Source organism: Zootoca vivipara, chromosome 7 (genome assembly GCF_963506605.1).
Source record: "Zootoca vivipara chromosome 7, rZooViv1.1, whole genome shotgun sequence".
In the NCBI taxonomy this organism is placed as follows: domain Eukaryota; kingdom Metazoa; phylum Chordata; class Lepidosauria; order Squamata; family Lacertidae; genus Zootoca; species Zootoca vivipara.
Window position 1 is genome coordinate 82,490,964 of NC_083282.1, and position 70,848 is coordinate 82,561,811.

The 70,848-nt window shown below is 45.6% G+C and overlaps 3 protein-coding genes across 3 annotated transcripts; 1 reads left to right on the forward strand and 2 right to left on the reverse strand.

Moving 5' to 3' along the window:
* Window positions 1-21,431: 21,431 nt before the first annotated feature.
* Window positions 21,432-32,976, reverse strand: CTCFL (CCCTC-binding factor like). The gene is made up of 6 exons (XM_035122082.2): window positions 32,830-32,976; window positions 32,433-32,566; window positions 31,333-31,453; window positions 30,199-30,348; window positions 25,070-25,230; window positions 21,432-21,623 (listed from the first exon to the last, which is right to left on the reverse strand). The coding sequence occupies exons 2-6, from the start codon at window positions 32,532-32,534 to the stop codon at window positions 21,432-21,434; spliced, it is 726 nt and encodes a 241-aa protein (XP_034977973.2). The 5' UTR covers window positions 32,535-32,566; window positions 32,830-32,976.
* Window positions 32,926-36,130, reverse strand: LOC132592491 (uncharacterized). The gene is made up of 3 exons (XM_060277492.1): window positions 35,605-36,130; window positions 34,493-34,727; window positions 32,926-32,951 (listed from the first exon to the last, which is right to left on the reverse strand). The coding sequence occupies exons 1-3, from the start codon at window positions 36,040-36,042 to the stop codon at window positions 32,926-32,928; spliced, it is 699 nt and encodes a 232-aa protein (XP_060133475.1). The 5' UTR covers window positions 36,043-36,130.
* A 13,930-nt stretch (window positions 36,131-50,060) lies between these two features.
* Window positions 50,061-64,632, forward strand: PCK1 (phosphoenolpyruvate carboxykinase 1). The gene is made up of 10 exons (XM_035123818.2): window positions 50,061-50,357; window positions 50,676-50,957; window positions 52,176-52,357; window positions 52,623-52,826; window positions 53,520-53,707; window positions 54,867-55,029; window positions 56,654-56,878; window positions 56,975-57,106; window positions 59,124-59,219; window positions 61,941-64,632. The coding sequence occupies exons 2-10, from the start codon at window positions 50,734-50,736 to the stop codon at window positions 62,393-62,395; spliced, it is 1,869 nt and encodes a 622-aa protein (XP_034979709.1). The 5' UTR covers window positions 50,061-50,357; window positions 50,676-50,733; the 3' UTR covers window positions 62,396-64,632.
* The last annotated feature ends 6,216 nt before the right edge of the window (window positions 64,633-70,848 follow it).

A 70,848-nucleotide genomic window follows, 5' to 3' on the forward strand; every position in this document is an offset into this window, starting at 1 on the left:
CTCTCATCAATATGAAAGATCAGAAAAAGAGAAAGGCTTCTTTGTGTTCATGAGAGTTAAAGGTAAAGGGACCCCTGACCATTAGGTCCAGTCATGACCGACTCTGGGGTTGCGCGCTCATCTTGCATTATTGGCCGAGGGAGCCGGCGTACAGCTTCCAGGTCATGTGGCCAACATGACAAAGCCGCTTCTGGCGAACCAGAGCAGTGCACGGAAACGCCATTTACCTTCCCGCTGTAGCGGTCCCTATTTATCTACTTGCATTTTGATGTGCTTTCGAACTGCTAGGTTGGCAGGAGCTGGGACCGAGCAACGGGAGCTCACTCCGTCGCGGGGATTCGAACTGCCGACCTTCTGATCGGCAAGCCCTAGGCTCTGTGGTTTAACCCACAGCGCCACCTGCGCCCCCTTTCATGAGAGTTAGTTTGTCTCAGATTAGACCTAATATAAATAAACTTACCTGGCAAAAGCAAGCACACTCCTCTCATTGAATCTGAATATGTACCGTATGTGGTTCGTTTCTAATTATATTTTGGGAATGATTTGTGTTCTTATGCAGCTGCATTGTTCTATATTTTCTGAATGCCCGGTGATTATATTATTAAGTAGTTGTGTTCTATGTGATAAATCAAGCACTGTTCGGAGCTGTTTCTTTTTACTTTCCAATGTATTTCTTATCAATAAAAAAATAATCAGAGTGTCACAATTTTTTATTCTGAAAGTATGACCCAGAGAAAGAAGTTTGAGAACCACTGTTTAGAAACAGGATATGTGCAACATGTCAATGTCTTGCCTCGGGTTCTTACCCTGCCCTCAGCCATGTTTTACAATGTTGAGATGGAGATGATGCACACTGCAGACCCCCCCCCCCCCAATTCAGCAGGCATCAGGGTAGCCCTGCAGATAGCCAGCGGACCTGTGGATTTGTGATAGTGGAGATACAGTACAGCCAAATAACTGAACCTGCAGCTAGCAAAAGCTCAGCAACGAATCACATTCTAAGTATGGGTGAGAGGAGAGGAATTTGAATAGGCTTGCTAGCTTGGCTTTAGCAATTGTACATCATAATGCTCACATCGGTGGGTTGTTGCAACTGCCATTCAAATGATAGGGAAATTGCTACTTTATACCAAAGTTCCTTTTAAGTAACAATAGAGAGGGATTAGCAAATGGCTCAGCCGGGGGTTGTTACTGTCTTTTCTTTTTTTAACTTCTTCTTTTTGCAATAAGCACTGATAGTATCTGAAAAGCACCTGTGCCTTCATTAATAAGTTACTGTTTGCAAGTCTTTTTTCCCCTTTGCTTTTAGTTTTATTTTGTCGTAGTTCCTTTTGTGCAAGCTGACTGTGGCCAGTGTGCTTAGAAAGAGTCCTGTGTTTTTGTTAACTGTCTGGCCAGGAGAGGTTTGGAAAGTCCGTCCTGAGCCACAGAACTCTTGGGATTAGAACTCTTATGCCACTTTTAACAGTCACGGCCTCCCGCAAAGAATCCTGGGAATAGTAGTTTGATAAGGGTGCTGACCTCACGGCCCCCACAATTCCCAGGAACAACTACAGTTCCCAAGATTCTCTTGTATTCTTAACATAGTCTATGAGTGCTTTATATATACTGTCGATGTGTCCAACGCAACTGGATTTTCAAAACACCTGTCTGTTGCACCTGTAATACCAATTGTATTGTTATTCAATTTTATTAAATGTGTTCTAAGCCAAGTTTTATATGCCTGTTGTCTTTGTCCATGGAGTTTTCTTGGCAAAATACTGGAGTGGTTTGCCAGATCCTTCTCCAGGTGGATCACATTTAGTCTAAACTCTCAGCTATGACCTGTCCTTCTTGGGTGGCCCTGCACGGCATAGCTCATAGCTTCTCTGAGTTATTCAAGCCCCTTCGCCACAACAAGGCAGTGATACATGAAGGCAGTGATCACCAAAGAATTGATGCTTTTGAATTATGGTGCTGGAGGAGACTCTTGAGAGTCCCATGGACTGCAAGAAGATCAAACCTATCCATCCTGAAGAAAATCAGCCCTGAGTGCTCACAGGAAGGACAGATCCTGAAGCTGAGGCTCCAATACTTTGGCCACCTCGTGAGAAGAGAAGACTCACTGGGAAAGACCCTGATGTTGGGAAAGATTGAGGGCACAAGGAGAAGGGGACGACAGAGGACGAGATGGTTGGACAGTGTTCTCGAAGCCACCAACATGAGTTTGACCAAACTGCGGGAGGCAGTGGAAGACAGGAGTGCCTGGCATGCTCTGGTCCATGGGGTCATGAGGAGTCGGACATGACTAAACGACTAAACAACACAAGAAAACAACAAGCCAAGTTTTGCGGCAGCAGCGCAATACTATAGATTTGTATGGTATTTTACAAAGTACGAGAAGACAGGTCCTTCCCCCAGGGAGCTTAAAAATCTAAAAGTTAACTCGTGTTGGCAGGAACCAGTAACAAACCATTCCTTCCATTTGGGAATCTTTCTTTTTGTGCTAGCTGGGAAGGGGCTCCGAGGGCAGATCTCCCTTTTCTGCCTGTGGAAAAGGAAGTCTGCAATGCCTTCTTGTGACCTCTGGGGCACCTTTGCAGACGCCACAGATGCTACTGCAAACATATTCCAAGAGTCCTTTAAGCAGCCCAGGGAAACCAGGATGCAAAAGAGCAACTGCAATGTGCAAATGGTTTCCAGTAAAGAATGTGAATCTATCTTTTTCTCCCTTACCCAGAGCCATTTGCACCCACAGCCAGCGAAGAAGAGGAGCAGAGCCCCAGATGTATCTGAATTCATTTGAAGCATCTCTACATTCCAGTTTCTGCAATGTATTTGAAACACACACACACACACACACACACACACACACACACACACACACACACACACGTGGGCTGTTTAGGCTGCGAGTGTGCAGGGGGAATATTAAACAAAGACTGGCTCTTCTCACACGCAGCGCCTGAAACAAGCCCTGCCTGTTCCACCTGACCTTTGCTGACCTGCCAGAGTATTTTTAGGAATTGCCCTCCGTGGCAAACCTTGTGCATGAGTGGCTCCTCCTTAGCTGTGAGCTAAAAATATCATCACAAGGAGGAAGAGAAAAAGAGAGGGACTTTAAAAATGTTGGGAAAGAAAGGGGCTGTTTTGGGCAAAGGGAATGCCTCTAGCACAGGCATCCCCCAAATTCGGCCCTCCATATGTTTTGGACCACAATTCCCATCATCCCTGACTGCTGGTCCTGTTAGCTAGGGATCATGGGAGTTGTAGGCCAAAACATCTGGAGGGCCGCAGTTTGGGGATGCCTGCTCTAGCATGTTCGATAAATGCAATACATTGAATGGCAATATATTTGGTTGTGGGGTGAGAATACATGGGGGGCTAATTTGGGGCAAGAGGGTGAAATGATCCCCATTTTGGTGGCATCAAGCGGAGGGAAGTACGGCAAGGGTTTAGGGCAGGGGTGACAACTGGATCTGGCCTGTCTGGTGGATCAGTACCTTCTCCACTCCCCGGGCCAACTTTGACAGGTGAGTGTTGCCATTCACCTGTCAATCACCTTCAATTTCAAAGGAGCGTGCATTAGGGAGATTCCAGTTCCCAATAGACACGTTTTTGAAAGTAATATCCCCTATCCCTATACAGTGGTACCTTGGTTCCCAAACCCCTTGGTACTCAAACAATTTGGAACTCAAACACTGCAAACCCGGAAGTAAGTGTTCCGGTTTGTGAACTTTTTTCAGAAGCCGAACATGCTCCATTTTGAGTGCCACACTTCTGTTTTGAGTGTCACACTGAGGTCTGTCTGTTTTTGCTATTTATTTTGCTCTTTTTGTTTTGTTTTTGTGACTGTGTGGAACCCAGTTCAGCTACTGATTGATTGTGTGACTGCAGTACATTGTTTATTGCTTTCATTTTATGAATCAGTGGTCTCGATAGAAAGTAAAATTCATGTTCAATTGCTGTTTGAGGGTTTGTTTTTAAAAGTCTAGAACGGATCAATCCATTTTGCATTACTTTCTATGGGAAAGCACGCTTTGGTTTGGGAATGCTTTGGTTTTGGATCAGACTTCCAGAATGGATTAAGTTTGAAAACCAAGGTACCACTGTATAGGTGCTAACTTAGCAATGCCAAGGTGGCTCTGTTATTACCAAATTCAGCTGTAGTTGTCACTAGCATTTTTGCAAGCAATTTCCCCTGTACTGTACAGTATGCTATTTTCTCAAATCCATGCATTTACATGCACACTTGACCTAAGCATATGCATTCTTCTATACATTACTTGCACTGCAAAATTTAGAGATTTGGAAGGATGGTTGTGGTCTGGATCATGAATTGTTTCAGAGAGTGCAAATTATTTAGGTTTAAATGTCAGCTGAATCAAATTTCTCCGCCACCCTTTGCCAAATAGCATAGCAGTGCAATTAAAACCTAGCAGGCCAAAGGTGGGGTTTTCAAAAGGAGAAGTCATGTGAAAGTGTAGAATCAGAACGTACCAGGATATTTGATTCTGTTTATATGGGGATGAACTATGGTTTCCTGTCCCAATATAGGTGCGAACTAACTCAGCAATGCTAAGCAGGCTCTGCTGTTACCACATTCAGTTGGTTTTACTTACTTTGCATAAACTTCAGTTGCATTGTCATAGACTGTACTTCATGGCATTTTGTGAGTTTCATGACATTTGAGCCCATTGCTAACTTCTTGGGTTAGATGCCACTGGTATGATCAAAAGAGCTGGCGCAGGGCTGGATCAAGACATTTTGGCACTTGAGGCAAACCACAAAATGGCACCCCACCTCCCCACCGGGGAAGAAGGGGTGAGTGAAAATCTGAATCAGGAACAACACAGGGAATTTTTTTTTTGGCAGAGCTCACAAAAAGTATACATTTCCAACCATTCTTCATTTGGGTTGTGCATATTTTATGTTGTTTATGACTACTTTTGTAGTTATATATTTCCCCCCATTTTGCAAGCCGCCTTGGCTTGAACTGTGGAAAGGCAGCATATGAATAAAATTCTGCATGTATGTATACATGCTGCCCTTGTGGATCTCGTCGCCCGAGGCAGTTACCTCACCTTGCCTCATGGGTGTGCCGGCCCTGAGCTGGTGCAGCATTATGAAATTTGGGCTGCCTCACAGAACTACAGTTCCCATCATTCCCTGGGAAGAGAGAGTGATCGTTAAACCACTCTAGGAATGTTAGCTCTGTGAGATGAACTGGGGTCTCTTAACAACTCTCAGCACCCTTAGCAAACTGCTGCTCCCAGAATTCTTTGGTTGAAGTCATGGCTGTTTAAAACGGCATCATAGTACTTGAAATATATTTTTAAAGGTTTGGCCTTTTAATGCCAATAGGACTATTCAGTTCTTTAAACTTTTCCAAGATGAGACTGTCATTTGTATGAGAATACCTTGTACTGTTTTTATTCTGGTGTTGGGCGTTGCATTGCTTATTTTGTTGGACACTTCCTCGATATTTTACATGAGGGGGCAGCCTATTAATTAAAATAATAATATTGGTTGCAGCTCCCCTGCTGATTGAAACAACCAGGTTGCCCCTCTGTGTAATGTGTGGAATGGCCCTTTGCTTGAAGATTGGGAGTAGGAAATGGACACTGTCTGTCTGACTTGTGCAATTTAGAGCCATTCAGAGTGAAAGGTTACCGTAACTATTTCAGGGATTATCTCCATGTGCCCTGAAGTGTTTTCTTTCTCTTTTCAAGATCTTGCCCGTTGTCAAGAGCTGAGCCCTGGTGGGGACGCGAAGGCTCTGCCTTCCTTCAGCCTTGCCTAAATGAGAGATCAGTGGCAAACATCTGACTTGAGACGCTCTGCAGTAATGAAGAACAGGCAGTAAGCTCTGCAGTTCCACTGAGGTCAAACTACTAAGATAAGTTTCCATGTTGCCAGTGGGGAAACCATTCCTTCTAGAGATAATGTCGCCTCTCATTCTCTCTCTCTCTCTCTCTCTCTCTCTCTCTCTCTCTCTCTCTCTCTCTCTCTCTCTCTCTCTGGCACTATGGTTTGGTTCCACTGGTGCAATGGTGCCCTCATCAGGCGGTACCTGAAAGTGTCCGGGGAATCTGATGCTATGCCTATTTTTCATAGAATCACAGAATTGTAGGGTTGGGAGGGACCACCAACGACCATCTAGTCCAACCCCCTGCAATGCAGGACTGACAGCTACTTGTTTGACTGATTTCCATGTTGTATCTTTAAATTGTCCTAATCTGCCATGGACCTCGGGGCAAAGTACTGGTAAGAAGACTAATAACAATTAATAATGATAGTAATATTCTAGGTGTTGCTTCCTTTCTGCAAGTCTTTCAGGGCAGAAACAAAGCCCAGCCCCACAAGGCCTTGACCCAGCTCCTGTAAATCTAATTTTCAACAGGTAGCATCTTGAGACGGTAAAAGGCAAGTGACTGGATTTTATGTTGTTCTATTTTATTATTTTTATTTCAAACTCACTTTAATGAGCCATTGCCAGGCAGTGTAGACACAGCTGAGCTACATGGACTCAATGGTCTGACTCTGTATAAGGCAGTTTCCTATGTTCCTAATACTGGTGGCAAAACGATTGGAAGCTGAAAATATGCCACTGTATATCATCCACTCACTGAATGCAACACACGCTGAAGTCTTGCTATCTTCCCTTTCTCTGATAGGATCCTTCACATCTGTGCACCTGCAAATTTTGCACCAGAGAAGGGAAGTCGTCAACTGCAAGAGAAAAAAAACGGGCAACCAAACTTCTCAAGTCACACCATGTTCCTCAAAGGGCACACTCCAAAGAGTGGCTTACAGTAATTTCCTGCAATTTAAAAGTATTTATTTTTAAAACACTGGCTGCCAAACCCCATCTGACTCTCGCGCTGAATTTCACCATCCAAACGTAGCAATTTATTTGGGATCATCCAACTCAACCGGTGATTAAAATGTCTTGGTGTTAAATACCGCTCAGCGATGGTGAGAGCTTCAACACATCCTCAGGGTGCTCTCTATAATTAATGCTACTTAAAGCAGGGCACTTTGCTGATCGCCATGCTAACCCTTTGTTGCCTGAAGGTGTGTGTTTGGGGGGGGAAATGCAATATATTCTAGCAAAAACATTCCCGTTTTGCATATGTTTCTTATTTGGGCACTAGAAGGGTACTTTGTACTTACGGTATATGGTGTTTTAATAGTTCACATTATTTGCCTTCTGTCCAATTGTAGGTTGGGGTGTCAGGGTGTGTTTAGGGGGAAAAGATGCTGTCTCTGAAGGCTGCCTCCTGGATCTGTTATTTCAGTGGAAGTAGGAATGTACTTAAAGCACATATTCTCTCCCAGAGAATCCTGGGAACTTTACTTCACTCCTCACAGAGCTGCAATTCCAGGCACCCTAAGCAAACTGCAGTTTTCAGGAATATTGGGTTGGGGCAAATGTATGGTGTGTGTGTGTTTGCAAGCCACAGGCTTTGTGGCTCACATCTCACACCCTGTATGTGAGGCACCTCGAGGGGGAAAGAGGACACCCAGGCACCTGTATGCTGCTTCCCACAAGAACAGCACTGTGTTTTGGCCACGAACCTTACAGGCTGTGCCTCAGCACCTGACTGAACACCCTATGTCCATCTTCAGTAAGTCATAACTGCTGCCTCCTGCATTGCTTCTGCTGCATTTGCAGCACCAAATGACCTCTCTAGGGTGCACCCCTGGGCAGTGTGTATGGAGGTCCTGGGCTGCCTAGACAACAGGACCCTGCTCTCGGCTTCGCTGATGTGGTCCAAAGGAAAGAGCAATATGTTTGGCACCAGCTTGGCTGCAGGAGTTAGCGGAAGGAGGCAGCTTCCAGTATTATTAAAGAGGGAGAACAATTTATCCCCACTGTTCTATGCATAATTTCATTTACTTCTATCATGTCCCCTCTTACTCACTTTCCCACCCCTAAACTGAAAAATCCTAAACATCATACCCTTTCTTCAAAGGGGAGTTGCTCCAGCTCCTTCATCATTTTCCAGGTCTACAATCATAGCCTTTTTGATATATTATCTTACTGAATGTTCCAGTTGCAGCCCATGGTGTTATGAGATACACAGTTCTCTCTTAAGACCTTCTTCATTGTCTTCCTAGAGGAGGAACATGCCTAGACAGGCAAACGATTCCAGCACGTATTAGAGCGGAACATGTTCTTGTTTAATGCAGAGCCAGGCTACACAAGCAAAGTGCCGCCCTCCAGTAACCAAAGCAAACCATTTTTACAGAACTATCTCAGCACGGGGCGGGGGCAGGGGGGAGAAGTCTGTTCATACTGAGTTTTACTTGCTAGTCATCATAGCTTCTACCAAGAAACCTATTGCACACTCGTGGAACAGCGTGAAAATTTCTTGGACATGGAGGGGGGATTAATAGGTGCACATGCTGATCGAAACACGGATCAAGCGAAAGTAGGAATGGGCCCCAATTTTTTTCCAGCATTGAGTGCAGCATCGAGTGTATCTTTATGACAAAATGAAGGCTGAGTGCCATTAGGCCTTGGACACTGCAGTACTCCTTACAGTAAACTGTCTTTCTTAAACTAGAGAAGTCAATGTACCACATGAATCTGCCCAAGGAGATGCCTTTTCCAACTACTGAAGACGACTTTATAACCTGAAATGCATCTGACATGTTTTCTGAAACACATCTGCTGCAAACAGTCTTCACATTCAGGATATCAAGGGTTCGGACAGCCTTGATGGTTTGGCACCACAATTTAAGAAGGCTATTGACAAGCTGGAAAAGACATCTGGAAAAGGCCCAAATCCTTAATTTTCAAAAACCTTATATGCACATGGTGGCCGTGCTACTGGTGCTGTCCACCATAGGTCAGGCTGCAAACCATCGAGCCTCTTGGGCTTGCCAATTGGAAGGTTGGCGGTTCGAATCCGCACGATGGGGTGAGCTCCCATTGCTCTGTCCCAGCTTCTGCCAACCTAGCAGTTTGAAAGCATACCAGCTCAAGTAGATAAATAGGCACCACCGTGGCGGGAAGGTAAACAGTGTTTCTGTGCGCTCTGGCTTCCATCATGGTGTTTCATTGCGCCAGAAGCAGGTTAGTCATGCTGGCCAAGACCCAGAAAGCTGTCTGCAAACACACACCGGCTCCTCTGGCCTGAAAGCAGAGATGAGCATGACATCCCATAGTCGCCTTTGACTGAACTTAACAGTCCAGGGGTCCTTTACCTTTTACCTAGCTTGTGACCCAGATGTCATTTTTAACCCACCTGAGCAATGTAGGGAACTTCTAAGACTGGGGCCAAGGGAAGAGCATGTCCAGTATACCTGAAGGAGCGACTCCACCCCCATCGTTCTGCCCAGACACTGAGGTCCAGTGCCGAGGGCCTTCTGGCGGTTCCCTCACTGCGAGAATCCAAGTTACAGGGAACCAGGCAGAGGGCCTTCTCGGTAGTGGCACTCGCCCTGTGGAATGCCCTCCCACCAGATGTCAAAGAGAAAAACAACTACCAGACTTTTAGAAGACATCTGAAGGCAGCCCTGTTTAGGGAAGCTTTTAATGTTTAATAGATTATTGCATTTTAATGTTCTGTTCTGTTGGAAGCCGCCCAGAGTGGCTGGGGAAACCCAGCCAGATGGGCAGGGTAATAATAATAATTTTTTATAATAAATTATTATTATTATTATTCATCATCCCTTCTTATTAAGTTCTTGCTGCAGGTGATCGTTTTTACAATCCGTTGCTCATGTGCTATAACCTCGAGAACTCATAAGTATCCTCCCTGCCTCCCTTTTTCATATGACTAATGGTTGGCCTGCATCCAATCTCATGTGCTTGCTTTTCCAGGAGAGCATAATGGGTTCTTTGCACTTGCTAAAAGAAAGATGAGAGAAAATGAACGAAGGTTGGCTATTGCAAAAAGCAAATACTGAAAGTCCTTCCTTTTGTTTGTACAAAAGGGGAACACTGCAAGTTTTGAAGGCCAAGTATGGAAGTTCTCTGTCAGGCCTGTGTTTATCGTCAGAGGGCTACAGCATAAATGCATCTGATGGGTCTCGGAATCCTCGGGATATAATTATAGCAATTATCCGGATGGGATCTTCTCATCAATAACCTTTGCCTCGTCCCTTGCAACCTGTCATCCCTCATCAACAGGCCGCAAGAGCAACGTATTGTTCCAACTCGTTCGCCTGCTGCTGTTGAGAGGGAGAAGCTGTCAGCGGCAAGACCGTCCGCCGAACTCTACGCATGACCTCCTGGAGCGAGCAGCCATCTGCCAGATGGGATGGCAAGGCACCAAATGCAGAGCAGCTCCTCGCCGCCCGGGCTCTCCTCTTCCTGACAAGGAAGCGAGGCAAACACAGCTGCAGCTCCTCTCCAAAGAACTTTGAACGCTGCAAACTCCGAAGGCCGTGCTGCTTACAGATGAATATGCAACTCGTGTGGCCCAAACTGAAAAAACAACAAGCCTCTTCTCATACACAAATGCCCATTTTAGCCAGATAGTTTGATGAACAGGCCAATTTTTTAAGTCCAAGTTTCCACTGAGGAGTAGTGTTTAGTGCCATACAAGGACTGGGGCAGCGGGACTAGGTTCAAGTATCGATTCTGTCACAAAGCTTCCTGGCTGGTTTCTTTAACAGAAGGAATATCTGTCAACTGGTTTTTCCTGCAAGAGCACAGCTGCCATTTTGGGTGCCTTGCTCTTGCGTGATTTTGGGGCGAGATCTCATCCCCCCCCCAAAAAGTGTTTCTTCGGGTCCATGGTCTCACACTGTCCCCCAAAATGTGCATGTTTGGGCTCTGTGTCAGAAAAAAGCGCTTTTTCTGGGCCCACAATCTTGTGTGTGTCGGGTGCCTCACAAGGGATTTCGGACCCAGAAGATGGTGTTTCGGATTTGGGTCGCATCATGTTGGAGGGCAGGGGCGTAGCGAGCCGCCACGACACCCGGGACGGCAAATTGCCATGCACCTGGGGGGGAGGCGTGGTGTCGCTACGTAATGATGCATGCGTCGCTATGTGGCTTGGTATCGCTGCCCCCCGGCGACTCCAAAGCCGTGCGCCTCCAGCTACAAACTCCAGGTAGAAAGCCCGCTCAGCGTGGTGGTGGGGGGTGACACTTGGCGCCCCACCCCCACGATTCCCAAGCCGAACCTTACCGGGAGGCTGGAGGCTCAGCTTGGGAGTCGCGGGGGTGGGGGCACCAAGTGGTACCCCCAGAGTGGAACCCAGGGCAAACCGCCCCCATTACCCCCCATTGTGACGCCCCTGTTGGAGAGAATGGGAAGGGGGGTAAAGAAGCTTTTATTCCCTTCTTTCCAGGACTACCACATCTCTTATGCTGTTTCTAATCCCAGCTCAGAGTGCTTTTGGGGCCTCCAAGGCATGTTCTTTGAAGGGAAATTAGTTTACCTGTCTCTCCTCAGAGACAAAAAGTGGCTTGTGGTTTACTATCAAATCTCATTCATACAAGGATCAAGGAATGGGTTTTGGTCTATGTTTGGATATCATTGAACACCATATTAAACCAAACCACTGAAAAACTATGGCTTCATACAGGCTTCTCCAATTCAGGGCCTCAAAGATGTTTTGGACTTCGTGTCCCAGTCAGCACAGCCGAAGATGGGAGTTGAAGTCTAAAATATCTGGAGAGCACCAGGTTGTGGAAGACAGGTCCAGCAGTGTATCAGAGCCAGCCCTTCAAAATATCAAGGAAGGCTGTGCTGTGCTTGCAACCCAAATGGCACAAAAAAGAGAAAGGCAGAGCATGACCCTTGGAGAACGCTAGAAGTTTGAAAGGAGGAAAAACTGTTTCACAATTAAAGGCCGGCTCAAAATGCCATGCAACCTGTTAAAATGCCCTGTTGAAAATATTGGACCAGAAATGGTTAGTGTTCTATACTGTTTAATGATAGATATGCAACCCACAGCTAGACATAGTCCACTCGTTCCAGCGGCTGACCGCAAACAATAATGCAACTATTTAAAAGCTCCCCAAAAGAAAACAGAGGGGACTGGTGCTATTTGCTGGGAGTTGCTGCCTTGTTTAAGAGTTTTCTAGGGTTGGTGTGCTTGCCCTGTACAAAACAGCAATGCCTCCCACAAGATGTTACACAATTCAAACAAAGAACGCTGTGAGGGGGTTGTATTGCCCTGACCATGGCAGCCGTTTAAAAGCGTAATCTATCACAGAGCTTGCCATGAACTTACCTTCTGTGCCAAGATTCCTGGGTGTAACTGGGTGATGGCTATAGGATATAAAATAGACTTAAACCTCTGGGAGAAACTTTGGAAGCACGATCTGAAATTTACTGCAATGCTATGCACTGAAGGAGAATTATATGAAAATGATCCATAGATTGTATTTAACTCAAAGTAGATTGGCTAAGATGTATAAGGTGGAATCGGACTAATGTTGGAAATGCAAAGAAGTACGTAGAAGGACATGCAAAAAAGTTAAAGTACGGTATATTGGGAAATGATATACAACGAGATGAAAAAGATGTTTAAAACAACTTTCTCAAAAAAATCCAGAGACATTACTGTTAGGAATTGTTCAAAAAGAGGTTCCCAGGAGTCAGAAGTCATTCATGTATGGAACAACAGCGGCTTGGGTCCTGTTAGCCCAAAAATGGAAAGTGAGAGAAATCCCTGGTAAGGAAGACTGGCAACTTAAGATGATAGAATATGCAGAATTAGCAGGCCAATAAGTAGAATAAGAGAACAAGAACAGGTATTTAAATAGTGGCTTTTTTGTCAAGTATATTGAAAATGTGCAGTTAAAAACTATGGCAGTATTAAAGCAATTCAACAGTATAACGTATTTTGAACTGATGTACGAAAGGAAAATTAAATTAGATGGATGTATTAAAATATGCAGGGATGGTGGGTAAGTTAAATGAACCTTGGAAGGGGAGGGAGGGAAGTCAGTGAATGTATGGTATAATAAAAGATGCTTGATTTGACATGTAAAATTTGAAAAATGGAGGAGGAGGAGGAGGAGGAGGAGGAGGAGGAGGAGGAGGAGGAGGAGGGAAGGAAATAATAAAAAAGATTCTTGGCTGTAGCTCTGCAAGCATGGAATTTAGGATGGGTATCACCATCCATGTGAATGTAATGTTTAGAATGGTGGGTTTTTGAGTTTTCTATCTCCAAGGCGGGCACGGGGAACTTCAGGCCCAGCAGTGGAATGTGGCCCTCCTTCATCTGGCCCTCAGCACACTCTCTCGGCCACCCACCAAGTGTTTTGGCCTGACTGGAATCTGCCCTTGAACTCTGACATTCCCCCTTGCTTGCCTGAATGGAGGACAGAGAAAGGCATGCATTTAGAAAGGGAACTTATATTGTACAAAAGCAAACTTTATATTAGTTGCTGTGCTGAGTTTTGCGTTTTCCCTTGGTTGTGACCCTCAAAACGTTGCCCAGAAGAGAATGTGGCCCTCGGGTCGAACAAGGCCCCTCCATGCCTGCTTTAAGGGAACCGGTTCTTTGTCTGCTTGTCTGCCACCGAAACTTGCAGGTCCTACCTGCACACTCGGTTCACAGTCATAGGGCAATGGACAAGCATGCTAGTTGGCCATTCTCCTGCACGAACGGGGAGAATGAGCTGGAACACTTTCAAGACTCACAGCTATAACCCACAGCTATATGTTGCAGAAGAGAATCCACATTGGCCATTTGCTGGATGGCTTCGCCTCCTGTTTCCTAGGATCAACAAGGCAATATTCCCTGCTCCCAAACCTCCTCGCTGAACACACAAGTGAAATTAGATCACCACCTTGAGGCAAGCTTTCAGCATTGCACCCTAACATCATTACTGAATTGATAAAAAAAGGTTATTCATTGGTCAGGTTGATCCAGAAGGCCTGGTTTGTGCGGTGTCCTTATTTCTGAATTTTCTGCATACGCTTGTCCACAAACTAAGTACTATTTTTACCCGGGCTTAGCGTATAGAGATGTCCCCAAATGCGTGGAGCTGTCATAAGTGCCAAGGAGCAGCATATTACCTGTTTTTATCCTGTATTTTATTCTGTGAATCCCCTCGAGATCTTATGATGAAGGGTAGTATATAAATCATAACTGCCCAGACTTTCCCTGCTCCATAAGACCCTGCTGTGTTTGAAGCTTCAGCATTTCTGCTCTATTCACTTCTCAAAGACTTGTAGAGTTGGAAGGGACTCCAAGGTTCATCTAGTCCAGGCTTCCTCAAACTTGGCTCTCCAGATGTTTTTGGCCTACAACACCCATGATCCCTAGCTAGCAGGACAAGTGGTCAGGGATGATGGGAATTATAGTCTCAAAACATCTGGAGGGCCGAGTTTGAGGAAGCCTGATCTAGTCCAACCCCCTGCAATGCAGGGATCATTTGCCCAACGTGGGGCTCAAACCCACAACCTTCGTTTGTTTTCAGTTGTTAAGCTTGTTAACGTTGCTAATATTGTCTTGTGAATTATGAGCGCTGCAACGCTTTGTGAACTTTATAACTTTTCTTGTGTTTGAGCCTATTTTTGAAGTTTCTATGTTAAGTGTTTCATAGAAGGTGGTTGTTTTCCTGATGATTTGTTATTATTTCATATGGCTTATGTTGCAGTAGTGATGTCCTCCGATGTTATTATTTACAGGTGAAACTCGGAAAATTAGAATATCGTCGAAAAGTGCATTTATTTCAGTAATGCAAATTTTTATTTTTATTTTTACAAATGCATTCTTTTGGAAATTCCACAGTAATAAAGCAAATAGTTACAATAAAACAAAAATAAACAAAAATAAACATCGCTATTACATGTCATTAATTACATTCCATTTATAATTGACCCACCTCATGACAAATAATTACAACAAATAAAGGCTTGACATATCTTGCTTTGCATTTCATGCATCTATCCCATATATTGGTTTCACCTTTTAAGTTGGGTTACTGAAATAAATGCACTTTTCGACGGTATTCTGATTTTTAGAGTTCCACATGTATTTTAAGTTAGCCGCTTTGCGACTCATGTGAGTGAAAAGCGGCATAGAAATGCAACTGAAATGGAAAAAGGGGGTTTGAATATAAAATCTGTAAGAATCCTAAAACAAAGCATCATGAAGTATTAAAAGCATCCATAGTAATATACAATTTTACTATTTAACCATTTAACACTGTTGGACACCTATCATTCTAACTGGAAAGCCTCCCTGTTCGAAAAGATAAGAAGCTTGGGATTTTCTCCGCAGATTTTGATAGCGGCAGGATACGAGAGAGCCAGAAGTCAAGTGCTCCAACGTATAAGGGACGTGGAGCTGCAGTGCCATATGGGCAAGATGGAAAAATACGCCACAATAAGAGATTTTGGGAGAGGGTTCTCATTCGCAAATTACCTGGCAAAATTGCAAATACCCAAGTATAGACATTCTTTTACCTTGGCCAGATTTAATGTGTTGCCCTCTGCACTGTTGCTAGGTAGATACGAGGGTAAACCGTATGAGTCACGTGTTTGCCCATGTGGCTCATCGGAAGTGGAAACAAATTTGCATGTATTGCTGCACTGCAGTCTCTACGAGGATCTACGCTGGACCTTTATCGCCCCAGCCTTACAAAAGCTCAAAAATGAACCAGAATCCCAACGTTTGAGAGCCTTGGTAGAAGATAAGGTCCTTGAAATTACAATCAATGTTGCCAAATTGTGCGTAGCTGCTATTAGACGCAGGAAACAAGAGCTTTCCAATGTCAATTCGCAGGCGAATGCGAATATTTAGTTTTATTTATGTCCTTTACAGTGTTGTCATGGCCTAATTTGTATTGAAATTGTCCTCTTTGATCCTTCTTTGATCAGTTGTATGAGTTGTTTTGGTCTGTGACCGTTTAATAAAATTTTTGATTTGATGCAATTTTATTCCATTTAATGCCAAATATAGGACACCCAGGTGAAGATATATTAGAAACTCCGTATCACCTGAAAGCTTCAGAAAACCAATGCCCCCCCCCAAATGGCAAGCACCCATTAATGTTGGGGCCATTCATACGTCCAAGGGGAAGGAGTTCCATAGGTTAGGCACTGCTACAGAGAAGACCCATCTCCAGGTCCCCACACAGAGAGCACCACTTATTCGTAGGGCCACCAGCCAAGTCCCCTCTGCTGATCTTGGGCCTTGGCATGTCCAGCCCAAGGTTTACACAGATTTGCCATGACTCTGGATCCTTTGCTTTGGATTTCACATCAGAGAATCTAGTTTCTGAAGGTAAGGCATGATTAAAGAGGCCAGCTGAAAGATGATGTTCAGAAAAATCTTTATTGAACATGAAAAGCCCATTTCCTCCCAGAGCAAACACTAATGTTTGCCTTAAAATAGTTGCACTATTTTAAAACCAAGACATCAGCATTCATTGCATCTGCATCTTGTCTTTAAAAACGAGTAAACGTTAAAAGGAGAGGAACCGCAAAGCATACTGTTACCACACCTTATTGCAATGAAATAAAATAGGCAGTATGAACAATTCAGATTCATTCTGGTAACATCTCAGTGATGCTGCAGAGGACAGCAATTTCCAAGGTAAAAACATTAACAGACTTGAGCACTGTTTTCCTTGCGCAGCGCTTGCACCCAAGGATCTCTGCTGCTTAGCTAACCATTAAGGTTGTCTGATCTGGTCGGTATTTACGGAGGTGGGATGGGTGCTGAGAATTAGTCTCTCCCGCCTCCCGTATTCAATTAAGCGGCTCTATAAAACTGGATGGCAAAATCCATTGCATGAGAACTACTGAGAAGAAGGCAACTGGGAAAGAATTCCTGGGAAATGGTGACATAGCAAAATTAATTCATTTAAAGTGAAACTCATGCCAGCAAACCTCTGTGATACTGAAGGATGAAAGCATTTCTAACTGTTTGTGTGTGAATTGTGTGTGACAAGGGGAGGGATGGGCAGGGTGGGCAAAATAAGTTTTATTTCTGATTCCTATGTCAATAGACATAATACAACAAGCGTCAACATAGCCAAAAACCTAGGGTAAAATATGTAGAAAACTTACTTATTTCTTTCTACAACCTGAGGGCAATTGAAATAGCAGCTTACTATTCAATCAAGTCAATAAGAGACAGAGGGTTATTGGACCTGGTCACAATGCAAACTTGAAGACAGCTGCCACTGTCAAAATGGCTGTGAATATGTTTTCCACAAGAGAAGAAAACGCCTCTCTCCGTAATTATTTGTGCGAACAAGTTAAACGGAAATACACGATATTCAGACTTGTTTACAATCACAATCGTTCTGTGTGTTTTCTTTTCTTTTTCAATACACTTTAAAGGTAAAATGGGTGATTAGCAACAGGGTCTAAAATGGCTGGAGATTAATTGCTCAGAACGCACTGCAACATTAAATAAACTTTCTTCCTCTTTTCAGTCTGTTTATAGACTTACAGAATTTAAGCGGCGCAGCTACTGACAGTTTGCTTGTTCTAAAGAGCGCTGGAGGTGTTATGATAGAGGCACTCCTTCTTGTGGGTCAAGCAAGTTTCTGAAACACTGTTTAGTTTAGAGGGGATAACGGGATGAGTGCATCTGTTACGGTACCACTATAAACTCTCTTTTTAAAAAAATCATCATTAACTCCTGCCACATTTGCTAGAGATCTGGGATCCATGCCATAAAGGAATCCATTCAAATTGTACTATAACTCCAGCTCTTTATAACTAAACTTGTAACGCTGAATGGAAGCTATTTGAAATCCAACAATTTATTCATACTCCCTTGGCGAGACAGCCATAGTTATTTGGAACGATTTCACTGAGGCATTTTACCTCCACGAACCTACTCTTGACTTTTTGCATGCCATTAATAGAACAATGGAAAACATGGGCAGTTTCAGCAACCTTCAGGTAATAATGCTCTACAGATCTGCCAATCAAGCTTAATGCCTCGGAGGCGGTTGTATTTGCAAGCAGACAGAACAGGTGTTTAACCGCATCATTTGTCCATCGAGTTGAAGATCATCTCACAAGTCACCCCTGTTTTCTTGTCATCCAAAACAAGTTCCTCTTTCTCCCACGTTCCGACAGGGATACGAGGGGCGTAGAATTGAGAGTTAACACAAGGAGCCCCTGGCGGAGGGTGGGGGTGGGGTGGGGGGAGAAAGAAGAACATTTGTGGAGAACACAGAAACAGAGAACTGTAAATGTCAGGATGCTGTTAGCGGCTCCCGGCTGGTTGCCCAGGGAAGTCTAAAGACAAGGGAAAGTTTCTTACCGACCTTTTTTATTTCAATCTTTGCAGAGAGAAGCTATAGGACCCTGCCTCTTGGATAATGGCGTGGTCCCAAGTGAATCACCCCCCCCCATCTCTCCCACTTCCTCATTCATCACTTCTACGGGTGCTGCTATGTTGCCCTCTGTCTTTGAGCTCTTTGCTCTCCTACTTTTAAGGCTCGCCGGGTTCTGGGAGATGGAAGGTCTGGAACGCTTTCGAATGACAACGTGTCAGCTGGGTGTTGTTCCAGCTTTCCCACAATTTCCCAGCTTTCCCCCTCATCTGCCTCTGAGCTGCGACCTCCCTCAAAGCCCTGTTGTAAATATTTACTGTCTTCCTCTTCCTCCCTGACAGTAGAGTTGGAAAGGACCCCTGGCGTCACCTAGTCCAACCCCAATGCAATGCAGGAATCACAGTTATAGGATCCCTGACAGAGGGCCCTGATCTGTGCATGCACAACTTCAACTGGAGCTGCACGCACATAGCCCTGTCAAATAGTAATATATGCAATATATTGTATATAGTTATGCTAATATACATGCTGGTATACGATGAGACCTTTTAGCCCTAGGCCAATGCCAACTCTCCTGTCTCCCTTGCCAAAATAATAAACACATGTTGTGTGCGGCTGTGTGAGCAAAAAGCTGCATGCTCGCAAGCAGCAACTCAGCGCGATCGCAGCATGTGAACAATCTCCCCTTTCACCTGAAGTCACCTCAAAGATTACCTCCTTCTTTAGTGTCACGGCTGGAGCCCTTGTTTTCTTTCTTTTTATTCTTGTTCCCTTTGCTAGGTTGAACAGTCCTTAACTCGCCACACTTTTCAGCATGCTTGCGCATATTATTCTGCTCGGAATAAGGGAGAAAAACAAACAAACAAGATTCACCTATCTAGTATATTATGCACAATATCCATCTGCCTGCCTGCCTGCCTGTTGAGAGTTAGGGCTTATAGTCACTGATTCAATGAATTGTATTGGGATCAACGTCAATTAGGATCAATATAATTCAATGCATTATATAATTCAATGAATTATATAACTTAGGATCAACATTTGACCCTGATTTCTGCATTGTAGGGGCTGGACTAGATGATCCTTGGCTCCCCTTCCAACTCTGCAGATCTATGATTTAGGCTCACGGTGGGAATATACAAATGGGAATATTAAATTTGTTTCTGAAAGGTCATGTGTAACTAGGTATCAAGTGCCCCTTCAACTGACTTTGTGGGATTTGACATAGATTTGTTCCACCCCCCCTGTTCTTTTATAGGTAAAGGGACCCCTGGCCATTAGGTCCAGTCGTGACCGACTCTGGGGTTGCGCACTCATCTCGCGTTATCGGCCGAGGGAGCCGGCGTATAGCTTCCAGGTCATGTGGCCAGCATGACAAAGCCACTTCTGGCGAACCAGAGCAGCACACAGAAACGCTGTTTACCTTCCCGCTGTAGCGGTTCCTATTTATCTACTTGCATTTTGACGTGCTTTCGAACTGCTAGGTTGGCAGGAGCTGGGACCGAGCAACGGGAGCTCACCCCGTCACAGGGATTCGAACCGCTGACCTTCTGATCAGCAAGCCCTAGGCTCAGTGGTTTAACCCACAGCACCACCTGGGTCCTTGTTCTTTTATACTAGTGTGCTATATTTTTGAAATATAAATAATAGAATCATAGAATCATAGAGTTGGAAGAGACCACAAGGGCCATCCAGTCCAACCCCCTGCCAGGCAGGAAACACCATCAAAGCATTCCTGACATATGGCTGTCAAGCCTCTGCATAAAGACCTCCAAAGAAGGAGACTCCACCACACTCCTTGGCAGCAAATTCCACTGTCGAACAGCTCTTACTGTCAGGAAGTTCTTCCTAATATTTAGGAGGAATCTTCTTTCTTGCAGTTTGAATCCATTGCTCCATGTCCGCTTCTCTGGAGCAGCAGAACAACCTTTCTCCCTCCTCTATATGACATCCTTTTATATATTTGAACATGGCTATCATATCAACCCTTAACCTTCTCTTCTCCAGGCTAAACATACCCAGCTCCCTAAGCCGTTCCTCATAAGGCATTGTTTCCAAGCCTTTGAACATTTTGGTTGCCCTCTTCTGGACACGTTCCAGCTTCTCAGTATCCTTCTTGAACTGTGGTGCCCAGAACTGGACACAGTACTCCAGGTGAGGTCTGACCAGAGCAGAATACAGTGGTACTATTACTTCCCTTGATCTAGATGCTGTACTCCTATTGATGCAGCCCAGAATTGCACTGGCTTTTTTAGCTGCTGCACCACACTGTTGACTCATGTCAAGTTTGTGGTCTACCAAGACTCCTAGATCCTTTTCACAAGTATATATACATATACACATGTAGTAATACATATTCATTCCTGATAACATAAACATAGGTAAAGGTAAAGGACCCCTGACCATTAGGTCCAGTCGTGACCGACTCTGGGGTTGCGCGCTCATCTCGCGTTATTGGCCGAGGGAGCCGGCGTATAGCTTCCAGGTCATGTGGCCAGCATGACGAAGCCGCTTCTGGAGAACCAGAGCAGCACACGGAAATGCCGTTTACCTTCCCGCTGTAGCGGTTCCTATTTATCTACTTGCATTTTGACGTGCTTTCGAACTGCTAGGTTGGCAGGAGCTGGGACCAAGCAACGGGAGCTCACCCCGTCACAAGGATTCGAACCGCTGACCTTCTGATCAGCAAGCCCTAGGCTCAGTGGTTTAACCACAGCGCCACCTGGGTCCCAACATAAACATAGGATTCACCAAACTGCTCTCTTTTACTGACTGATTCCTTGGTTCTTAACAGATGCATTTCTTTTGCATTTTTGGTTATAATGCAATGATACAGATTTCTTATGGTTTTTCTGTGTTTTTCTCTATTTAATTCTGCTGGATCTGACTTTTACTGGATTCCTTGGAAAAGCAAAGTGTGCACGTATACACACACTCTCTTTCTCTCTCTGATCCAAATGTGTCCAGGGGACTACAAAGGTTGACAACTCCTGATTAATGATAACACTGTCTGCTTCGACTGGCAGTGCTTCTATCGGGGTCTTGATGCCCCCCCCCATGCCAAACAAAAAGCACAACAGCAGCTGAAACTTCCACATGGCTGAATTTTGCAACCAAGACCAGATTTTTTTATTTTATTTTATTGCTATTGTGCTTGTTTGTAACCCACAGAGCACACACAGTTCTGGAACTGTTTGACAAGAGAGACATCTCCTTTACAAACAAAGTCAACTCACCCAGCGAGAATAGCCTTTGTCACATTTCGGGCATTTGTACACTCTTGGCTGAAAACTGGAGTCGTGGTACTTCTTGAAATGGACCATCATGAGCTGTTTCTGTCGAAAGCGTTTGCTGCAAGAGATGCAAACGAAGGGCTTCTCGCCTGTATGTGTCCGTTTGTGAATAACCATATGGCGTTGCTGGTGGGGAAGGAAAAGGAGGAGAACTGACTAGAAGGAAAGCCAAGCGTTTCAACAGCCAAGCCTGGGAAATATACAGAACCAGAAGAGTGATGAAAAGAGCAGAGGGGAGGTTGGTGTCACGCAGGCGCAATCTCCGACTGCTTGGGAAGAACCCAGGAGAGGACGGTACTTAGGACCGCTGTGGGGAGGTGGGGACTTTCAGTCACGGCAACTGATCCACGGGACAAGACCTACCAGGGATGCTACGCTCATTAGGCCGCCAAGTCTGTGCAGATCGTGTTCTTGCTAATCAAGAGTTAACTCCAACTTGCACGCTGTGATTTCCTGCCAGCTCATTCCTGACACCTACAGAGTTACATGCCCCTTGTGTTACAGAGTTGAGCAAACTCCCCAGTCTCATGAGGGCTTCCTGCATGCATTCCTTGAACGCCACTGGCCCTACCTGCTCCAACCCATGTGTGTCTGCTGACCCCACCCCATGAAGGTCACTCGTTTTCGGCAAGAGGACTGAATGGGGAACAGAACTGGAGCCACACTTCAGGAGGTCCTTGCTGTGGGAATGTTAGGGATGTGGATTAGGATATATTATTAGATAGATCCTATCCAAGCTCGTGTTAGCAAGCTTCCAATATCAGCAGTGACATTCCCCTTTTGTGCGCAGCAAAACGTGAGCGTTAGGTTTGCTAGAACCTCTACAACAATATTATACTTCCTGGCAAACCCCCTTTTTCCCTCTTAAAAGAAATACACGACACAATAGTTATTAAAATAAGATAGAGTTTACTCACATGACATCCTGAGTTAACAGCATAATCTCAGAAAGGCAGGCTTACGTAGGAAAGTTACAAATATGTACATCTGGAGTCCACTTAGTAAAGTGGGGCTCCATCTGGTCTCTCTCTTGGCAGCAGGCCGAGAGGGAGAACCATCCTAACTGTAGATTCTCTGGAGATGTGTTCCCATTGAAGAAGAAATGGCTAAGAGAGAGAATGGCTGCTGGCTAGGGGCTTTTGTCTGCCAGCTAATCCATCTCATCTGCATATCTGGAGGAACAGGAAGCTGAACTTAGTCAGGTGTCCCTCCAGGCGAGTTCCTCTTAGTGGACACTCTAGGAACTGTTGTGACTTGTCTGCCCCAGTGCTCCATCCCACACTTGCCATGGTGCATCTGATGGCACATTCCCCCGCCATGTGGACAGAACTGTGCACGCTGCCCCACCCCTCTGCTTCAGGGGCAACAGCAGCAGCACCCACCAGCCTCCCTTGGATGGCATTTTAGTGGTGGGTAGGCAGTGGTTTCGCTTTTGAATGGGAGCCGAGCTCAGCTCCCATCTGGTGTGGCCAGCCACCATCTTAAATTTAACCAGCATGCAATCCCCCCAGCCTATAGATCTCTAGGCTGGGCTTTACAGATGTTATAGATCTATAGGCTGGGGCAATGCATTCTGGGCAGGTACAGATGGCGGATGGGAGCTGCCTGCCTAAAAGAGGAGTCTGGGGGCCCAGCAGGGAGGTCAAGTTTGTGATGGGCCCTTCTGAGAAACTTGGAAAACTGATAGGGCATTTGTTGAAAAATAATCTGAAAAGCCCAGATGAGCAACTAGCTGCCAACAAGGACCACATTTTGAAGGACTAGCAACCCTGGATTTCTCCCTGCATGGACCCGGATGAAGGCAAAGGGGACTTTACCCCTTCCAACTCCTACACAAACAGCATTGCAGGCAGGCATGGGCAAATTCTCCCGTTGCATCCTTTGGTCCTCGCTGCCATTTGCCCGTGTCCTGCTTCATGTATATGTAAGAGGGAGCAGCTGAAGTGCATAAGGTGAGGACCAGAAGCGAATTTAGCCTCCGTCGCTGTTTTCTGTGGGGAGAAGAAAGCTGAAGAGCCTTTGCCTATGCCAAAACACAGAAAGTGGCTGAGGTGCAATGTTAAATCCAAAGGATGCAGATTCAGGCCATTGGCCCACCTAGTTCAGTATTGTCTACACTGACTGGCAGCAGCACTCCAGGATTCCAGGCAGGGAGTTTTTCCCAGCCCTGCCTGGAGATGCTAGAACCTGGGACCTTCTGCATGCAAAGCAGATGTTCTGGTCACCGAGCTGTGGCCCTGACCCAAGGAAGCGTCTTTAGGAGCAAGGATACAAAGTTGGGGAAGTAGGAGGGATGAAAAACGGCTGGCATATGTAACGTGGCCCTATTTTAATGCCCGTTTTCGACTACTCAAGAGTAGAAAGAGCACGACTGGAAAAATCTTGCTTTAGTCCCAAGTTTGTTTCAAAAAATAAATTAATCCCTTGAAAACACACACATGTACACTAATCTCATTGTATTCAGAATGCCAGGACCAGTTCAAACAGAAGTAAAAAAAAAAACCCGAGTTGTGTTAAAATTGGTAATGCAACAAAACAAACAAATAAATGCACCATGGAGAACTGGCTCTACTGAATTTATGCATTTTAATTCCAAACTCTCTCCCAAAGTCAGGCAAAGAGGATGCAGCATGCGTAATTCGTTCATTTCTACATATGCGTAAGCTAAGAAATGAGGAAAGTATGTACCCTGCTTTTTAAAAAAGGGATGGGAATGAGGTTGATGCGAGATACCATCAGAGAACGTAGTCGGGGCAAATGTATGTGAGCCAAATAACATACAAAGTTTTTCGCATATTGGGGGGGGGGGGACTTGCTTAAATGGGAAGTTTTTATTCTGAAAACAAAGCAACCACAGAAATCCAATCCAGAATGTGTTTGTGAGGCTACTCACTGCTTTCCCTTCAGTATAAGGGTTGTATCCAATGCTGATGGGAAGGCGTTCCACAGGGCGGGTGCCACCACTGAGAAGGCCCTCTGCCTGGTTCCCTGGAACCTCAATTCTCGCAGTCAGGGAACCTCCAGAAGGCCCTCAAAGCTGGCTCTCAGTGACTGGGTGCTCTAGCGCTTTCACAGCCTTACCCCAAAGCAATTATAAAAATTTGCATATGGCAAATCTTTTGTCCTACCACTAAGTTACAGCTCCTTCTGAAGCAAACCAGCTTTTAATGTATTTCCAGCTCCTTTAAAAGCAGGAATCAATTAATTACCACTTGATCACATGCCAATATAATTTTGTCCATTTTCATTCTCGCAATTCAAATATTGTTTCTGGCACATGGCAGAGAGAAGCGGCTTCAGATACAGAATTTCTCCTCTGATCATGGCGACGGCGAGTATCGCTGCTCTTAGAAGCACATCAAAAACTAGAACACTTAGTATAAATATCCCCTGCTTCTTGTACCAGAAAATCTTGACATTTTTTTTAAAAAAATGTTTGCAAAAGTATAGGATTTTAGCGTCAGACTGCGGCGACAAATATTTGCATGGTGATCAAAGAAAATGCATCTCCTCCTACCCACAGCAAACTAATCCCATCAAACCCACATTCAGACCCCGACTATCTTAAATACCTGCTTGCATGCGTAACTGCACACATCACATCTGAATCTCTTCTCATTTGTGTGGGTCTTCTTGTGCTGTCTGAAAGCATAGCGCTCGTGGAAGACGTTTTCGCAGTAACTGCACTTCAGCGGCACTTCGATATAGGAATGAAGGTTTCGCAAGTGGATTCCTAAGGAAAACAGCACCATCTCAATGATCCTTTCGAAAGATGGTGGGGAACTTCTTCGTTTTTTGAAAAGTATTTCTGCGGATTATTTCCCCAGGGAGGTTACATACAGAGTCTCCTTGAACATTGATCCAGCAGAGTTGAAGAACTATGGGCTTCAAAAACCCAGCCTCAGATAGAGACAGATGCAGAAGCTACGAGATCACAATTCTCAGTGGCAAATCCAGATTTACCACTGGGTGTACAACTCAACAGAGACGTGTAGCAAATCATACCTCCACGGTGAGCGCACCTGCATGGCATACCTGTTAGTTCCACTCTAGCTTTCTAAAGGTTTGCACATAAAAATGCAGCATGTGAAAGAAGCCTTACCTCTTTAGTAGGTTGTCACTCATTCTCTGCCCCTAAAAGTTCCCCCATAGAGCTATTTTTACCCCAGGTGGCGCTGTGGTTAAACCACTGAGCCTAGGGCTTGCTGATCAGAAGGTCGGCGGTTCGAATCCCTGTGACGGGGTGAGCTCCCGTTGCTTGGTCCCAGCTCCTGCCAACCTAGCAGTTCGAAAGCACCTCAAAGTGCAAGTAGATAAATAGGAACCGCTACAGCGGGAAGGTAAACGGTGTTTCCATGTGCTGCTCTGGTTTGCCAGAAGCGGCTTTGTCATGCTGGCCACATGACCTGGAAGCTATACGCCGGCTCCCTTGGCCAATAATGCGAGATGAGCGCGCAACCCCAGAGTCGGTCACGACTGGACCTAATGGTCAGGGGTCCCTTTACCTATGCTGGCACAACGGCCCTCTAGGAACAGTGGTCTATATGCCATGCAATACTCTTTTAGCTCGCATCTCAGGGTATAAAGCCGCAGCTATGACAAATAACTACCAGGGGTGTTGCAAATATTCACAGAGCTTTTTTAAAAAGGGAGAGCCTGTGATCAGATGCTTGCAAGCAGGAACTAGGAGGACCAAGCTTTGCTCAGCTTCATACTAAGCCGGGCTGGGCTCTCCATGATGCTGAGAACTGCTTCTTCCTTACCCTGCTGCCGAGTCCCAAGAGCCCAGAATAGCTACCTGGGGCAGGTACTCCACGTCGCTAGTACAGCATCCTTCTGCCATTCCACCATTGTCTCTCCTTGCCCTGGGCCTGTGGAGGGTAGGCACCAACAGCAGAGGCAGTGGAAACCTCTGAAATGTCTTTTGCAAGCGCTCAAACCAAGCAATCGCAAAAGCTCCAGCCATTTTGGGTTGAGTGCATCCTTAACGGTACCCGATTGTACAGTCTTATAACATTTAAATTCTATAGCGGCAATTCCAAATGTACAGTACAGTGGTACTTCGGTTTAAGTATACAACTGGTTCCGAAAGTCTGTACTTAACCTGAAGCGTACTCAACCTGAAGTGAACGTTCCCATTGAAAGTAATGGAAAGTGGACTAATCCGTTCCAGATGGGTCCGCGGAGTACTCAACCTGAAGCGTACTTAACCCGAAGTATGAGTGTAATTGGTTCTGGAAGTCCGTACTTAACCTGAAGCGTACTTAACCTGAAGTGAACTTTCCCACTGAAAGTAATGGAAAGTGGATTAATCCGTTCCAGACGGGTCCGCGGAGTACTTAAACTGAAAGTACTCAAACCAAGGCGTACTTAAACCTCCAGTATACCTGAAGGAGCGTCTCCACCCCCCCATCGTTCTGCACGGACACTGAGGTCCAGTACTGAGGGCCTTCTGGCGGTTCCCTCATTGCGAGAAACCAAGTTGCAGGGAACCAGGCAGAGGGCCTTCTCGGTGGTGGCGCCCGCCCTGTGGAACGCCCTCCCATCAGATGTCAAAAAGGAAAACAGCTACCAGATTCTTAGAAGACACCTGAAGGCAGCCCTGTTTAGGGAGGCTTTTAATGTTTAATGGATTATTTTATTTCATTTTTCTGTTGGAGGCCGCCCAGAGTGGCTGGGGAAACCCAGCCAGATGGGCGGGGTATAAATAATAAATTATTATTATTATTATTATTATTATTATTATTATTATTATTATGACTGTACTTGAAAAGCTCCTAGTTACCAGATTACCGGGGGGGGGGGGGGGGGGGATAAATCCCTGCAACGTGAGGGGCTTTTTTCACCTTCAAATGGAAAAGGGTCTGATATACTGTGCTTTGACTTCCACCCCAGCCCCAGAGCAAACTCGGTCATTGCAATAAGATCCCTTTGCTGTAACGTGCGCTATGATTCTCTTGGATTCAAAATTAATAATTCTGCTACACTGGCTTAATAAAATTTAAAAGGAGCCAGGGCTTCCAAGACTCATATAATCAATTAGTGTTTGCTATGCAGATATAAGAGTTCAGATGTTAATGGGCGCTCTGGGCCAGACCCATGAGACAATAAAAGCCCACAGAAGAGACTCCCAAGCAACTTCAAAGGAAGCATTCCCTGAATTGATTTTCATTGCCATTCCACGTCCTCCTTCAACTCTCCCTGGACTTGTGCTAAGTGAAGCAAAAATAGGAATTAATAAAATTACCTCCACCCCCCCCCCCAAAAAAAAGATTCCAGGAAAATACAGAAGTTGGGAAGCCAATGTTTCTATGATCTGCAGCTGAGCTATTCAGACTTTTCCGCAAATTGAAAAGGCATGCCTTAATTCTGTTTTTCAATAGAATAATCACGTATACTCTGCTCTCCAAGCATCCTTAACAAACTATAGCTCCCAGAATTGTTTTAAGCAGTATGATACTGCTTTGAATGTGCTGTGCAGGTGGGATCTTTGCTTCAGGGCTCACCTCTTCTATATTATGTTAGTTCTGCCCAATGCCCTTATAGTGCCACCTTCCATTTCTTGCAATGACAGTTGGGGGACTCAAATCAACCCCCAGTTATCCAGGGGGTGAGTCTTCCCTCCTTCCTGCGCACATGTCTGTTATGCTTTTCCGAAACTGGGTGCAAGCCAAGAGTTGATATCTAGGACTACTCATATTGTGATCCAGTGGGCCCACAATAGCCATATGTTATTTTCTGCCATTTCTATTCATAGCGTTTTATAATTCCGGGGGGACAGGACGGGACGTACACTCAAAACCAAGGTTTAAGTGGTTTCATGGAACACTCACCAACCCGTCAGATTAGAAACTATTCCCAGAAGATAAATACTGTAAACAAATACACACACACACACACACACGTTTTCCGCCCCCATAATGCTAGTTTGGCTAGCATTAAGAAAAAGCTGTCTTAAGATGCTCCTCCACTTTTAATGAATTTCAAGGAAACCTCAACTTAGCTTTACGGGTTTTTTCTTTCTTTCGCATTTCAGACTAGCAACATTGCCCAGGACCCACGGTAAAGACACGCTTTCATTGACTCTGGGCATTAGCACGCAGCCACAAATGTTCATGAAATTCAGAACCGCCACAAGGTGGTGCCCGCTCTCTTTGCTACAAACAGAAATTGGGAAAAGTTGCCTATTCTCGGGCCTTGTATTGCTCCTGCATAAAAAACCTCCCTTGGAATAATCGGAAAAGCTACCCCACCTCAGTGCTTCATGGGGAGCTGCTCACGATGCCTTTTAAGAATTTGTCTCATGCGGTAAAACTAGAGCATCTATTCCAGTGGGACATAGGAAGCTGCCTTATTATACAGCTAAAGATCTGGGGTAGCAGAGCTTGGGGATGCAAGGGCACCCAATAACTGGTGGAGTATGCCAGGAATTAATAAATGGTAGAATTGAGATAATATTCGGAGTATTGAAAGGAAGACGGCAGACCTCAGATTTAAAACAGAGGCTGAGCCAATTCTGCTGTTTGGGAGATCAGTGATAGCAATGCCATTAAGAACAGGAGGAGAACTAAGTACCGGGGCCGTTAAAGAACAATTTACCAGGCAGGTGCTGCTGCCTGTTAGTCAACAGAAGAAACGGCAGCTGGGGGAGAGAGGTCACACAGGGAAAATGTGCCCTCTTTGAAAAACAGAGGGGAGAGGAGACAGGTGGGAAGGAGTGGCTTGCAGCAAGCATCCTTGGGAAGGAGGAAGGTGGAGCCAGGAGCCCCCAGGTGGAACCACCTTGGCAGGCTGGGACACAGAGAGAGCATGTAGGATGCCTTCGACTCCCAGCGTTGCACCGCTGTGGCAAACAAGCCCCTCTTGAGATGCCACGCCCTGAACTCTCTCCAAAGGTGACCCAGGTGCAAATATGTGTGCAATAAACCCTACTTCTTAAAAGACACTAGTCTCCGCTGTGCCTTGATTTCCCAATGGAAACACAACCCAGGGGATGCCCTGGAATCTTGCTCCCACTTGGCGAAGATTGGGGGAGGGACGCCACTTCCGTAACAAGGCTGGGTCAGACTAGTTTAGTCTACATTTGCCATCAATGGCTCTCTGGGATTTCAGACAGACTTCTCTACTAGTGATACCTGCAGCTGCCCGAGATCGAACCTGGGACTTCTGCATGCAAAGCAGCTGATCTACCGATGAATAGACTGGACTACTACATCTATTTGCATTTGGGAAAGAAAGTAAGAAGTTCTCCTGGAAGTTCACCAGCTTTTCAGTGCAATTCCCCCCCCCCCCCATATACAATTTGTGTATGCAGCTGTGCCTAGCACACACATTTCTGCAAAGCAATTTATTTGTTTAAATCCTGCTCTTCAGTGAGCATTTTCAACCCTAGAGCTGGAAACAAAAACAAAAAAAAAAGAGAAATTTTGATGGGAGAATTTCATAAGCATCTTGGACTCAACTGATTTGTACATGCATAGGAATAATGCTTGCTGGCCTCTTCAAAAAGCCTTCTTGCTGCTCTCGTTTGAGAAATCATGGTTTGCCCGCTGCAAAGATTTCAAGCTAGGTATTCATTTGGAACCAATGAGCCAGATTAACAATATATTTGGGGCAGCAGTTTCTTAAGTGAAAACGATGCCAAGCCTAATTCTCCGTTGATTTCAAAGAACTTTTTTTTTTAAGAGGTAATGGGACTTACTTAAATCACCCTTTCTGGCCACAGACGTGTTACAGTGCGGACACTGGTATTTTGGCACATTTTCCTCGTGTTTGTGCAACATGTGGAACTTCAGAGTTCCAGCCTGAGTGAACCTGGCCTTGCAAATCTGACACTCAAAGGGTTTTTCACCTGGGAGGAAAAAGATGGAAGATGTGAATTAGCAAGCAGAATGTCACAGCTGAAAACTGCGGTGATGTTTTACACAAACAATTCTTCTTTTTTGTTTTACTCCTAATTTTACTGCTGTTGTAAATGTCAGGTGTGTATTTCTCCTCTATAGCATCTTTAACATGTATTAATTCCATTGGGATTTCAAGGTTTCTGGTTTCTCTGCTTGATTCATCCCACGCTAATCGCACAGAAGGGGAACATGTGCCACATAATACTCGCAACACGTCACAGAATCAGAGTTGGAAGGGGCCACAAGGGTCATTTAATCCAACACCCTGCAATGCAGGAGTCTTTTGCCCAACAAGGGGCTCGAACCCATGACTCTGTGATTAAGAGTCTCATGCTCCAGCAACCAAGCTATCCAACATAATAAGTGGTATATAAGTTTCATCAATTAATTAATTAATTAAGTAAGTAAGTAAAACTTAGCTAAATGCCACCCATTGGAATGAATTTACCCAACGAGAGTTTTAAATTCAGGATGCAAGCTTCTAGGTCACGCAGAACCCTTCCTCAACTTAATGTTGAAGAGAAAACAACGGTTTCTGTGCAGATTGTGGATGTCACCCAGCTAACTCATACCTGCAGACTTCACCTGCAGTTGAGTGTGATTTGGAGCCAACACATATCTAGGAAATAAACAGGACATGTTGGTAGGGTCTGAAGTTAAGCCTTAGTGTTCCACCAGCTACGCTGATAACTCCGTCTTGTTTTTCATTGGCCCTGAGTTGACGTCTATCCTGTTGGCACCGAGCACCTGAGTTTGCTATCAGCGGGAACGAAGACAGTTCTGTATACTTCCCCTCCAACTGTTCCCCAGGGAGTTTCTTGCCCTGCCCTCCTTCTACGGCCCAACACTGTCTAAGACTCTAAGCTCATAGGCATCGCTCCCCTCCTTCAGTGAAATATTTCCATGACAACTGTCGCATTCCTAATTCTTACCGGAGTGAGTGACCATATGCCTCTTCAGCTTGTAAGTGTCCCTGCTTGCATAGGTGCAGAGGGTGCAGTTGTACGGGCGCTCTCCTGTATGCGAGCGAATGTGACGCTTCAACTTGCTGGCCTGTGGTTACGGATGGAAAGAAATTAAAAAGCACGATAGTGCCTGGCACCCTGCCAAAATAACTCATCACTTCAAAAAAAAAAATTAAGTTTGCTACTACAAGTGTTATAAATGTCAGTGAACGCCATCATGACAAATGGTTGGAAATTCCAAACTTTTTTAAAAAAACCCATTAGGTTTCATTTTCCCGAGCTGAGAGTAAACTGGTGGAACTCACCACTTCACACTACAGAATGATAACCCGGCTGGTTTTGTATCTGTTTTTATGACTGCATGTTATTGCCAAATGAATTGAATTAAGTTATTTCTCCAGATAGTTCTGGGGAATCTGTGGCCTTTCAAATCTTGCTGGACCTCCCATCGTCCCTGATCGCTGCCTATGCTGGCTGGGGCCAAGGGGAAGTAAAATCCATACGTTTTTTGGTACAGTCGTACCTCGGAAGTCGAACAGAATCCGTTCTGGAACGTCCGAGTTCCAAAGCGCGGCTTCTGATTGGCTGCAGGAAGCTCCTGCAGCCCATCGGAAGCCGTGGAAGCCCCGTCGGACGTTCAGCTTCCAAAAGAACATTCGAAAACCCGAACACTCACTTCCGGTTTTCGACTGTTTGGGAGCTGGAACGTTTGACTGCCAAGGCGTTTGGGAGCCGAGGTACGACTGTATACGCATAGATGAACCAACGACCGACTCCCTATGAATCAGCACCCTCTGTTCCTATTGCATTCTTATTTTGCGTTGCCTTGTTGGCTGTTCCCACCGGCCCACAAAGCTTCAGCGGAAGCGTAGCCAAGTAAATGCTGCAAACGAATAGCAAACGTCGCAGACGAAGGAATAAAAGTGAGCGCGCACATTGCAAGTGGCAGGTGCTTCTCTCAGAGAGCGTCCTTCCCTCTGAAAAGCAAAACAGAAACCCGTCCTCTTTACCCAGCCATGCGCCAAGTACGGCACTCGAAGCGATTCTACTGCAAGCGCCGCACTTACCTCCACACTACAATAGTTGCAGAACGAGCACTTGAAGGGCTTCTCGAGGGTGTGCTTGTACCGCCTGTGCCGCGAAAGCTCGCCACTGGTCACGAAGGCCATGTCGCATTCGCTGCACTTGTATGGCTTAGTCCCTGTTGGGAGAAACCAGACGTGAGGAGGGGGCGCTATGGGTGGCTGCTAGCCGAGGTGGCTACTGGCCTACTGCAATGCACTCTCTACGCGGGGCTAACATTTGAAGGCGGCTCGGAAACCGCAACTACTAATCCCGAATGTGGCAGCTAGACTGGTGACCAGGAGCAGCTGCCCAGAACCGTATCGCACCAGTCCTGAAAGATCTATGTTGGCTCCCAGTTTGGCTCCCAATTTGTCAGAAGCCACGCGTGCCAATCCGTACCTGTGTGCGTGTTCACGTGGTTGCGCAAGAGGGAGACGGTCCGGAAAGCCTTAAGGCACAAGTGGCAGAGGTGGGGCTTTTCCTCGGAGTGCTTTTTCACGTGGCGATGGAGGCCTGACGTGCTGAAACAGGCAAACGTGCAGAAACTGCAACGGTGCAGCGCATCCCCTAGGAGAACGCAGCTGGTTTCAGGTCAAAGAAGCCACAGGCAGAAGTTAAAACCATCTTTCCCCCCCATCACGACTCAATCCGCAAAGGCCGTTGCCTCTTTCTGGGGCGGCCTTTCCGTGAGTCAGCCTGCAAATATTTCCTGGTGGCCTGGATGAGCTGAGCAAATTTGTCCTCTTCACCCGTGATTCATGCCCCACACAAACAATCTTTCACTAGCTCCGAGTTTACCAAGGACGTTCCCTCTGCTTGCATGCACAAAAGGTAAGCCCAAACAGGATAAAAGTAGTGAACTTTCCCCTTCCTCCACCGTTAACTTCTTTTTGCCTTAATAACAAGCACTATGGAAACAACAAACCGCTGAGGGCACATGTTATGAACTGAGAAAGCAGGTTGGCAGGCACTTTTAATACGGCCACCCTCCCCTCCGTGTGAATCCTGCATTCCCCTTACCATGAGAACAGCCCTGGTAGATCAGCCTAAAGGTCTATTCAGTTCCAGCCTCCTCTTTGGACATCCCATCAGATGTCAAAGAGAAAAACAGCTACCAGATTTTTAGAAGACATCCATAGCTGCCAAGTTTTCCCTTTTCTCGCGAGGAAGCCTATTCAGCATAAGAGAAAAACCCTTAAAATAAGGGATAACTTGGCAGCTATGGACATCTGAAGGCAGCCCTCTTTAGGGAGGCTTTTAATGTTTAATTGATTAGTTTATTTCATTTTTCTGTTGGAAGCTGCCCAGAGTGGCTGGGGAAACCCAGCCAGATGGGCGGGGTATAAATAATAATTTATTATTATTATTATTATTATTATTATTATTATTTGGAGAACCAGATGTCTCTGAGAAGCCCACAGTCAGGGCACTGTTACTCACCAGGGACTGGCATTCAAACAGGTGCTCCCTCTGGTTCTGCAGCTAATATGAAACCCCCCTCCCCCCAGCTGGAGTCCCACTGACCTGTTGTCTTGACTAACACCAGCCACTCTGGGCGGCTTCCGACGTATATAAATGGAAAACCAAACATGAAAAAAGCTTCCCTGTACAGGGCTGCCTTCAGAAGTCAGCTAAAGGCTGTCTAGTTACTTATCTCCTTGGCTCGGGGTTTGCATAAGCCCATGCCCTCCAACATCTCTTCTATGAAAATAGGGATGTCCTAAGGGAAAGCAGGACACCCTGGGATCAAATCAGGAACCGGACGGCTTCTGTAAATCTGGGACTGTCCTTGGAAAACAGGGACACTTGGAGGGGCTGAGGTACTAGGCATGAATGAATAACTATGCATAAGTAAAGAATGAACACCAAACTAACGACATCCCCCCAAAGGTGCCCAAGTACCTGTCCAACTGGATCTGAACAAATGTCCACCTACCCCAAGTTCCTAACAAGTCGTCCAAACAGCAGGCACCATCAAAGAACCAGAAGTCCTTACAACAATCTGTATTTACACAGGAAGTACAATATACACTGCAGCGCAGGCGACTCCGCGACTCCTTACCTTCTTCCCCGTGGACTCGGTTGTCGTGGGCTTTCATGGTCACAACAGGACGCTGTTCCTTGTTCCGGTCCTTGTTTTCAGAGCTGTGGCACAGGGAGGCACCTGCTTTCCTTCTGCCGCTCAGAGGTTTCGCCTCCTCCATCGCAAGGGAACGGCCGATTCTGTCTTCCTCGGCTACAAAGACCTGCTGGTCCTTACCACCAGCTGCAATTGTATATTTACTTCTATCCATCTGCTTTTAAGACAGAATGGAGAAAGAGCATTAATTCCAAAATGTGACGAATCGTAGGCACACAGCACACAGCTCCAGACGGATGATTCGCTTCTCGGCCTTTTGGCCAAGATCAAGCATAGTGTGCAGACTGATGATTCCAGCCCAGGCAAAAATTTGCGGATAGCGTTGGAACTCTTCTTAAGTCACAACTCCTAACTCTGAGCACTGCCTGGCAAGGCTTAATACAGCAGTGGAGCTTCTGTTACACTTGCAGCTGCTGCTGGGCATGCCGACCAGGGCAGCAGGCAGGCAGGCAGATTGCTGCACCAGCACATGACAGCAGTGGGGACAACTTGAGATCCAATGGGTTTTAGGCTGGATGCAAAGCACAGTAGCAAGACTAAGTGTACCTAAAGGTTGCCAATCAACATAGCTCAGCGTTGCCCCATTTTTAAAAGGAAATAATTTTAGGAAATATTCTAGAGGAACTTTATTTAAACCACCTCCCTCCCAAGTAATAATAATAATAATAATAATACCCAGCCCATCTGGCTGGGTTTCTCCAGCGACTCTGGGTGGCTTCCAACAAAATATTATTAATAATAATGAAAAGCGATAAAACATCAAACATTAAAAGCTTCCCTAAACAGGGCTGCCTTCAGATGTCTTCTAAAAGTCAGATAGATGTTTATTTCCTTGATATCTGATGGGAGGGCGTTCCACAGGGTGGGTGCCACTGCCGAGAAGGCCCTCTGCCTGGTTCCCTGTAACCTCACTTCTCACACCTACTATTGGTTTCAGTTTTGCTTGATTTAAATCAACCCGCCCTGAAAAGAAAGCCAGTGCAATCCCATTTGCTTCCAAAAGGTCTGAAGCATATTTATAGCCAAGTTCTTACCAACTGCACATGAAACCGAAGGGCGTCCGGGGTCTTCTCCGCCGACCTTTCACTCCCATGATTTAACACCTGCACTTCTTTCAGGCTGTGGGTGTGCACCCCTTCCATTTCAGGGATTGCATAGAAAACCTCCGGCAAACTTATCACCAGGCTTTCCTCTCCTGCAGCTTCGCTCTGTGGGACCACCTCCAAAGGATGCAGGATGCTTGCCTCTCGCTGCGTCAAGGTGTGCAGGCTGTCCTGCTGATGGGCAGGAGGAGCCCCCTCGAAATCATCCTCACCTTCCTTCAAATGTACCGTCTTCAGCAGAATGAGGCTTTTCCCTCCCAGTCCTGAAGACGGGGGAAGCTGCGTATCTGACCCCTCTTCCAGCTGTCTATCAAATGGGATGGGAGGCAGGGCATCAACCTCACCTTTGCCATCACTGCAACTACCCATTTTCTCCCAAGACAGGCTGCCTTCTTCTCTGCCAGTCTTCCGGACCCTTTCGGAATCTTTGATTTTAGTGAACTGCTGACCGAGTTCTGCGTCCTCCATTGCTGGGCTCAGCAGGCGAAAGCTACCAGGGAACAAAGTTTCTCCAGGTTAGAGAAGGGCCAAGGAAGGTCACGGGGCCAAAGCAGTCCGTCCTCCGCCGCGACCGACCCCAGAGGTAAGAGGGGTGTTTGGAGGGAATGCTTAACAGGACCGGCTGGCAGGCTGCTTGCAAATGGGGGAAGGGGCTCTCCAGCCCTCTATTTCCCCCCCTCCCCCAAAACAGAACTTTGCTCAAAAAAGGGGAGGGTGCTGAGTTGGGATTTAGGCCATATCCCCCTCCCCCATGTTTAGGCCATTTCCCTGTGTTTTCTGCATCTTTTACTTTCAAAAATAAAACCTAAAAACTTGAATGCCGATCTCATTCCAAAAGGATGTTTTCCTGCTTTCTGTACCACATTTTAAGACTTTATGTGCACAGGACTGGCTTGAAACGCGGCTAAATCATTCTTTTTCTCATTAAATCTGGATTGAAGCTAGTTTGGGGGGAAACGCATCAAAGTGCAGTGTTTCATAAGAAATGATGGGACAGATGCAGGGTATAAATTGTGGCTAATGGGTCCACACCGCTTCCTAAACCAGCCATGGGAACACACAGGGTGCAGAGTCAATGGGAGTGTGTACACAGCCTAAACTCCAGACTGGTGTTTGTTGTGGAATTGTTGCTTCTAATGCATGCAAGGGTTTTTTGGTGGAGCTTTTGCTTTGTTTTGTTTTGTTAGCATCCAGTGCGAAAACACAGGCATGGCACCATCCAATCAACTGTAAACAACATGCAGGTATGTGACAGACCCCTTCCCAAATAAACACAGAAATGTGAAAAGGTTTGTCCAACCATCCTGTACTCGCATTGGACCCATAATCCATAGCATCATTTAGTACATGCACATACAGTCTGAAAGTAAGACAGAAAAGCTGGTACTGTTTTTTCAAATGCCCCACAGCCTAATTTCCTCTGCCTTCTGTCCTCTACCCATTTCCCTTCTCTGTTGGATTCACCCAAAATGCTTTTAATACCAAATGAGAGCTGAAAATTCCAACTAGTAATCCTGATCAAATGCCAGGGATCACGCACCCTTTTATTCAGCTCCAAGCTATCCCTAAACCATCTGTACTGTGCTACGACCCTGAAGCTCTTCTGCCAACTCACACAACCCCTTTTTCCTCAACTACAAGGTAATTTCTAATTCAGGCTCCACTTTCTGAGTTTGTTCAGTTGCCTGAACTAAGTTAAAAAAAAATCCCGCAAATGAACAGACAGGAATTGTTAAAAACACTACCAAAAATCTACGGAGGCTTGTGTGCATTTTTGGAAGGTAGCTCTAGTCTCGTAATCCAAACCTAAACATCTCACTTTAATAATTTATCTCCTCGGCTGGAGGAGCCCCAGCCCAGACTATCCTTCTAACGACACTGCCTACCAAGAGCATAGCTGTCAAGTTTTCCCTTTTCTCACAAGGAAGCCTATTCAGCATAAGGGAATTTCCCTTAAAAAAAAAGGAGAACTTGACAGCTATGACCAAGAGTTTAATACTGATAGCAACCCCTTCAATGCTCAATACAGTAGTACCACATTTTGCATATGCTCCATCCCATATTTTGCTCCCTTTCCCCCCCTAAACTCAAATACAGCACTCCCCCACGGTAATTCCTCTACTTTACTTGCTGTTCCCATATTATCTCAAACCCTAAACCTTTCTAATCCCAATCCCATCCTGAAATATTGCTTCCCAGCCCCCAGGACACCTTTTAAGAACATAAGACAAGCCTAAAGAATCGGGCCAGTGGCCCACCTAGTCCAGAATCCAGAGCTCAGAGCAGTAAACAAAATGGTTTGTGGGAAGCCCGCAAAGGAGGACATGATCACAACAACCGCACTCGGCCCTAACCCTAACTCACTTATTTATTCCTTTACTCAACTGGTTTAGTTCTCCCATCAACATGTTCTCTGGGTCTACTGCAGAAATGATAAGAAAACCACAACAGTGTGGCTTATGTGGTTTTTGTTTTGATTGTGTATTTTTTGTTTTTATCTGGTGCTTTTTTGTTATGAACAGCCCTGCAATCTACTGACAAAGAGTAGATACAAATTTAATAAATAATAATGTGTGCCAACTGTACATACATGCATGCTTTTTTGCTCAGACTGTGCACATAAGCTAGCACATTGCGACTTCAAATCACGATCTGCACCTGACTTCACATCAATCCGTGCACGCGATTGCCTTGCTCTTTGTACAAAAGCAGCCTTGGATCAATGCATCACACCGGATCTTTAAAAATGTGAGGTTGCTCTGCTCAAAACCATTCCTCTTGAAATCAGTAGAACATGCTCCAAAGGCTGTACAGGCTGCAAACCCATGCACGCTTTACACAACAGGAGCAAGCCCAATTGAATTCGGTGGGACTTACTCTTGAGCAAACACGCATTTGAGATTACAATATTTTTCGGTCCGATTCACCGGCATCACGGTAAGTGCCCACAGGATTGAAACCTGAGTGCTTGAGCCCCATGCAGATTTACTCGGAAGTAAATTCCACCGAAATCCTTTCCTTCCACTTACTTAGGGTGAAAGCAGCTGGACTTACTTCCAAGTAAGCATGCATATGATCGGGGCCCCACCCTGCATCTTTCTAGCCTGCTCCCGTCCCATTCTTCATCTGGGATGACGAGATCACCCCGATTCCCTCGAAAAATCCCCCCCCCAAATATCGCCATTCCTTCCAACTCTCTCCATTTGTCTCTAGTTCACCGCAGCCTCACTTTGCAATTATCACCCATACCCGGCATCTCATCCCTCATTCCCTCCCTGGATCCCCCCCCTGGCCTGCAGGGGGCCTCCCCCTCCGTCCTCACCCCCCAAGAAGCGCCAGACACCCCCGCGTTCATCCAGCAGGGCGGCCGTGCGCGCAATCCGCGGGGATCTGGCTGGTCTCTCCCGGCTGCCTGGCGCAAGCAAACGTTGCAACAGCCAGCGAGCCCGGGGATGCAATGCCAAGGCGCGCGCCAAGTAAACTCTGCAAGGCATGATCTTCAGACATCCGAGGGCAGTTTGCACAGGTCCAGCTGCACCGCTGCAGATCCAGGCACACGGCTCGTCGTTGATGCGAAAGAAGCACTATCCTATGCCTAGGATCGCGGTTACCCGCCTGCAGCCTCACTTGCGCACGGGGACGCCGTTTAAACTCAGTGGGGCTTGCGCAGGGTTGGAGTGCAAGGTTGCACCCGCAGTTAACTAGGAGTAAAGTGGTATGCGGTGTAAACGGGTTTGCTGGGGGGAGGACCCCTGTGCGTGCTTTAAATCCCGCATCAATGGGATTGCGCCCTCCAAGGAAGCCTGGGATGGGGGAACCCAGATGTTACTAAACTGCCACCATCCCAGAATGGGCCGTGCTGAGGAGGAGGAGGAGTACAACAGCTGCAAGCCACAGCCTCCCGTCAGCCGCTGCAAAGGCTTCTGCAAGTGTATCAAGGGCCTACCACTCTCCAAAGTTTTTGCAAGGGGCGCACAGAACCCTGAGAGACAACTGAGAAAACTCTGTTTGCATGCCGGGTGAGAGGCGGGGAGGAATTGGAACAGCCTCCACCAGTCTGGCATTCTCCATATGTTTCGGACTGCCTGATAGGAGTTGCAGAAGCAAACCATTTCTCATTTTAAGTGCAGGGAGCCCAAATGTTGCTTCCACCAGCCCCTGCCAGTGTGATCAGGGAGTTTATCCTTGGCTAGAACCCTGAGCAATGAGCCTTCTGCACAGCAACATTATTGCAAGACCCACTTGTTCTCTTTCAGCGGCATTCCCAAGCAAAGAGCTGCCTAGCCTCTTTCCTGTTATTTGTGAAATTAGTCCCCATTAGTCCGTGTTTTGGAGGCAGCAATAACTAACATGTCACAATTTTCTTGACCTTCGCCTTTTCTAAGTGTTTTCATTTGAAATCACTTCTGCCGGTTTGTGTTGAAATGGCCTCTTGGAAGATATCCCCAGAGAGAGAGAGAGAGAGAGAGAGTTTTAAAAGACAAAATTTAACTGGCCAATCCTCTCCAAGCCTTATCACTCACTAGCTGCTGGTTTTTATAGTTGCATTGCTCTGTATTCTAGGAGGTTGCCTAATGCAACTCAAAATGGTGGATGGATCAATCCAGCACGTAATTGGTCCTGTTCTCAGTGGTTGGTGGCCTCACCAGTCCTAGTTGCCGTATCTGTTTATGATACCCTGCATGCAGATAGGAGAAGCAAGGAGCCTCAGAGCACATGTGAAAAGAACAGAAGAAGAGGTGTGTAAGATCAGACCAAAGGACCATCTAGTCCAGCATCCTTGAGGGATGCAGGTGACGCTGTGGTCTAAACCACTGAGCCTCTTGGGCTTGCCAATCAGAAGGTCGGCGGTTTGAATCAGGGCTGTAGCTGGGGGTGGTGAGGTGGGCCCCCGTCAGGGGCGCAGGCAAGGGGGGGGGCGCAAAATCAGCTAAAATACATCTATAAATAAAAAAAATAGATTATTGCCTCATAAGAAAAGGTTTTAAATAGAGGGTGAATTGAATGGGGGGAGGGGGTTGGAAGAGAGGCGGAAAGAAGAGCTAATTTGTCTGTGGTTAGGGGGCGCAATCTGGATGGTTCTGCCAGGGGCACAAGATCACCTAGCTACAGCTCTGGTTCGAATCCCCACAACATGGTGAGCTCCTGTTGCTCTGCCAACCTAGCAGTTCAATAGCACACCAGTGCGAGCAGATAAATAGGCACCACTGCGGTGGGAAGGTAAACGGCGTTTCCGTGCACTCTGGTTTCTGTCACGGTGTCCCGTTGCTCCAGAAGCGGTTTAGTCATGCTGGCCACATGACCCGGAAAGCTGTCTGTGGACAAACAGCGGCTCCATCGGCCTGAAAGCGAGATGAGTGCCGCAACCCCATAGTCACCTGTGACTGGACTTAACTGTCCAGGGGTCCTTTATCTTTCCTAACCGAGTATCCTGTACTTGCAGTGGCAAACCAGATGAAGCCGAGAAACAGGACTCAAGTTCAACAGTCCTCCCCACTCTTCTGTATGGTGTATGGGGTGGGTGGTCCCCACCCTGCACTCAGATCTCAGCTGATGAAACAATTTATTTGGTGGCAAGGAAACTTCAGGTTGGATGCAAGCGTACAATAAAGCCTTGGGAGACCTGTTCCGTGGACTAGAGCACAGCTCCCATTAGCATGCCTATTCCTTGGAAGTCAGTGAAGAGCAGGCAAATACTTTCCCCAAACATTGGTTCAAATGTGACGGAGCCACTGGGAGCCAGGTTAAAGGTGTTGCATACAAGTGCGATTAGTAAGAAAACGAGGAAAGAGGAAGGGACACATAGTTCAGCGCTTGAGCATCTACTTTGTAAGCAAAAGGACCAAGCATCTCCAGGTATGGCTGGGAAGAGATCCCTTTTTTTAATTCTTGGAGAGCCACTGCCAAAGCGGAAAAGTACTGCGCTAAATGGGACAAAGGCCTGGCTAACCATAAAGCAGGGGTTCCCAAACTACGGCCCGGGGGCCGGATGCGGCCCAATTGGCCTCCCAATTCGGCCCGCGACGACCCCCGCCGCCCGCTCTTACGGCGCGCAGCGCGGCGGCGCTCTTCCAGGTCGGAAAAAAGCGCTGAAAATCCTTTGTGCGCATGCGTATGGGCCTCTCCCGACCCAGAAGAGGTCATTTCTGGTGCACTTCCGGGTCGGGGAGGCCCATACGCATGCGCACAAATGATTTTCGGCGCTTTTTCCGACCTGGAAGCGCGCCACCGCGCCAGTAAGCGTCCGTGCTCATGCGCACGGGCGCGGAATCCCACGCCCGCCGGCCCGCCGCGCGATCGGCGCGGTGGGAACCGGCCCAAAGCCCGGTAAGTCTGGGGACCCCTGCCATAAAGCATCCTCCTTTGTTCCTGCAATAGTAAACAGGAAAATCAGGTTGCACTCCTGTACATTACTTACCTGAGTGTCAGTCCCAATGAACTCAGTAAGGGTCTGACTTCTGAATAGACTTGTGTAGGATTGCTTTATAAGCCTTTAATCCTATACATCCTTGACCTGGGGGTTCACATTATCTCACGAAAGCCGCTGGTGCCGTCCTGTATCACAACAGCACTCCTTGTTGCGGGTGCGTTTGAAGCGGCTGGCGCACGCACAGGGTCAGTGTTTCAACAAATAGACATTGGGTTGCCAAGCTAATTCTGGCCTTGCTCAGTCAGGTGCAAACACTCAGAGGCAGAGAGGCTTCTCCGCAAAAGTATTTGCCTTCCCTTTTATAGATTTGCTTTGCTTCTATTTTCGTTTGGCCAGCTTCTCCTCCCTACCTGCCAAAAGGAACTCAAGTGTTTGTTGCTGCTGTTTGTTTTGGACGCTCCAGATGTGCTTTACATACTTACTGGGAACAACTGCAAACACCAGGCAATAATTTTTTAAAAAAGATTTTAAAATTTGCACTAAACGACAACTAAAGCTGGCATGTGCGAAGTCAGTTTCCAGATTCCTTGGTCACATTCTACTGCAGGTGTGGTAGAACCTTGAAACAGGGAGACGAATTTGGCCCTTTGCTGGCTTTGTTTTACACCACGAGTGTTTTAGCCTGGCTGTACATGAACTTTGATAATGCCCCTTGGTTGTCTGGATGGTGGATAGAGAAAGATGTTCATGTGTGTGTCAAAACTAGTCCACTGTACAGTACAAAGATTAAAATTGCATTCGTTTTCCCATCTACTTTTTGCCTCTAGCTCTGCCCATGCGGCCCTCAAAAGGTTGCAAAGAATGGAATGTGGCCCTCGGGCTCCACCTCTGCGTTAAAGGAACAGAGGCTACCTGGTTGCAATCTTATCGCCATGGTTTCTATTTAAGTTATACTAATAATTCCAATATTTTTAACATCTATGCATATATACATTAGCATGTTCTTCCTTCCTTCCTTCCTTCCTTCCTTCCTTCCTTCCTTCCTTCCTTCCTTCCTTCCTTCCTTCCTTCCTTCCTTCCTTCCTTCCTTCCTTCCTTCCTTCCTCAAATCTTTGTCTTCTTTTCTCAAAGTGGCCACCCTGTTTGTTAGGATGGCAAGTTAGTGGGCCATCAAGTGCCCTAATGACAAATAACAACAAAATAACATCATGGAAAGAATTGCGTAGTTACAGCTCGATTCTTTTAATTTTTAAAAAAGTCTTTTTTCCTGGAAACAAAACAAGCAGTGTCACAAAATTCACTGTTTTGTTTCAGAAGACGACGCCTGGAACATTTAGATCTGCAAAGAACAATGGAGAACAGTCTGTTAGAAAGAAGTCATTATCCACCATCAGTGACTTTCAAATGCCGTGAGATGCTTTGTTCTACTCATTCCTGCAGTAATGAAGTCTAAAAGTTTTTTCTCCATCTTCTTTGACAGCTCCTTTCCTCCCCCCTCCCCAGCAACAGAGCACATCTGCACTCTCCTCTCCCCAGGATTGAGCTGCGGCAAATCAGCTCCTAAATTGAAGAGCTCAAAACCTTTATTTTGAAAAGCTTGAATGGTGTCCATCACAAGTGGGAACCCTGAAAACCTTCCTTTTAAGGTGCTTTTGGAACGCTCTTATCTGGTGCAGAGAGAGATTGGGAGGGGAGAGAGAAATGTCAGATTCACGCTCATTTAAATAATTTGACAGCTTCCAAGAAGACATTGATGAGCATCGCATTCAAGTGTCAAAAAAGAAAGATAGAGTAGATGAGCACTAAATACTAAAAAAATATTAAAAATCAGGATTTGCATTTAGCTGTTAAATGTAATGCATTATAATCCCATTAGCGCCCCAGAAGTTTAGAACCAGGAATAAATTTGCAGTGAAAATGCTTTTGAATTGAAAACTCTCTTGAGCGTCTCCTCCCCTCTAGAAATGTGGAGAACATAGGAAGCTGCCTTATATTGAGTCAAACCAATGATCCATCTTGCTTAATATTGCCCCATCTTCTGCTGATGCTAAGAAGGATGTCATCTGCCAGGTTTAAGTCATCTGCCAGAAATTCAATATACAGTACCATTGAAACAACGCACACAGGAAGGGAACCAAAAGTGGAAATTACGGGTTGTTTTCAGCTAAATTTTACTCAGATTCGACCTATTGAAATGGATTTGCTTAACTTAGTGATTGATCTTCATTGATTTCAGTGCATCCGTTCATGAATAAGATGTGGTTAACTGTCACTCAATGTTTGCAATACCAAAGAACCCAAATTTTAAACACTTCTACAAAGATTGGGAGGGATGGAACTTGGGGCTCACATAAAGGGATGATCTACATTTTCTCACATAATCAGAGTACTGATCTGAGAAGCTGTATAGGTGTTCCCTATAGTTACATTTGCCCTACACCCCACCCAGTTTATTGCCGCTTTGGTGAGCTGCAGTGACCACATTTCCATGTAACAGTGAGCCGGCCATGAGGAACCTTTGACCCTCCAGACATTGCTGAACTACAATTCCCATCAGCCCCAGCAAGCATGACCAATGGCCAGGGATGATGGGAGTTGTAGTTCAGCAACTGTGTCCTACCAGACCAATTTTTTATCTGTAGTCTCATCTGAGATGTTGCAGAGCAGACAGTATAGAGCTGGGTGGACCAGTGGTCTCAATATAAGACAGCTTCATATATGTATTCACATGCATGCATAATGTGTAGAACAAATTCACGTGTATGTTCAGCATTGTTGAAATTCAGCACCAAACAACTCTCATCAAGCCTGTTGTCAGTAATTCCTAGTGTTATTTCTTGGGAAGAGCCCAAGGAGGGGAGACTTACTTTGGTAAAAAACGTCAAATGCTCTTTTCACCACAAGCAAATGAGGTGCTATTGCACAAGCACTTTGAGATTCTGTTTCTTTGCACTCAGCAAACTCTCTGTTTTCTCTCTCTCTCTCTTGGCCAAAGAGATCAGGACTTCCTTTTTCTCTCTCTCTCTCTTGGCCAAAGAGATCAGGACTTCCTTTTGATCTGTGTGTACTACTTCCCAGCTAGTTTATTAGCTGGAAAGTAGCAAACAATGCCATCCAGGAGGTCATGGCAGTTTCTTACAAGGCTTGCAGCATGGCATTCGCCCTGCTGGCTCCGTAGTTAATTTTGGGGATTACTGTGCAATCTGATTTATAAGAAGGGATCTCTGGGGACATAAGCCCCACCCACCCCTGTATAATTGAGCAGGAAGACTGTTTACACCGAATCTCACCAGAATACCAAAGATCAAAGTTGATTGCTTATCAACCTCCAAGCTTTGGATAGCAGCAGTTGCGCTACATAACCTGAAAGACCAATCCCTGCCTGTTGCAACCTCTGTGTGTGTTAAACCACAACCCCCCCCCATTTGCTCTAATCTCCCTATATCCTATCTTCTCTAATAATCCTCATCCTGATTGGAGCATGCCATAAACAGAGAAGAGAAAGAAATGTGACCCTGTAGCACAGTGCTCCCCAACCTTTTTATCGACGCGGACCAGTCAACGTTTGATAATTTTACCGCGGCCCGCTGAGGGGGGGGACGTTGATTGTTTATATTTTATTTAGATTGTTTTGATTTAATAATTTTAATTTAATTGTATTTAAATGTTCCTTTGGCGGCCCGGTACCAATTGACCCACGGACCGGTACTGGTCCGTGGCCCGGGGGTTGAGGACCACTGCTGTAGCAGACCCACATGTCTGATGAGAGGAAAGGCCAAAACTCTGCATGCAGAAGATCCCCAGTTCAGTTCTCAGCATCTCCAAGTAAGCATGAGAACGTCGTCAGTCTGCGTTCCCCAAATCCAGGCATTGTTGACCATCAACTTTTAAGGCCGATTCCAGTCTACTTACAAATCAAATACGGTGGTTAGTTCAGCTTTAAATGACAAAGGAAACCTTCTCTGACTTCAGATGGAACTGTTCTGTTCTATTTTGGGTGGTGAAAACCCAAGCAGATTATGAAAAACTCAAAAGGTTTATCTCCAATATGAACAAATGAGCAACAAAACAGGAAATGAGGGCTTACCAAGTCTTACATTTTCTCTGCTCTTTCCAGGTACGGTCCACGCTTAAAAGCTCTGTGTCCAAGTGCCCCCCCCCTTTTTGTCCCAGGGCTTTCCCTGTGAAAACCTGCTCTTTAAAGCTCAATTGGAGCAAACGGCAATTCTGTACACAGAAAACCTGAATGGACATCTGCTTCAATTGAGTGCCAAAGAGCGAATTTTCACAGGGAATGCTGTGGGGTGAAACAAAACTAAATGCTCAGACACAGAGTTTTTAAGTGTGGATCTGTGCCTGGAAAGAGCGAGGTAAAAGGTAAGTGTGGATGTGCCTTGGGATTCTGAGCAAGTTCAACCTTCCTTTTGTGCCACTCTTTAAAGCCCCGTGTCTGAGCGGGTTTTGTTTTCCTCCTGGCACTCTTCCCCAGGGAAACGGGTGGTTTGCTGCTGAATCTGAGCAAATGGCAGCTGGGTTTTCCTCAAATTGCAGTTTGCTCCAATTCAGTGGTGAAATGCAGGTTTTCCCAGGGAAAGAGCCGGGACAAAGCAAAAAACACGCTCTGACACAGAGCATTAAAGCCCAAACCTGGTGCTTGCACAGCACAAAATGAAGTCTGGGTGAGCCCTCAGTGTAAACTAGAGCAAAATGCAGATAAACACAGCAACCTTGAACTTCACTTATACTTAAATGATGTCTGGCCTGGCTGTAATTCAGGGAAGAGACTTGGTTGAAGATGGCTGGTTCAGTGATAATAACCATACTTGTTGTTGTTGTTAAGTCGTGTCCGACTCTTCGTGACCCCATAGACCAGAGCACACCAGGCACTCCTGTCTTGCACTGCCTCCCGCAGTTTGGTCAGACTCATGTTCATAGCTTCGAGAACACTGTCCAACCTTCTCGTCCTCTGTCATCCCCTTCTCCTTGTGCCCCCCCTCTTTCACAACATCAGGGTCTTCCAAGGATTCTTCTCTTCTCATGAGGTGGCCAAAGTATTGGAGCCTCAGCTTCAGGATCTGTCCTTCCAGTGAGCACTCAGGGCTGATTTCCTTAAGAATGGATAGGTTTGATCTTCTTGCAGTCCATGGGACTCTCAAGAGTCTCCTCCAGCACCATAATTCAAAAGCATCAATTCTTCGGCGATCAGCCTTCTTTATGGTCCAGCTCTCACTTCCATACATCACTACTGGGAAAACAATAACCATATTTGGGCATCTACAAACCATGTGATTCCAATCACATGAGAGGAAGAGAGTGGGCCTGGGCCCATGCTTGCTACACCCCCCCCCCAAAAAAAAACCCCATCCACATGTTGCAGGGCAGGGAGAGGTCTGAAGTTAAGGGGCTGCCTGAACCTGTATAGGCTCCCTTGCAATTCAAAAGCCTGGTCAAACCTAGGAAAGGAGATGTAATTCTTTCAGACAGGATCTGAACACATGTTCCTTTAACATTTTTTTTTAAAAAAACTCCCATTTTGATTCTCCCGCCCAAATTGTTATGTAGAACTTTTCTTTGGGTAGGAGCATAGTACTCCTAGTGGCCAAGGTCCCTTCGGCTCCCCTCAATGCAATGCAACACTCGGAGGTGAGGAATTCAGTGGGGCTTACTCTGACCTTAGTGGGTACAGAATTGCAGCATCAAACTGTAGATCTAAAGCAGGGAAGGGGAACCTGTGATCTTCCAGGAGCTGTGGAGCTGTAACTCCCATTATTCCTGACTTACTTGCCATGGTGGCTGGGGCTGATAAGAGTTGGGAGTCCAGAGATTCCTGGACGAAAGGGCAGAAAATGAGCTCTCCAACATTCTGTGCAAACATTGGTTTATTCCAATTCACAGCATCCTGCTGTTGTGCTTATTACGTATATAAGTCCAAAGTGTGGGAAGCCTGACACCCTCTGTTAAATTGCCTTTGCTTTGACCTCTTTTCGATGCAAACAACCTCTTAGAGCAAACCTGCAATTTCTTGCCTTACGTGGCTCGCATTTCATCAAGCATGTTTGGCCTTGGTGCCATCAAGTACGCATCAGATTGCTTCACTGTTTTCATCCTTTAACTTTTGAAAATATAATAAAAGGATTTAGAAAGGAAGACAAAAACACACTTCTGAGATATGGGGCAAGTCACTGACCACTGGTTAAAAACAAAACAGTACAAGAGTTTTAAAACAGTCTCATAGTATGAATGAAGTTGACATGCTTGCCGACGAAATGATAAGCTGAAAGAGTTCGGTCTGAATAGTTACGCTTTAATTCCCCCCCCCCCCCAATAATATTAGATAAAATGTATGATCCAACTTTGTAATATTGCAATGTAAAACATTTCCCAGACAAATCAGAAGAAACAGTACATTATGACTAATTTACTGTATCAATTTTGGCAATATCAAAAACTGGTATAATTATTTCCTTGCTACAGACTCTCTGGGTTGCCCCAGCCACTCTAGGCAGCTTCCAACATATAAAAACATAATTAAACATTAAAAAGCTTCCCTATACAGGGCTGCCTTCAGATGTCTTCTAAAGGTTATATAGTTGTACTCATCTCCTTGACATGTGATGGGAGGGCATTTCACAGGGTGGGTGCCACTACCGAGAAGGCCCTCTGCCTGGTTCCCTGTAGCTTCACTTCTCACAGTGAGGGAACCACCAGAAGGCCCTCGGAGCTGGACCTCAGTGTCCAGGCTGTACGATGGGTTGGAGACACTCCTTCATAATGATGACATAGTCATTACCATTCACGCAAGCAATGAAAGTAAAGTAGATTACATTTCCTGGTTATGTTGGACACTTCAAACAACTATTGGACTCTGGCTACGTTATAGAAAACACAATATATAGGTTCTACACACATGTTGAGTTGAACATAACTATGGTTGTTTTCTTTATTATTGTTATTAATGATTAAACGTATTACTCACCCTTCAGCATTGGTTCCCAGGACAGGTTACAACAATTTAAAATTCAGAAATTAAAAACAGTTAAAACAGAGTTCAGTCACAGCACTAGGGTGGACAGGAGTAGGGAGAGGGCATGAGATTGCATGTCCTCTTGCCCCACATTCAGGAGGACATGAAGAAAGTGCTCTAGTCCCACAGCTCTTTACAGTAGATAGAAAGTGACTGAGCAGTGAGGGAGAAAGCAGATACTTGCAACTATCCATGGAAGAGAGAAGTGGGCTCAAATCTGTGGTCATGTCCACATCATGCATTTAAAGTGCATGGCTTGCCCCAAAGAACCATGGGAACTGTTGTCTGTTGAGGAACTGTTGCTTTGTGAGGAGCAAACTACCATTCCCAGGATTCATTGAGAGGAAGCCAACTCCTCTCAATGTAAGGTATGGATGTGACCTGTGTACCTGTGTCAGATATCGGGAATCCCCCTTTGGCTAGAGATCCAATTCAGCTTTTGGGGGTTTGCCCCTGCCTTGCACACACAAAAAGAGAGGCGGTGAAAGCAAAAAGCCAAGGCCAAGTAGAACGGAAGCATCTTTATAATGAACTTACAAACCTGACTCTCCGAGCCAAATTAGAACTTTCCCATTCATACGGGATATCATGGGAACTGGTAAGTGTGAACTGAATGCAAATGTTGTTCCCTTCCTCTCCCTCCGATTGCTATTCAGACCTCCTCTTTCCCCCCATGCCAAGGGAATTTTCCAAAAGCGAGTAAACATCCCTGGGGTGAGCCTGCAGTTCACAGCCAGAGAGCAGTTGCTGTGACTACGGAACCTGCTTTTCTATCTGTTGCACACATAACTGCCCTCTGAGCCTCGGCTTCTGCAACCATCCGGGGGTGTGGGGGTGTGTGTGCTCACCCTTTCGCTTGCATTGAGAAATGACGACAGTTCTTTTTCTTTCTTCCTTTCTTTCTTTCCTTCTTTCTTTGTTTTGCAACAGGGACAGGGACAGAATTGAGGCCAAAGGTTGACCTAGCCAGGACATTTCGTAAGCTGGCTTGAACGGCGCGCAAGCACTCATTAATGGAGCCAGTTAACAGATAAGCTCTTGGAGACGACTAGTCCGTTCCTGAGGACACCCATCCTTGGCGACGAGCCAGAAGACACGTTTTCATGCGGTGACGTCAGAGGCGAGCCTCCAGAAGGTGGGGTGGACTGCGACCCAAGAAGAGTACTTAAGGAAGGTGCTTTCTGGAAGACCAGAGGTTTCGGACAGAGCTAGTCCCTAAGCAACACCTTAATGCTTGAAGGAACCTGCCAAATCCTCTCCAAGCCTGAAAACAGAGGCAGCTCCAAAAAGGTAAGAATATAACTTGCATTCAGTTCTAACGTTGATATAGACACTTTCAGTTTCAGATGACCTCTTGTTCCTCAGTGCTGTAGAAGTTGAAGAGCACCTGCACTGAATGCAGAAGGTTTCAACCTGCTGGGAGTGACTCACTGCCTGAAACCCTGGTCAGCCACTTCCCATCGGTGTAGACAATTCTGAGATGGACCAATGCTCTGACTTAGCATAAGGCAGCTTCCTATGTTCTGACCACTACAAGTATTTTAAACCAAGCTTTCCAACCCAGGTCTGTTACACTGCATGCTTTCTTCCCCCCCAACCCTTTTCCAGCTTGCAGCTCCCATTACGGACCCCCAACCCCGAGCCTTGTCCTTGGGAAGAACGGGTCATGCCAGCCCAGCTGCAGGTGCAGAGGAGCGCCACCCCAAAGTTCGTCCAGGGAGACCCGAAGAGCCTGGCGCCAGATGTGAGGGACTTCATTGAAATCAACGCTGAGCTCTGCCAGCCAGAAGCTATCCACATCTGCGATGGCTCAGAGCATGAAAACAAAAGGATCTTGGAGCGCATGGTAGAGGAAGGCATGATTAAGAAGCTTGGCAAATATGAGAATTGGTAAGTGGGGTGTGTTTGTGCATATTTGTGTGTGCATGCTACTGTACTGAGGGTGGCTGGAGCCTAAGATGGGATCCCTTCAGCAGCTGCTGTTTGGTCTGCCTTAAGCCCGGGGTTTGTTGACACCACCAGTTTTAATGTCCCTGCTGGCTAGTTTATTAGAGCTCAGTGATTCAACGTAATCGCTCCAGCCTCTCTGATTCATTTTGCTAAGCAGATGGCAGGTTAGTGGTCCAGGGTGGTCGGAAGATGTTTCTTGAATGGGACCTAATGTTTAGAGAGAGAGGAGGGGAAACAGCCGAGGAGTTTGGGGAGTGGGGAAGCTTGGGGAAGGTGGCACATCCTACAACCTCCATCTAGAGCAGGGTGGGAGACCTGTGGCCTTGCAGATGTTGTTGGACTGCCGATGTTCAGGGTTGAAGGGACCTGTTGTCCAGCTACATCTTGAGGGTCACAGGATCCGCACCCCAGTCTAAAGGGAGGAGCAGGTGTGTGTGTGTGTGTGTGTGTGTGTGTGTGAGAGAGAGAGAGAGAGAGAGAGAGAGAGAGAGAGAGAGAGAGAGAGAGAGAGAGAGAGACTGTGTTGTAAATAATAGTTTTCATACTCAAACTTCATAGCATGGTAGAGTTGTACTGGAATTAATATCAGGTGGAGCAACCCAAAACCCTTTTGTGCCAGACTGGATTGGGGTCTCGCCGGATGAAGATGGAGCTCACTTTCCCACCAGCTGCCTGCCAGGCATGTGGGTTAGTGGAAGTGTTGCTGGAAATCCACAAAACTAGGCTCTCCAGGAAAGGGGGCCAGGTTGGCAGAGCAACCTCCCTATTCCCCCGCACTTCTGCCTCAGCTCCCGTGCGCCACAGGGCTGCTGATACAGAAGAAGAGTTTGGATTTGATATCCCGCTTTATCACTACCCGAAGGAGTCTCAAAGCGGCTAACATTCTCCTTTCCCTTCCTCCCCCACAACAAACACTCTGTGAGGTGAGTGGGGCTGAGAGACTTCAAAGAAGTGTGACTAGCCCAAGCAGCTGCATGTGGAGGAGCGGAGACGCGAACCTGGTTCCCCAGATTACCAGTCTACCACTCTTAAGCACTACACCACACTGGCTCTCCAGTGGGGGTTCCTTTGCTCTGCAAAGCCACGGCGGGCAGGGAAGGCGTTCAGGTTGCTTCCTAAACGGCTGAAGCGAAGGTGTCCTGCTTCTTCTCTCCACAGCTGGTTGGCCCGTACAGATCCGAGGGATGTGGCCAGAATCGAAAGCAAAACTGTCATCGTCACTCAGGAGCAGCGAGACACCATCCCCATCCCGAAGAGTGGGATGAGCCAGCTGGGATCCTGGATGTCTGAAGAGAACTTTGAGAAAGCCTTCAGCGTCCGATTCCCTGGGTGCATGAAAGGTGCGAGAGTTTTCCCTATCGCCGTGCCACATTCCTGCCCTCGAGTTTAGATAACCATCCTCCTGTGCAAAAGAGGATTCCTTCTAATGTTTTGAGTGCAAAAAAAAGTTAGGCTCCCCTGTTTTTCAAAATGCCATCTAAAATAAAAGGAAGAGAAGAGAGGGTTTGGGGTGGTAAGGAGACATGCAAGGCGCAGACTCCCAGCATATGTTTACAGTGGTCTTGGTTGCTGTTTTGAAATCCTTTCTCGGATTCTCTTTTGCAGGGCGCACCATGTATGTCATCCCTTTCAGCATGGGGCCCATCGGTTCCCCTATATCCAAGTTTGGGATTCAGCTGACAGATTCTGCTTATGTGGTGGCCAGCATGAGGATCATGACTCGGATGGGCATGTCTGTCCTAGAGGCCCTGGGCAACGGGGAATTTGTGAAGTGCCTTCATTCAGTTGGGTGCCCTTTGCCGTTGAAAAGTAAGCCATTCTCAGTGCAAAGTGCATAGTCTTTGTTACTTTACGGTCTTGGGTGCTTTACTGTACAGGGTTGCCAGGCTGATGGACACCATCCTGATGGACCAGAAATTGCTCACTGAAGATGCTTTGGAACAGCTGGGTTTCTTTTTAATGTTCTCCCATATCTTGCTTCTGCAGATTCAGTGGCATCTGGTCTTACAGAAAATGGAGAGAGTTTTGCCTACCTCTCTATCAAACAAAATGTATGAAGAATTAACTGTTTTCCAAAGCCACTAAGTTGCTGATATTGCCGCTGTTGGCTTAATATTAACAGCACTACAGTGACACCTAGAAAACAAACATTGAAATTCAATTTTGGTACAGTAAGACTGCATGCAGGGGTTACATTCTGGGGATCACGCCTAAAGCTAAAATTGCATACAGTCAAAACGCATTGGATTCCAAGGCAGGTGGGATTGCCAAAACCATTTCCCCCAGAACTCCACCCCATTTTTAATTTATATATATATATTGCCACATGCATAAATCTGAATGCGCACAAGTTGTGGGCTCACTGTGTACCAAACAAAAGAAAAACAAATATGCACATGGTCCCGTTTTAAAGGGATGCATATTAACAGAAGGAGGAGGTGGCACTTTTATCCAGGTCTCCAATCCCAATAAATAATGTCTTTTGCTCAATTTGTTTTGTAGAGCCCCTGGTAAATAACTGGCCCTGTAACCCAGATCTGACTCTGATTGCTCACATCCCGGATCACAGAGAGATCATTTCCTTTGGAAGCGGCTATGGAGGAAATTCCCTCCTGGGAAAGAAGTGCTTTGCTCTCCGGATCGCCAGCAGGATCGCCAAGGAAGAGGGCTGGCTCGCTGAGCACATGCTGGTAGGGGAAAGTTTTAGCAATAAATGTGTTGCTTGCACTGGTGTTTTTGCAACCGAAGGCACAGTCAGCGGCAGTAAACGCCTTTATTTCTAGGGAACAAGAAAGAGCTTGAAGGCACGGGTGGGATGCCCACAGCTAAAAAGCTAAAAAGCTAAAAAGTTCCTTCAACTGGTGACACTCGGCAAGTCACTCTCACTCAGCCTCAGTTCTCCATCTGTTAAATGGGAATAATCATACTGACTAACCTTGAAGTTTTTTAGGGAATGTTTGAGATTCTCTGGTTTTCCCTAGTCTTAGGACACCCCACAAGGAGAGAAGGGCAGGAGGAAAGCTGGCCTCTATTTAATCTTATAGGGGTTCTTATGCAGGGACTGTCTCTTTATATAGAGACTAGATCAGGGCCTGTTCAATAGTAGCAGTAATATATTTAAATACAGAAAACCTGTGTGTAGTGGCTGGAGTGTTGGGCAGGTCCAAAATCCTTAGTCAGTGGGCCAGTGATTCTCTGTCAGCCCTCTGTCAGCCTGCAGGGTTGCTGTGAAGGCAGGCGAGGGGAGAGCACTGAGACTGCCCTGACCCTGAAGGAAGGGCGGAGCTGAATGCTAAATACCGAAACAGAGACTAAATGGGGTTGAGATATCCACATTCTCCAGGGATTGCAAATTGTGCAATATTTTTCCATGTTCTAAAATCGAATATTATATTTCTTCCCTGGCGTTTCAGAATTTCACTTGGTAGCTTCCCTCTTCAGTTTGAAAAAATCCCGCAGTGGTTCAGAGATTAGCTGGCTTATTATTTATGCTTTGCAGTCATTAATATTAGTGTACTGGCCTGAATATAAGCCTCACCTTTCCCCCCCCCCCAAATTCTGATTGCGAAAAGTTAAAGTGTGGCTTAAATTTGCGAACTTACAAAAATTGGCTTTTACGAGATCGCTGCTGAAACAGACATACAGTAAAACAGAACGGGTGTGAGTGCCTGCGGAATTTTAAGGGAGTGGCTTAAATTCGGGTATTGTCTTTTTTCTTCTCCCCCCCTTCCCCATGAATTTTAAAGGTGCGGCTTATATTCGGGTGCAGCTTATATACGGGCCAATACGGTATTGTTGTCAGCTGCATGGCGCTCCTTAAGAGAGTGGGGTTTTTTCTCCCCTAAATAGATATTGGGTATCACAAATCCGGAAGGTGAAAAGAAATACTTTGCTGCAGCCTTCCCAAGTGCATGTGGAAAAACCAACTTGGCCATGATGAACCCAACTCTGCCAGGGTGGAAAATCGAGTGTGTTGGGGATGATATTGCTTGGATGAAATTTGATGACCAAGGTAACCTCTATAGCATCCAAGTGGGGATTTAGCCAGGGATGTTGATGTTCCAGAGCTGTTTGATGTCAGTGGTTGAAACCAGCAGTTGAGCCAATAGCAGAAGTTGGGTGAGGTAGACAGTTTCTTGGTCCCATCTGGCATGGGGCAGGTGCCACAGTTTCTTGTTGGCAAACTCAATCTGACCTTGCTATGGTGAAACATCCTTGGGATCTTTCAATGGGTTTCAAGGCCACGTGTTTGCATGACCCCGTAAAACTTTCTAAAGCGAATTGATCAAATATGCATTGGCTGCAACATGGACGCATGTTGAAAGAACCATGTATCTGGTTCATCATGTCAATGCAGTGAACACCACTTCACTGAATAAAAAAAAGTGCACTGATAGCGTTTGTGTGAACAGACTGTGCTTGTTGTCAGGAAAGCCTAGTGTCAGATGATGGAAGAACAGATATTTTCCTACTCACAACCTCCGGTAGTAGGGGCACTTGCTCTAGCTTGTTTCCGAGGCAGATTTCACACATGCTTCTCAAATTATTTTCATTTTTACACCCTCTCTTCCTCCCACATGTAACAAGAAATGCAGCGTTAAGTATATTTGTACTGGGTTTTTAAATAATCTGGTGGCCATTCAGAAATGTGGGATAGCTCAGTTGGTAGAGCACGAGACTCTTAATCTCAGGGTTGTGGGTGTGAGCCCCACGTTGGGCAAAAGATTCCTGCATTGCAGGGGGTTGGGCTAGATGACCCTCAGGGGTCCCTTCTAACACTACAACTCTATGATTCTATGACTCACAGTGGCATTTTAAACTTCTTGCATTTTTGTGTGGCCCCTGCGTTTGAAGTGATCAGATGTTTAGTCTGAAATGCATTTTTACACTCTCTCCCATCACTTTCCCGGTACAACTGTACCCACTTTGGAACAGCTTTTTCTTACAAAAAGCCCTTCATGAAGAACTGCCTGCGTGTGCAAAGCCTTGTCAGTTTCACCATTGCTGAGAAAACCAGCAACCTACTCACCCAATCTTTTTTCCGTCACCCTTCCTCCTTCTGCTACAGGATGTGGAAAGAGGGTGAATATATTTTTTAACCCTCCAGTAAAATCATGTACTGTGCACTTCAGTGTTACAAAAAGAAACAGATAAGGCTTTCTCCTAACTTCAAGATTTATTTATTTTTTCTGGAGGGTGGCATTTAGGGGGGAAAATAGCAGTGGTTTAGGCTCCAAGGATACCTACAGTATGACTTTGCATCCAAGTTTAGCCCCATGCAAGATAGGCAGGTGAGGAAATATTGCCTCCTGCAGAGCAGTGGCATTTAAAGAGGGAATATCTCAGAAACACATGCAGTATCCATTCATTGATGCAGGGAAAGATCCCAAGTGAGTGCTAATTGGAGCGCTTTGAAATGCATTTGCAGTTTCGGCATAACCAGACGGGAACCATCAGCAGCGGCTCCAAAGTTGAGAAGCCCGAAAATAGTATTTGTGAGCGGAGGAGCAGAAGAGTTTTGTTAAAGAGTTGGAAAGGATTGAATGAGGAATGGGGGGGGGGGTGTTGGAGAGGTAGGGAGCAGCTGAAGCAGAGACGTGGCTTCCAAACCTCACATCGCTTCTAAAATCCCCCAGGTAACTTAAGAGCCATCAATCCAGAGAATGGCTTCTTTGGAGTGGCTCCTGGGACGTCAGTGAAAACAAACCCCAACGCTATGAAGACCATACGGAAGAACACCATCTTCACCAACGTGGGAGAAACTAGCGATGGAGGCGTGTGTTGGGAAGGCATGGAAAAGCAGTTTGCGCCCGGGGTGACGCTCACTTCGTGGAAAAACAAGGAATGGACAGCCAAGAGCGGTACAATTAACTCCAGTTAATCGCTCCCTGTTTCTTTTATTGCCGTTGTGTTTTCGGTTAATGGTGCCACTATAAATATCTGTTATATTTGCACAGGGGAACCTTGTTCCCACCCCAATTCCCGGTTCTGCACTCCTGCTAACCAGTGCCCCATTATCGATCCTGCCTGGGAGGCTCCAGAAGGAGTGCCAATTGAGGGGATCATATTTGGAGGACGGAGACCTGAAGGTAAGAGTCTCAAAAGGGGGCTGTCTGTTCTATTTTATGTGCTTATTTGCTGTATTTACATGGGATGTCCATACAAAAATTATCTTGGTATCTATTAGATGTTACAGTGAAAGCACGGTTCTCGAACGCTGAAAACCCGGAAGTAAATGCTTCTGTTTTCCAATGTTTTCCGGAAACCGAACGTCCGACGTGGCTTCCGCTGAGTGCAAAAAGCTTTTGCAACCAACTGGAAGCCACACCTTGGTTTTTGAATGTTTCGGAAGTCGAACGGGCTTCCAGAACTGATTCCATTCCAGAACCGAGGTACCACTGTATCACCAAATACACAGTACTCCATCAGGTGTAAATTCTTTTGCAAACTATCCTGAAATCCATTTTTTAAAAATTATAACAAAAATGTAAACCAATAAATAAATGCCAAGCTGAGGGTGAAACTTGGGTACATGTCTCCTATTTTCGGTATTTTTGGCTATGAATCTTGGAATATGAATCTATGAATTTCAATTTTGCTTAGTTCCTAATTTTTCCAGACTGCAGTTCTTATTTCGGCATCTGTTTATATATTTTTTTTAAAAAATCCTCATGAAAGTTCATTAGCAGCTTAGTGACCATTTCACTTAATAAAATGCACATTATTTTCACCAACATGTGCACACACTAACAGACATGATGATTTTTTGCACGCATTTTTATTTGCAGAACTGAATCGCAAAATTCAGCAAAGTGCAGTTTCCAAAGAATAGCTGCGTTTTGGTCTGGTATAGTTTGGGGAAGTGCATTAAAAATGCTAGCCAGACCAAATTTCTGCTCCATCCCTAGTGCAGAGTAATGCTTGAGCTGCGATCCATGAGGATGTGTGAGCATGCAGGGAGAACACACAGCCTCTTTAGTGAGGAGGGACCAGGGAATGTGGCAAATGCTCACCATTTGCTGGACCCTCTTCCTACCCTTGTCACTGCTCAACAGTTGCTATAAAAAGGCAGAGGCCATTGGTAACATAAACATCCCCCCCTAACGCCTTGTATCTTAAAATAGCCTAGCCTCTTGATTGAACTGTTTAAGGTCTGAATAAACCAGAAGAAGGAAGGATGCGCCCAAACTCACAAATTGCTAGCTCCACGCCTCCTGCTGCTGCAGTGTTTGAAAGCATCAAAAATCATTATGTGTGGCACTGCCAACCTTTAAATCAGGGTGCTCCAGCCCGTGGGTTGCAAGAAGCCTATGAGGCCTTTATTGGCAACCCTCCGCAATGTTAAAGAAGAGGCTAGATTCAGGTGGGTAGCTGTGTTGGTCTGACGCAGTTGAATTTTTTTAAAAAAAAAATTAAAAAAGCTTATACCCAGAACTACTTAGTTGGTCTCTAAGGTGCTACAGGACAATTAAAAAAATTTTTTTTTGAAGAGACATTAAACATGAAGCATAATTATATATTTTTGTGCAATGCGCACATAACTGTGTATTGAATTTGTTTCATAGTTAAAGATATGAAATCTAATAATTGTATGTTTAATTTTATATATTTAATTATATATATTAATTCATGGGGTCACGAAGAGTTGGACACGACTAAACGACACAACAACAACAACAACAACAACAATATATTAATTGTGTATATTAAATACAGTGGTACCTCAGTTTTCGAGTGTCTCAGAAGCAGAGTGTTTTGATTTTCGAACGCCAAAAACCTGGAAGTTAATGCTTCCATTTTCAAACACGCCTCGGAAGTCAAACGGCCTCCGCTGCGTGTTTTTCATTTTTTCCAATTGAACTTGCAACCAGCCCCTTTGCGCCTCGGTTTCCGGACATTTCGGAAGTCAAGCAGTCTTCTGGAATGGATTACGTTCGAGAACCGAGGTACCGCTGTAATGCTAAATATCTTGCAAACACTGATATGGAATTTTAATTCAGTGCATGTGGCCCGCGAGTTCTGTGTCAAAGTCCTCTTGCGGCCCATTTGGTATGGAAAGTTGGACTGCCCTGCTCTAAATATTACAGCTGTTCCTGTTCTCCCCAGGTGTACCTCTGGTCTATGAGGCTCTTAACTGGCAGCATGGAGTATTCGTAGGTGCAACAATGAGATCAGAAGCAACAGCTGCCGCTGAACATAAAGGTAAGTCAGACATAATAACGTTTCCTCATTTAAATAGCACGTCTCATTATTTCCACCTGGAAATTGCTGACACTTAGTTGCTGGAACTTATTTCCTTTCTTTCTAAGTGTGAATATATTGATGGCAGCGTAGCCGTTGTGAGTAATTATGGCTGGTGAAAAGATCTTATGGTTCCAAGGTCTGGAGAGATTTGCAATCTACTAGTTTAGGGTTGCGAGGCAGGGACTTAATGACGTTGCTTCTTTGGTGTTTGTGAGAACCAAGTTACCCACTGGCAGCCCATTAGCCAAACTTTGCGCTCCCCCAGTTGTTGCCCCACGGAGGCAAAAGGATTTGGGGCTTGCCAGTGGTAGGCCTTCGTGCAAATTTGGACTGGGGTGTTGAAACACACACTCCATTTCGTTGTGGCAAAACTTATCTGTTGATCGGACACCTAAAATAACAACTTCATTTGGCTGCACAGTAGCTCTTAAGTGCTGACATCTTGGTGCATGAACCAACCCCAGAAACTGGTGTATCCAGACCAGTTTGGAGGAGAGAGTTGCTGTTCTTTTTCTTTTGCACAATCCAGACAAAGCTAAAAATGCAGAAGACCTTGAAGTAAATTAAGATGTCTTGTATATTTTTAATTCTCGTTGAGTTCAGCTGGAAATAAGTAGGTGTGATGTTGTGACGTTCTGTCTTGGGGGTGTGGGGTGGGGGCTGATGCAGAGCCTCAGAGACTGCAGCCCTGGTCTGGCCATGGTCTCAGGGCCCGCCCAGGTAAGCTTCTGGTTTGTCCTGCAGTCACCTGCTCAGTGCGCTCTTCCTTTTGTTCACATCCTCTGTGCTGCCTGGGCGGCCCAAAGTGCACCCGGCTGCCAGCTCAGTTTGCTTTCAGCAAGGCTGCCCACGCCCCAGACCCACTGGTTTTGCTCATGGAAAACATTTGGATTAAGCTATTAACGCTGTACCAATGCAAATGGTTATGTTGGCTTCTGTTTACAGTATAAAAAAATTCCTTCAGTAGCACCTTAAAGACCAACTAAGTTTTTATTTTGGTATGAGCTTTCGTGTGCATGCACACTTCATCAGATACACTGAAACAGAAGTAACCAGACCCTTATGTATATTCAGAGGGTGGGGGGTGGGGGTGATTGGAATGGGAGATGGGCTGGTAGTAGTGGTAAACCTGTTGATGACTGTTAACGACTGTTAACGACTGCAATTGGTCTTGCGGGGGGGGGGAAGCAAGGGCTGAGGTGCTAAGGAAAGCTTGATCATGTATAATGAGATAAGAATCATACGTCTCTGTTCATTCCAGGTGGCTCCATGGTTTTAAGCTTGCTAATGAGTTGCAATTCAGCAACTTCTCTTTCCAGTCTGTTTCTGGAAATTTTCTGTAATAAAACAGCTGCTTTGAGATCTTGTATAGAATGTCCTGGGAGATTGAAGTGTTCTCCTACTGGTTTCTCTGTCTTGTGATTCCTGATGTCAGATTTATCTGTTACAGTAGTCAGCTTATGCTTTACCTCTTTAGCAGTAGCAGTTCGTTAGAGGGAGGAGTACCAGCCTTCGTCTCAAACAGCACACCTCCCATCGGCCCTTGCCATCGTAGCTCCAGAGTTGCTTACACCTTGATTACTTTGAGATCGGGTTGGCTTCAAGGGCAGAGTTTTGGTTGCCTCATTACAAGTTGCCTCGTTCTGTGCGGGATGCAGCCGTGGTCCAAGTCAGACCATTAACCCATCAAGCTCAGTATTGTCTTCTGGTTTTTGTTTTGGTCTGCACTGACTTTTTTTAAAAAAAATTTTGTTTAGTTATTTATTTTACATTTATATACCGCCTTTATCTTCCCAAGGAGCTCCATGTGCTGTACATGGTTTTCCTCCTCCCTGTTTCATCCTCACAGCAACCCTTTGAGGTAGGTTGGGCAAAGAGATGGTGACTGGCCTAAGGCAGGGGTCAGTAAACATTTTCAGCAGGGGGCCGGCCCACTGTCCCCCAGACCTTGGGGGGGCGGACTATATTTTTTTTCGGGGGGGGGGAGAACAAATTCCTATGCCCCACAAATAACCCAGAGATGCATTATAAATAAAAGGACACATTCTACTCATGTAAAAACACTGATTCCCGGAGTGTCCGTGGGCCGGATTTAGAAGGCGATAGGGCCGGATCTGGGCCCCGGGCCTTAGTTTGCCTTCCCATGGGCCTAAAGCAGGGGGTCCCCAAACTAAGATGCGGCCCAATAGCCTTCTAAATCCAGCCCGCAGACGGTCCGGGAATCAGCATGTTTTTACATGAGTAGAATGTGTCCTTTTATTTAAAATGCATCTCTGGGTTATTTGTGGGGCATGGGAATTCATTCATATTTTTTTCCAAAATATAGTCCGGCCCCCCACAAGGTCTGAGGGACAGTGGACCGGCCCCCTGCTGAAAAAGTTTGCTGACCCCTGGCCTAAAATCACCCAGCGAGCTTTATGACAGAGAGGGGATTCAAACTGTGGTCTCCCAGGTCCTAGTCCAATACTCTAACCATTATGCCACACTGGATCTCAGATTGACTGACTGAAATTGAACCTGGGCATACTTGGGATGGAACCTGGGACTTTTTGCATGCATAGCACTTGCTGTGTCACTGAGCCACGACGGGCATTCCTCAGCCAACCATAGAATTGATGGTGCTCTGAATGTGGGCAAGAAAGACCCTCATAACACGATCTTTCCCCCCTCTCCCTGCAGGCAAGATCATCATGCACGACCCCTTTGCCATGCGGCCTTTCTTTGGCTACAACTTTGGCCAGTATCTCTCCCACTGGATCAGCATGGCGCACCGGCCCGCTGCAAAACTGCCCAAGATCTTCCACGTCAACTGGTTCCGTAAAGACAAGCAAGGCCGGTTCTTGTGGCCTGGATTCGGCGAGAACTGCCGTGTGCTGCAGTGGATGTTCAACCGAATTCGGGGAGAGGAGAGTGCGCAACTGACAGCCATCGGCTACGTCCCTGATGACACGGGCTTGAACTTGAAAGGCTTGGAAGATGTCAAGACACAGGAACTGTTTGCCCTTTCCAGAGACTTCTGGGAAAAGGAGGTGGAAGAAATCAAGAAGTATTTTGAAGAGCAAGTAAATGCTGACCTCCCCTATGAGATGGAAAGAGAAGTTATTGCTCTGGAGCAGAGAATAAAGCAGCTGTAACTGATCAAAACCATATTTGTAGCTTGGTGTGAGAGGGGGAATGAAGTAAATGCACTCTTTTCTAGTGACCCTGTCTGGAAGCACAAAAAAAGAAAAAGAATTAGGATGCAGAGCTACAACTTCTATCGGCCAGTTGAAGTTCTCAGGCTTATCAGGAAATCAAGCTGATGCAGCCACGATCATCAAGTTGATCAGAGTTGTTGCTTGATAAGCTTGTTCCCACTGTTACTATATCCCACGATATCTGCAGTTCTCACGTAACATCATAAATAATGAGGCAGAGAGGGTAGGAGTGTCTTCCCTACCTAAACTTAAGCAAGTGAAAAGGAGTTGACCTGGGAACATGGGCATAGTCAAGAGTAGCTGCCCCCCTAAATCCTCAAAAATTATTGAAAAGTACAGTAGTACTCGACTTACGAACGACTCGATAACCGAATTTTTCGACTTACGAATGGGGCAAATGGCCGCACACTTATGAATTTCTCGACATCCGAACGGAAACCGCGGCGGTTTTAGATAGGGTTTTTTTCGACTTACAAATTTTTAGATGGGGTTGCTTTGACTTACGAATTTTTCTGTTTCCATTGCATTCCTATGGGAAATCACGTTTCAATGGCGCTTTTCGACTTACGAATTTTTCGACCTATGAAGGTGCCTTCGGAACGGATTAAATTTGTAAGTCGGGGCACCACCGTATTACAAAAAAACTCAATTAACTGAGGTTCTGCCTGCCTCCTGTAATGTCCTCTTTTTGGGGGGAGGGGGGATTTTTACCTCCAAAGAAAGCTCAACAACTTCTTGCCCTCCCCTCACCCCCAAGAAAAGCCCTGGCTACGCCCCCTTTGGTTTATTTTCCAACCGTTATTTAAATTTCCAACCATTAACATATTTGCTCATTTGTTAGACTTTGTGTGTTTTTTATTTGAATCACATGCTCTCAGTGACTGTGGTCGATGCTTAATGTCTCATGCTTAATATCACTGGAACATGCCCCTGTGACATCACCGCCCCTAGGTCTTGGGTTTGGACCCTGAAATCTCAGGGTCTGGGGTGCTCTAGGGCTGGCAACGCTATGGAGGAGGAAAACAAGATGCAGCTACTCTAGCCAGGGTCCAGCACTACATTCTGAGAATTCAAGGGGTTGCCCCCCCCAAAAAAAAACCCTTCCAATTGACTAGCGCAGATTCTGCAGAAAGAGGAAACACAGACAAACACATTTGTGGTCTAGGGATGATGGCTTCTGCAGGCAACCACCCAGCCGACATATCTTGTTAAGGGCGGCTTCGGGCAAGGTGCTGAGTAATGTGCAGGGTGGCGATAAGTTTATAATGTAACAGGAAGCCAGAGCCCCCTGCCTTTCCAGCTGCCTGCCACTCTGATTCAAGCCCATGACAGACAACCTGGGGCAGCTCCAAAGCCACTTAGCACAGCTGCGGAGACCGGCCAGGAGGAAACAGGTGCTTGTATTGAGGATTGTGTTTCTATTTGGTTTTTTGGCAGGCCGAGCCCTGTGCATCCGTAATTGTTTGAGAGGAGGATACAGAGGCTGCAGCAGCTTCAGTGGTATCTGTCAATGGCTTTTCAACCATGGCTTCGTCCTAGGCAGGAGGGGACTCAGGTGCAAGCAGACAGTAGAAGAGGCAGTAGTGGCATGGGGAAAAAAGCCAGCTCCTTGGGTAGCTGAGAATGAGGGCATCCTGAGCAAGTTTGCAGATGACACCAAATTGGGAGGGGTGGCTAATACCCCAGAGGACAGGATCACACTTCAAAATGACCTTAACAGATTAGACAACTGGGCCAAAGCAAACAAGATGAATTTCAACAAGGAGAAATGTAAAGTACTACACTTGGGCAAAAAAAATGAAAGGCACAAATACAGGATGGGTGACACCTGGCTTGAGAAGCAGTACATGTGAAAAGGATCTAGGAGTCTTGGTAGACCACAGACTTGACATGAGTCAGCAGTGTGATGCAGCAGCTTAAAAAGCCAATGCAATTCTGGGCTGCATCAATAGGAGTATAGCATCTAGATCAAGGGAAGTAATAGTACCACTGTATTCTGCTCTGGGACAGACCTCACCTAGAGTACTGTGTCCAGGTCTGGGCACCACAGTTCAAGAAGGATACTGACAAGCTGGAACGTGTCCAGAAGAGGACAACCAAAATGGTCAAAGGCCTGGAAACAATGCCTTATGAGGAACGGCTTAGGGAGCTGGGTATGTTTAGCCTGAAGAAGAGAAGGTTAAGGGGCGATATGATAGCCATGTTCAAATATATAAAAGGATGTCATATAGAGGAGGGAGAAAGGTTGTTTTCTGCTGCTCCAGAGAAGCGGACACGGAGCAATGGATTCAAACTACAAGAAAGAAGATTCCACCTAAACATTAGGAAGAACTTCCTGACAGTAAGAGCTGTTCAGCAGTGGAATTTGCTACCAAGGAGTGTGGTGGAGTCTCCTTCTTTGGAGGTCTTTAAGCAGAGGCTTGACAGCCATATGTCAAGAATGCTTTGATGGCGTTGGACTGGATGGCCCTTGTGGTCTCTTCCAACTCTATGATTCTATGTAGATAGCGAGAGACCAGGGCCATATTTAGGTTTGATGAGGCCCTAAGCTACTGAAGGCAATGGGGCCCTTTATATGTCCAGTTGTCCTTGGTCAACTAACAGCCGGAGCCCATTACTGACATCATAGGAGGCTACACAACACAAAACACTGTTGCTGTATGTTGCTTTATTTGTTTTTTTTATATTATATTTTGGAAATGTACACCCAGGTTTTTCCCCTTTAATTTTTTTGGGGGGCCCCAATAGAGTGGGGCCCCAAGCTATAGCTTGTTTAGCTTCTACATAAATCCGGCACTGCGAGAGACACTTAGCCTTCACATGGATTCACTGAATTGAATTAATTTGCCTTGAAATTCATGAAGATTGTTGTCCCTCTCATTTTTCTTGCCGACTCCAAAGAGCTGGCAGTAACTAGGTGGCTTCCAAGGCAGGAAGACGCAGAAAAATGCCACTCACCCAATTCAACTCTCTGTCATGGATGTGGGTGCTGCAGCCAGCAAGGGGACTCCCACAATATCTGGGAGTTCCTAGTTATCACGGGATGATGCAAAGACAGAGGTCTTATTATGAGCCTGAGGATTTCTGGGTCTCGCAAGTTTTCATAACGAGATTTGGGGATGCTTGTTGCTGGACCACAACTCCCATCATCCCTGAACATTGACCATACTGGAAGCGGCTGATTCATAGAATTGGAAGGGATCCCCAAGGGGCCATCTAGTCCAACCCCCTGCAATGCAGGAATCTCAAGATCATACATGACAGGTGCCTATCCACCCTCTGCTTAAAAACCTCCAAGGAAGGAGAGGAGAACTGCCTTGAGCTCTGAGCTCCTAGGGGGAAGGGTGGGATAAAAACTGAATAGCGAGCAAAAGGAGGAAGAAATGGCAGTATGATTGTGAATACCAGATGTTCAGGAAAAAAGCCCATGACTGTGAACATCCCAAGGGCATCTAGCCTGCCACCACTGTTGGAGAAAGACTTTGGAGAAGGAATTTGATCAGGTCCAGCAGTGCCCGTTGGGACCTGTGATGCTCCCAGGTCTGCTACAAATGCTTGTATCTTTGGTAGCAACTGAGAAGACTTTTGCCGAGGGGAAGAACTCTCAAGAAAATATGGCTTTTTCTCTCTGATGTGGTTATTTTTGAATTTTCTCTCTCATCAAGATAAGATGATAAAAGCGAATGGCAGTGTGATTGGGCATACTGTTGCATTTGAAGATAATGCTGAATCATGTATTTCATTGATTTCTTCATTTCTAATCTGCCCATCCTAAGGGTTTGGAAAAGCGATAAAAATACCAGAAGCGAAAACCAGAACATACCAGCAATCCGATAAAACACCATTAAATATCGGGGGGGTGGAACTGTGATGCACTGAAATAAAAAGGAAACATAAAAAAGCTGTGATGCAGTAAAATGAAAATCATACTGATTTACAATCACCAGTGATGCATAAAACCTACAGCATGGAATTCCATTTCCAATTAGTTTTTAACGAATCCCCAGTGGTGGGTTTCTCCAGAAAATCCATCCACCTTGGGTGCTTTTAAAGGACACATCCATTTTACCCATGGTTGCATTGCATCATATGTCTTGTGGTCTTGAGGGGACAGGAACTGGGCATGATCCAGCTACATTTAAACACTTTTAACATCCCCACAATTTCAATAGGAGAGAACTTAGCAGCATCGGGGTTGTTAAAGATTCAGTAAACGGTTCCGCAGGAAAAGAGAGCGGTTTGTATATGACCCAAGACCACTGCAACGCATTATACGTAGGGACCGCTTCTGAAGACGGTTCAGAAACTTCAGCTGGTGCAGAATTTGGCAGTCAGGTTGCTCAGCGGGGCAAGACCGTTTGAGCATATCCTGGCCCAATAGCATTAGCTGCCAATTAGCTCCTGGGCCCAATTCAAAATGTTGGTTTTGACCTATACAGTGGTACCTTGATTCTGAAACAGGAGTCCGTTTGACTCCTGAAACTGTTCGAAAACCAAGATGCAGCTTCTGATTGGCTGCAGGAGCTTCCTGCACTCCAGATGTTCGAAAAATGTTCACAAACCAGAACACTTACTTCCGGGTTTGTGACGCTTGGGAGCTGATTTGTTCGGCAACTAAGCCGTTCAAGAACCAAGGTACCACTGTAAAGCCTTAAATGGCTCAGGACCACAAAACCTCAAGGACCTCCTCTCTCTCCATGTGAACCAGCCAGGACCCTGCATTGGAGACCCTTCTTTGTGCGCCTCCTTTGGAGAGGTTCGGAGGATGGTAACACGAAAATGGGCCTTTTCTGCACCGGCTCCCCATGTGGAATGCTCACCCCAGGGAAGCTCACCTGGCACCTTTGTTACATACCTTTATAGGTGCCAAGTGAAAACATTTCTCTATAACCAGGCCTTTGGCCGATTAAACAATACATTGCCTTTTTAATGTGTTTGTGGGGGCGGGGTTATTGGTTGGCTTTTGTTTTTTGTTGTTGCATATTTTGTAATTTTATATTGTGAACCTCCCAGTGATCTTCAGATGAAGGGTGGTACACAAATTTAAATAACAACAACAACAACAAATTGCGTCTTAAATTATTGGATTGTACACTGCCTCAGTGTTTTTGGTTTTATAAGAGGTATATAAATGTTTATCACAAATAATAAACAGCTAATCAATAGTTTGGCCCTGAGGTTAATCAATAGATTGGCCATTGGTCCATCTGCTCCAATATCATCTGCTCTGTCCCCCTGGCAGAACTCCAAAATCTCTAGCAGGGGTCCACACCTGCTAGCTATCTAAGAATCGTTCAGAGATTAATGTGGTACCTTATTACGCATGAAGCTCATGCCCTTGTCGCTGACCAACCTTCCAATCTCTCCTTGTTTTTATCCTGCTCTTCCTTCGCCAGCCCTACTTGTTTTTGCATTTTCACTTTCCTCTTGGCTCATCTCCCTTAATTTGTAAACGGGAAATTGATTTCTTATACACCTGTTACAAAGCAAATCATTACTTTATTACAATAAGGATCATGCTTCATAAAGCAAGCCATAGAAAATTAAAGGCGGCCCCTTTTTTGGAAGGAAATAAAAATCCCTTTCCTTTGAAGAACTCATAGGAGCAAGTTACCATTTGCTGCCTGTTGTGCAGTGAAATAGCAAATTAATTCTTTGCAAAATGTCGTGATCCTGGGCAATAGATCTGAAGGCCTCTTCTCTCTACGTTCCTCTCCCTGAATCCCTATCTCCCCTGAAAGTTTCAGATCTCTGCCTGCTCACAGTAAGAATGCAAACAGCAGGCCTCTAATTAAAAGGGAACGGAGCTTGCCTTATTAAGGTAAATAAAACATCAGAATTACTGACTCTGCTCTGTCAACAAAAAAATTGCAAGCATGGTTGCATGTATAAACAGGTAGCTTACGTGATACTGTTTAATATTTATAACAAAATAATGCCCAGAGGATCAAATCAAGGTTGCGACACTCTGGGCAAAGTATAAACACATGAATAGGGGACAGCGCAATTTGTATAAATACATTAAAGGGGAGGGGAATTGTGTACTAATTAAATGGGCCTAAGCCTGGAATAGACAGATCAAAAATCATTTTCCTTAAAACAGGAGACTTCTCAGCCTGAGTTGGCAACATTCAGGAAAACTCTCTCCATACCCTCCGACATTTCTCCGAAGAAAATAGGGACATCCTATTCCAAAACATCACCTTGCTGACAAAGGTCTGTATAGTTAAAGCTATGGTTTTCCCAGTAGTGAGGTATGGAAGTGAGAGCTGGACCATAAAGAAGGCTGATGGCCGAAGAATTGATGCTTTAGAATTATGGTGCTGGAGGAGACTCTTGAGAGTCCCATGGACTGCTAGAAGATCAAACCTATCCATTCTTAAGGAAATCAGTCCTGAGTGCTCCCAGGAAGGACAGATCCTGAAGCTGAGGCTCCAATACTTTGGCCACCTCATGAGAAGAGAAGACTCCCTGGAAAAGACCCTGATGTTGGGAAAGATGGAGGGCACAAAGAGAAGGGGATGACAGAGGACGAGATGGTTGGACAGTGTTCTCGAAACTAAGAACATGAGTCTGACCAAACTGCGGGAGGCAGTGGAAGATAGGAGTGTCTGGCGCGCTCTGGTCCATGGGGTCACTACTGGGTCTATACATCACTACTGGGAAAACCATATACGGACCTTTGTTGGCAAGGTATATAAAAACCCAGATTAAATGGGGGCAAATGCAGCCTGAATTTTGTCACCAACGATGTGTAGATGCTTAAAAAGCCAAACAAACCTGCATGCATTAGAAGCCATCCCATAAGAAACACCCTCCCGGAAGTGTCCCAAACTATAGATGGATCAACAGGGATGCATTTTTTTACTGTCCATGGGGGCGTGACAATGCTTGTTGTGATGTGCATCGGCATGTCAAAATTTACACCACTGGTTTTGCTTTGTAACTGTTGGGCTTCCTTATGTGAAATACGTGTTTGTGTGTTGCAGTTTAACTTGAATGTTGGTATCTGAAGAAGTGTGCATGCACACGAAAGCTTATACCCAGAACAAACTCTCTAAGGTGGACAATTTTTAAAAATTTTTAAAGAACTTTTTTTGAAGGGTCTTTTGAAGGGATTTTAACAAAGTAATTGAGCCACATGAAATGGAAGTCCATCAACCAGGTATCTGAAGAAGTGCGCATGCACACGAAAGCTTGTACCGAGAACAAACTTAGTTGGTCTCTAAGGGACTACTGGACACTTTTTTAATTGAATATTTTTTAAAAAATATTTTTCAAAGAAAGTTTATTTAAATTATTATTTTTTAAATCTTTGTATTTATTTCGACTACGTCAGACCAACACGGCTACCCACCTGAATCTAGAATACTGGAGAACTGGAATTCAAATTTAACTGATAATCTCTCTGACCCCTCCCATTCTCTGCTCTGGATTGACTGGCTGAAATGACACTATTTGGTGCACATTCAAATCAATAACGCCATAAATGTAAAAACTGGACTGCCATTAATGGTATTGGGGGGGGGGACCAAAAAGGTGCAACCTGCTGGACAAAATCACTGGTGATAATTTTATGATCCAACTAACCTTCACACAGGTGCTCTTATGCCGCCAAAAAAACCCAGAAGAAATAACGAAAGAAAGAAAGAAAGGGAAAGAAAGAAGTTCAGAGCAAAATACAAGGCAGAGCCTTTGATGTGCAAATTAAGCTATTCAACCTGTCACAGTACACCATCTAAAAATAATAATAATTGCAATCATAATTTTTGCCTGCAGAGCAGCTTTGCGAAACTCAACATTTTGCTTTATCCTCACACCTCCACTAACAAATTAGTCTGGTAAAAGATATATATAAACCGACTCGGTGTCTCTGAAACAGCAATCTGGGAAAAAAAAATGCAAATACGAGACTAAATCTGGTTCCTGAAATCTTTACAGGTTTTATGTTTTAGAAATGATGTGTGCATGTTGTAAGAGAGGCCGGCTAGCATGACCCAATGGGTGGCCAGGATCATGATGACAATGAAAGTTTGGCTTCAATGAGAGCTGAATCACAGGCTTCTGGTTACATGCAACAACTATCATTACACACCAATGTCACTAGCATTATTTTTTTAACCTGCAAAGGCACAGAGGGCCTTTCCGCACACCCCTTGAAAACACACCGTTCCTCACATTTCCCACATTTGTGCATATTTTGCACATTGTGGCCTTCTGTGCTTCCATACCGCAGGTGCTTGTTAACTGACCTCACATTCCTTGTAACAGGCCCACCCATTCTGCTCATTTTGTTCTCAGCTCTCATAGAATCAAGTGTCATGTCTCTCATTTTCATCCTCCTCAGAAGCCCTTCTTTGTGTGCCTCCCCCATGAGAGACCCGAAGGGT

Excerpts from the sequence above, each read along its gene's own strand:
- CTCFL (XM_035122082.2), bottom strand. The coding sequence starts at position 32,534 with ATGGCCTTCGTGACCAGTGGCGAGCTTTCGCGGCACAGGCGGTACAAG. Across the intron at positions 30,349-31,332 it reads GCATATGGTCACTCACTCCG|GTGAAAAACCCTTTGAGTGT; the intron begins GTAAGAATTAGG and ends TTTTCCTCCCAG. Across the intron at positions 21,624-25,069 it reads GCAGTTACGCATGCAAGCAG|CAACGCCATATGGTTATTCA; the intron begins GTATTTAAGATA and ends CTTCCCCACCAG.
- LOC132592491 (XM_060277492.1), bottom strand. The coding sequence starts at position 36,042 with ATGGGTAGTTGCAGTGATGGCAAAGGTGAGGTTGATGCCCTGCCTCCC. Across the intron at positions 34,728-35,604 it reads TTCGGTTTCATGTGCAGTTG|CAGATGGATAGAAGTAAATA; the intron begins GTAAGAACTTGG and ends CTGTCTTAAAAG. Across the intron at positions 32,952-34,492 it reads CCGAGTCCACGGGGAAGAAG|CACGTCAGGCCTCCATCGCC; the intron begins GTAAGGAGTCGC and ends TGCCTGTTTCAG.
- PCK1 (XM_035123818.2), top strand. The coding sequence starts at position 50,734 with ATGCCAGCCCAGCTGCAGGTGCAGAGGAGCGCCACCCCAAAGTTCGTC. Across the intron at positions 52,827-53,519 it reads GTGCCCTTTGCCGTTGAAAA|AGCCCCTGGTAAATAACTGG; the intron begins GTAAGCCATTCT and ends TTTGTTTTGTAG. Across the intron at positions 55,030-56,653 it reads GATGAAATTTGATGACCAAG|GTAACTTAAGAGCCATCAAT; the intron begins GTAACCTCTATA and ends AAAATCCCCCAG.